This window comes from Cheilinus undulatus, linkage group 6 (genome assembly GCF_018320785.1).
Source record: "Cheilinus undulatus linkage group 6, ASM1832078v1, whole genome shotgun sequence".
Classification (NCBI taxonomy): Eukaryota; Metazoa; Chordata; class Actinopteri; order Labriformes; family Labridae; genus Cheilinus; species Cheilinus undulatus.
The window spans coordinates 36,847,828-36,898,977 of NC_054870.1; the positions used below are offsets into that span (position 1 = coordinate 36,847,828).

A 51,150-nucleotide genomic window follows, 5' to 3' on the forward strand; every position below is an offset into this window, starting at 1 on the left:
AAAGAAAATTAGAGACAATGTAAGTTAAGGGGTAAAATAAAACAAGCTAAACTACAGATCTACAAAAAAATAATATGTACCTGAGAGGTGTTTTATTTTACATGTATCCAAAAAGTAGTCCAGGCTATGGTCAGATACCAGAATCTGTTTTTTATAAAACAATTGCCATTCCAGTTTCATTGCCATGGCAGCAAAGATACCAGTCTTGGGCATCCAGTATTGGGTAATTTCTTGTTTTAATCATTAAAAAATGATTTAAAAAAATAAGAAATACAGTCAAACTCCTGCACACTGTCAAAACTGCAGCTATTTCTACAGACTGTGCTCCTTTGCATGTAGTAGCTTTGTGTCAAATATATGACAAAAGATCTTATTTTTTTTAAAGATTTACCACTTTTATTGACCATTAAAACATCAATGATTGTACCATTTAAAAACATGTATCAAAAAGTATCAAAAGACTAACATTTTGGAAGATTTTAATTTATGCTTACCATCTTAATGCAGGCTGACCAAGCATATTTGGATTTAATTCCAGGCCAAACCAGCAGGCTGACCCACAAATTAAACAGATGACATTGCAAAGCTTTCTTGATGTGCCTTGGCTCCAGAGGAATTGAACCTCTGTATCTTTAGTTTTATAACGCAGCAAAAAGGAAACTTATTATTGTCTCTTAAAGTCATTGTCTGCAGCAATAATTTCTTTGATTGTTTCTTTTTTCGTGTGGACACCAGGCTTCTTGAGAGTGACTTTCTATCTCAGGCTAACAATTGTTGAATCGTATCCCAAGTGGAGGCTCATTGCAAACAGTTATTTGTCTAAATAATCCATTGTGCAGATTTACTGTTCCAGATCAGGTCATAACCTCCCAGACCTTGAATTGTAAATATCAAACGTGTTGTGATGCTTTTGACAGAATACCCAAAACAACCAATGAGAGCAAGCAGACCAGATAGCATCACCAGCCAGAGCTTACCTATTTTCACTGCACACAAGCATAAACACAACTGTACCTTCATTCTAGCCAGGATTTCACCCTGATTCTTTCCCTTGTTTTTATATTTTTTACTGCAACTGTCACACATGCCAGGACAGCTTATTGTGAAGGGGAAAGCAGAGGACATCAATAGTCATCCATGTATTTTTTTCTTCTAAAGTCACATGATCCTGCAAGGTTGTTGGCAGGTACCCAAGTGTGTGGTCTGAGGGGTCTCAAAGTCTGGCTGAGTCAACTAGTGTATGCACTCAGATGGTTATAAGATGAAATAATGTTTGAATTTGTCCTTACATCTGTGGTCTCCCATGTTTTTTTTTTTTAATTGATTAAGATTTGATAATTGTCTAGTGTGTGGCTAGCCTCAGGATTCTTCTTTGTCTCGTCATTGCACAATATGATCTAACAGATTGCACCATAGTGGTGGGAATCAAAGGATAACTTGTGATGTGATGTGATGTGATGTGTCGGATGCGATACGATACAATATAATGTGATGTGTCAGATTTGATGCAATGCAGTGCAATACAATACAATATGCTACGTCCAGCCACGGCTGTCTTTAATAGCACGGTTAGTTAGATTTTAGTAACAGAAACTACTCTACAACAGCTACTGGAACTCTCAGGGAACATATTAGTGATGCACGATATTATCAATACGATATTGGTATCAGCAGATATTAGCCTAAAAAGTGGATCACTGGTATTGACAGATATCAACATTTCTGCTGATATTTACAGCCAGTATTTTGGTTTAAAGTCCACCCATACAGTGCCATGAAAAAGTATTTGCCCCCTTTCTGATTCCTGAGGGTTTTTTTACATATTTATCACACTTAAATGTTTTGGATCATCAAACCAATTTTTATATTTCACAAAGACAACCAAACTAAATAAAAAATGCAGTGTCTGAATGATTATTTAATTTTTTTTAAGGAGAAAAAAAATCCAAACATATCTGGCCCTGTGTGAAAAAGTAATAGCCCCCTAAACCTAATAACTGGTTGTGCCACCCCTGGCAGCAATAACTGAAATCAAGCATTTGTGACAACTGGTGATGAGTCTTTTACATCGTTGTGGAGGAATTTTGGCCAACTCTTCTTCGCAGAATTGTTTTAACTCAGCCATATTGGAGGGTTTTCCAGCATGAACTGCTCGTTTAAGGTCACACCACAGCATATCAATTGGATTTAAGTCTGGACCCTGAATGGGCCACTCCAAAACCTTAATTTTGTTTTTGTTTTTTTGAGCCTTTCAGAGGTGGACTCGCTGGTATGTTTCAGGTCGTTGTCCTGCTGCATAACCCAAGAGCGCTTGAGCTTGAGTGCACAAACTGATGGCCGGACATTCACCTTCAGGATTTTCTGGTAGACAGCAGAATTTATGGTTCCATCGATCACAGCAAGTGAAGTGATGAAGCAAGTGGCAAATGCAAGACGAGTCTTTGTGTTCTTTTATGTCAGCAGTGGTTTTGGCCTTGGAACTCTCCCATGGGTGCCATTTTTGCCCTGAGTCTTTCTTATGGTTGAGTCATGAACTCTGACCTTGACTGAGACCAGTGTGGCCTACAGGTCTTCGGATGTCATTCTAGGTTTTCCTGTGACCTCCTGGATGAGTCGTCTTTGCACTCTTGGAGTCATTCTGGTTGGCCAACCACTACTGGGAAGGTTCACCACTGGTTCCAGTTTTCTCCATTTGTGGATAATGGCTCTGACCGTAGTTCGCTGGAGTCCCAGATACTTAGAAATGGCTTTGTAACCTTTTCCAGACTCATAGATTTCAATCACTTTGTTTCTCATTTGTTCTTAAATTTCTTTGGATCATGACATGATGCGTTTCTTTTTGAGATCTTGTAGCCTACTTCACTTTGTCTGACAGCTTCTATTTAAGTGATTATTTGATTCGACAAATCTGGTGGTAATCAGGCCTGGGTGTGGCCAGTGAAATTGAACTCAGCTTTCCAAAAACTGTGGTTAATCAGAGTTAACTCATGATTTAACAAGGGGGGAATTTTCTATCATTTATTGCCACTCACTTGAATGCTTATGGCCATATTGTTTTCCCACAATGTTTTGTGAGACTCTCAACCAATGGTAGGCTGTTCAAACTGGGCATGCCAGATTATTATGGAGACAGTCTGAATAGAGCATAATGGAGAGAAAGAGAGACAGAGAGCCTGATGTGGTCCTCTGTGCCACTGTTATGTTAATATTTAGAAGTAAAATTCACTGTGATTACCAGGAGAAACAAATTAAAGTGTCACAGAGAGGCTGTACATTACCATTTTGTTTGTTGAGCCGTGTTCTAAGGCTACAATAGTGTGTCGGTTTTCCACAGCGCAGTCCATCCAGAAAGTTCAAAGAAAGATCTGGTATAGGATCACTACTCTGTATCAGCCGGTACCAAATGCTCTGGTATCAGAATCGGTACCGGGAAAAAAAATACTTGAAAATCTCTACCTAGAACATATGCCTCTAAAGAGACCTACGTATTAGCACCAGTTAGCACACACTGTTTGTGATGATACCAGATCAGAGAAGATTATCCTGCTAATAACAAATCTGGTTACTGGAGAGACGCTAAAATTAAGTTCTGTGGAAGAAGGAGGCTTCACCAAGCCAATAGTGTTTATTGAGCTGGAGTAAAAGCCAACATCATGGCTAACAGCAGCTCTGAGAGTGGAACAGATGTAAAAGGAAAGAGCAGCATGTCTCTGTGGAGTTACTGTTCACTATTTAGTCTTAGAGTAGAGGGTTTTGGTCCATGGAGGAGTTGACATCGACGGCTGTATAAAGTTTAGACTGTCTTGTTCATTCTATGGAGCTTCGAGTTGATTGTAGGGATATAAATCTTTAAAACATATCCATATACAAGGTTTGCATTGTTGTTGTAGCTGTGCATCACTGCTGTTTCTTTGGAGGCTTAAGACTCGCCTAAGCTTACTCTCTTCATCGGTTACTAAGATGACACAGTCATTTGAGACTGTGGTTTTCAATATGGTGGCTGCCTTGGATGGGCTTCAAAAGATGGCTTCAGTAATCGATGGGTGACGTCGCTAAGACTTTGTCCAGTACTGAACACATGATGATAGATGACAATGATCCATGATTATGGAGTTCACAGCCTCGTCTATTGATGACTTTAATCCAAATCAAAGGAAGCAGCAGCAGCAGGAGGCTGGAGTGATGAACATTTCCCTGAAATTTCCCTGTGGGCGTCCTAATGGTTCTGTTCTCAGCAGGAACAAAGAGGTCAGCATTTGCCACTGTGATTGAAGGCACGGGATTAGGAACTAAGAAGATGACTACAGATGAGCAGTGAGCTTTTAAATCCGTATGATGATGATTTTTTTACACTGATCATTGCAGACACACTTGCATGTGTGAGCTTGCCTATGGGTTTTTAGCAGAGAAACTTCTCACTGATGTACAAGTGTGAAAGTTTAAAATAAAAAAAGGCCATGCTTGGTGTGCCAGATACTGGCAAAACAGATTTGTGAACTATTATAATGTTGCACACTCTATGCAGCATGTGCTTGTGTCTATGACTGCAGCATAATGTGTGCTAATTGTGCTTTCCGTTCATGTCTGATGGAGGCCGTGTGACCACAGACAGGCTCTGTGCATTACAAGATGAGGAGAGATTAGAGCACAGTGGGTTAATCTTTAGGCCTGCCATCTGCCGGGACTATGAGAATTAAAGCTGAAGCCTCGGCCTTGACCACCAACATACATAAGTCACCTGACAGGTGATCTTTTTGAGTTACTATCATGTTTGAGGAAGTTATTTGTATTTATTTTCAGTGAGCATTACAGTCATGTCTGTAGCTTTGAAGTCCTAATGTTTAGACACAAGGTCTCTGGTATGGAAGGCCTCTCTAAGCATGATGGGAAATTTTCCACCATTAGAGGTCAATGATCTTAAATCATATATTGATGTTCCTTGAAATGAAAGATTTTTATTCTGTTTTTCTGAAAGCTCAGTTTATGCAGCCGGGCTCAGTAATGATATACAGTTGACTGTATGCTGTAGTTTATACTATACCACTCAGATTATAACGTAGATTTAATTTCTCTATGAGAATGTACTGTAAAAGGTTTATTCATGTGACTAAATCCTCTTGCATGCAACATACTTAATGCTGCATATAGGCACTATACAACTGTTTTGTTTGTGTTCTCAATGTAATAGTCTTTTCTATAGGAAGGGTAGGGTAGTACAATGCATTGATATCATAGTTACGTTATCTGAAACTATTTAAAACTGTTTTGTCACACAATATTAATGAAAGACTGTTTTGATTGGTCACAGATTTGATAAAATAACAAAATTCTATTCATAAGAAGTAACAAAAATCATCAAGGGACCAACTGTAAAAAATAGGCTTTTATACAGCTAAAATGGAGGAAATTAAGACTTTTAGAGAAGGCAAAGTGGAAAAAATCCGGGGTATGCAAGGCTTTATGCCGTACTGTGAGGACAAGAAGTGCATAAAGTCAGGGAAAAAAAGAGGAGAATGACATATGGGAAAGAAGCCACAGGACTGACTTGAACCTTGGGCTGCCCACTTGGAAGACTAGCTCCCAAACATGGGGCTAGACCTAACCACTAGGCCATCTGCACCCTAGAATATGCATATTTCCAAACACATATCATTGACAAACCATTTGTCATGCACAATCCACATCTTTGTGAAAGGATGCTCTGAAATTTGCATGAGTACCAGGTACCGGATATCTAACCTGACGCGCCACATAGACTGTTTAATATATCAATTGCATGGATTTACTTCACATTCATCTGGGAAACCTCCAATACAGAACTTTAGGGAAGGGCAAGACTTTAAAAAAGTTCTCCGAAGGTGATTGGACGAATGTTCTGTCTGTCACATTCATGACGGGCCAGTCAGAGCGACAAGAGAGTAGACCGCGCAGCTCCAGTACTAACCAGAGCTATACAGGCTAGAGCTACTGCAGATTAGGAAAAATGTGGTTTAAATTAATATCAAAAACCTACCAGTAGATGCAAAAACATCTTCTCTGCCAAGACAAGCTGTCAATGTGGCTCTTTGGTCTTGTTATAATAAAAAAATATGGTCAAGGTCTGATTAAACTGACACTTTTCTACAGCTACAACTGAGCTTACAGCTACAGCGGTGGCAGCCATTGTGTACACTAGCTTGTCATACAACTTGCAACTATGGCAAACTTGTACTGAAACTGGTCAAAACAAGAGCATCTTTTCATGAAACGCTTTGGCTCGTCTTTGCTTCTTTGAAATGGGTCTGATAAAACTGCCACTATGGCTCGACTGAGATAAGCACTACATCAGCAGTGATTGTATATACAGGTTCACTATACAGCATTTACAGTCATGGTGCTGAAAATTTAAGCTCTACAAAAATACATTTATAAAACCATAACAGACTGTAAATGAAAAAATATGCAGTTATATATCCATGAGTTGGTGTTCACATGATTATTTCCTTTGTTAGATTTTAGGGCACCTGGAAAGTATTGTATAACATTTGTTTATATGAGCACAACAAGATTATCAATAAGAGCTTCAAACAGGAGGATTAGCCTACTTTGGTACTCAAAATGTAGTTCAAAAGCTCCCAAAAATATTAGTATATATTAAGGGGGAGTTTAATCACAGAGACTAAACACAGAGAAATAAATAAAATAAAATAATCAGAAATAAATGTTATATTTGCATGTAAAATGTTTAAAGAATGTCTCAGCTTGTCAATAAGTATAACTAACTAACTAACTAACTATAACTATTTTTATTTTATGCCACAAGTCTACAAATCAGTGTCATGATTTTCTACCATAACATCCAAACAGGAATTATAATCCCATCAGATCATTCACTGCTGCCATCTACATCATCCTCTGTTTTATCCTTATTTATCCTATTAATTGAGTAAATAGTGGATATATATTTTTTCCCGTCTCCTTACTCAACAGATGGTTGTCGAGTGCATAGCAGATGGCACAGTAAAATATGACCAGTATATCAGCAGTGAGTTTCAGCATCATTTTAATCTCCACGTTGTCCACAGGCAGTCACAACACTCTTTGTTAAATTGTTAAAATTAAATGGCAGATCCCAGAGGTTACAGCTGTTACATAACTCTTGTGTAAACAGGAGTAAGGGCTGTGCCCAAAACGGCGTACTACATTTACTACTACTGCATACTCATACATATGAACTGCATTCTAAGGTTATGGGTAGTATTGACTGAAGAAAGTATTGAGCAAAGTCTGAGTGACATCAGACATTTGTTTACTGAAGACCAATACACAGAGGCTGGCATAGTGAAATGCAGTCTCAAAAAACGTTAGATCAACCTAATAATAGAAAAAGTGTGGAGCTGAGGTGGATCTGAAGCCTCCTGGCAAACAACTACACCATGCTGGCTTAAAGTCATATCACCAGTGCATGAAACATCACAAATCAATATCCTCATTTAAATATATCCTCAACAATTTACCAACAATAAAAACATGTTGATCACTAATACAGCCATGTAGTTATTCAAGTGTTACTTAACAATTTTTAAAACATGTTTCAGTTAGCTTGTTACTTCCATATAGTGAACTCTTCTCTTGGATAATCTGAGGGCTTTAAGGCATTGTGGGGTGATTAATTGAGGCCAGTGTGCTTCAATAAAAATCACAGACAATCAGGTGTATGTATATGCCTAGACATGCTACATAATACTGCATACAATTAATTCAGACAGGAATACTTACTCAACTTGACATCTGTGGTGGAAATTTCTAAAAGACAAGAAATTACAACACCGACCACAATCAGCGGTAGAAACATTCTGGGTTTTATTCACACCTGCAGGTGTAGCATGGGTGTAGCTGTATAGTGCTAGTATTACAGAAGTTTTATCAGAACCAGACCACACTTCTTTAAAGAAGGGCAAAGAATGGCACTGAAAGCTTTTCATAGCAGAAAGGACATCGCTTTTCTTCCAACCTGCTTCTGCATGAGTTTGCAATAGTTACAGGCAGAGTTCAGTTGTACAATTCAGTGCAGCGATTAGCTTTGATGTAGCAGTGGCAGCATTTTTATAAGATCTTCTTTTAGATAACCAGAGCAAAGAGCCACATTGAGTGAGTCTCCTGGCGGAGAGGATGTTTTTGCACTTCTCCCAACTGGCCTCTGCATGACTTATATCCACCAACAAGCAATAAGCTCCACTGTTCATAAAGCCTGTCTAGTTTGCATCACTATCAGAGCTGTGCATACTCCCTCAGTTTGTCTTGTCACTCTGATTGGCCTATAATGAATGTGACTGAGTAAACTTTTGTCAAATCACCTTCCAAGAAATCATAAAAAGTCTTGCCCATTCCAGACGTTTCATATGGGAGGTTTTCCAGATGTATAGGAAATATGCAATGGACATGTGAAACAGTCAATCTGGCGTGTCAGGTTAGTATTAGCCACAAATCAGTATAAATTCTGAGGCTGTAAATTAGGGCTGTCAAGTGAAAAAATGTTGTATCATATTGGAATACAAACCTGCTTTTATTTTGAAAGAAAATAAGGACCTTCAACTAGATTGAAGAATATGAGATGAACTTCTAGCCACTGCAAAAGGAACTTGTTATTGATTGAGCAGGAAATAAGGGAACAGTAAAAAGTTAAATGTTTGATATCACATAGAGGTGTACACAATGTTTGACTTGTCCACTGAGCTGTCTGTGAGATTTTTAAACTGAAATGAGACAATAAGGAGCAGTGATGGACTTTTTTTACACCACTGTCTCAGCAGGAAGTAGTAGCTTAACCAAAGTGTTGAAAGGGACAACATAGCATGCAGGTAAAAAAAAAAAAATCACTTATTATGGATTATTATAAATAATGATTGATATATTAATGCTGACAGCCTTGTAAAAACTATAACAAGCATGAGGTAGATGATGAAGTACGTGCCCTTTTGCCTGTAACATCCAAAGTGCCCCCTTTATATTCTGTTGTTTCCCCCCTAAATGTAAATTTAAGTTTATTTTGAAAGGGAAAGCACAAAGGCCTGTTTGTGCCCTAACAAGAAAAAAATTAAATATGCTATAGATATAATAGATATATATAGATATAATATGCTGGCCAGCTTCGACAAAAAGGAGGATGATGGATTTCTGTACATTAGTGGAGGTTTCTAATTTGACCAGTAAATATTTGCAGCACCATAAAAATAACTTTTATTTAATAATAATTAATATAACTATAACTCATTGTTGTAGTTCCATGTGGCCCTTTATAACTTTGAGTACCTGCCCCCTTAAAGGTCTCAGCACAGGCCTGAGGCCAAGCATTATTACACACAATAAGATTGAGACTAGGGTCATTCAAAACAGTCAACAAAGGTCGCATACTAATTGAAAGCTTTTCAATACCATTACAGTATTTTATGCAAAGACAGTTTTGTTCTTTAGATGTCAAGTTGTTGATAAAGAATAAATCTGACATTAAACCTCTTCCTGGGTTTTATGTGCAGTGATACGGTATATTCTTGTTCTTGGCTGTAGCAGTCCAGTTGGCCTGTGGAGGCCCACGAGTATCTCTTAAGATGTGTCATTGGATTAGCATGTGAGCATCTGCCTTTAGCCTCCTCCAGTCTCACACAAACACCTTGCCAGGGCATCTCATGTGCAGGTGTCTTGACGGAGCCGTCTTCATGGTGCGCTTTTATGACTTCATTCTTTAGGATGAAGAATGTAAAGATTTTACATCTGCCACTTCTGTTTGTGTTGGTGTTTGTGAATGCCTGCTTTGGTAAGTTTTACCTCTTCTTCCCTTCTTAAAGCTGATTATTTGTTGTGATCAGATTATGAATGTCGCATAGATATACAGTACATGACTTTGAGCTGGATGTTTGCTCTGTTTCTAAAGGCTCTTCTTGTTCTTAATTGGTAAAAGTCATATCTCTATCTCTTTGACCGCTCTAAGAGTGCCTATAAGCTTGTACTTTATGTGATTTAACACTAGCAGGTATGTCTGGTGAATGCATTCTGTTTTAAAGGTCATTTTTAAGTAATTTTGCCAAAATGAGAGTCTAGATCACTGTTACTTAAAGTTAAGAACAGTTTTATTCCTGCCTATGAAGATCTTAGGTCTATGTATAGAAAGGGTTTCTAAGAGGTTGACGTAACTCACTTGTAATCCTGGTAAGAGCTGAAGAGAAAGCAGGGGGCGTGAGCTCTGTATTGTCATCTTGATTGGTCTTGCTAAAATCTTAAAAGCTAGCCAGCTTGAAGGTCCCATACCAGTTAAAGAAACACTTAAGCTTTTTATCTGACTTTTTATTTCTAATTGTCACATAAACACCAGTGAATGGCAAAGAGGGATTTGTAGGTAACGTTAATGGAGAGTTGGTCATTTAAAGGCAAACATACAAGGATGTGATAATGACGTGAATAATGACTTTTCCTGCATTTAAGTGTTTATACTCGTTGATTGTTAATAAAACTTTACGGACTTTTAAAGTTTTTCCGAAGGTTGTGTGAGCTAGCTAGCATGGATGTTATTGTTTATGTGTTTGAAAGTTTTCACATCTAGCATTACTTGCCAATATAAATGCCAGTTAATATCTACAACAAATGCTTTCCTAGCTTCATTTTTTACAGGGAAAAAATGCAATTATGTAAATCAAAATATAGCTTTGTTAGCTGTTTAGTTGGATCTTTATAGTTTAAGAGCAATGACTAATATTGCCACCAATAATAATCACAAAAAAAATAATGCTGAAACTTTGTGTAGGGTGAACAAAAGGAAGAGTAATGAAAATCAAGATTCTGCCTAGAGTAGCAAATATTGGAAAACATTTGCTATCAGAAGCTACTGGGATGTACTCTCATTACACAACATGTATCACTGCACTGAATTTAAGATATGATTTATCACTGTTTTTATGATACCACTGAAAAATCATCACCTGCCCCTTTCAAGATCTTTATGCCTTTCCTCTTCAGCTGCTAATGTTGAACAAGAGAGGCCAAAAGCAGAAAATGCCCCCAGCTGTTTAAATAGTGTTGTAATCTGTATTTATTTTGTCTCATTTTTTACATGGTCCAGACTGGCTGCTGACCGTTGCTCTAAAATATCTGTCTCTGCAGACCACTGCAGTCAGACACCACCACTGATAGGACAGAAATCCCCCCAAAAAAACAGTATTTAACTTCCTGTTAGGGTTAGGGTAAAGGTCATAGTAAGGAAGTTAGAAATGGCCTGGTATGGTGTTATTGCACCAGCTGTGAGTAAATAAGTTCTTACTTATTACAGGTGTAAAGTCCTCCATAAAATATGGCTGTTATGGCGATAGTTCTGAAAGGTGGGATAAGTTGGAGGATGAAATTTGGTGTCAGCAGTGTGTTCTCCTTGATCCATAAAACCGCTGTTTTCATGAGTGGAGATCATTTCCACCAACCACTGTTAAATCATCTTGTGTTTCAGAGATTTCACCACTCATTGTCAGTGTTGTTATTTTACACTGGCTCTTGGTTTTTGCTGTTGGCTTTAGTTATCACTTAAAAGGAAACTTCAGTATTTTTGAAGTTGGGCCATATGAGTTACCTAGCACTAGTAGTGGCATTGGCATCCAATGACTTTAATGAGCAATGCTCCTTTAAGAAGGACTCGCAGGTTGTACCGGCCAGGAAGCTAGGCTATACAGCTAATAGATGGGCACAGTTTCTCCGTAGAATTTAGTGAGTTTTTGGTAAAAATGGCCTAACCCTAAACAATGTTGGCTCAAATGTACACACTATTAGAAACTTTTGAAGCATTTTATTTTTTACCCATAAAGCCTCTGTTGTTTTGTCACTATTTTGCAAAGCAGGCTCAGGCTACCCATTATGTATTTTTGGCTCTTGCACTGCAAAATAGTGACGAAAATACAGAAGCTTTCACTAACTTTTTTGTTAGTGTGTCCTTGAGCCAACATTGTTTTGTGGCCCTTTTTTTTTTTCTTTTTAGAGTTGCTCAATTCTACAGAGAACAGTACCAATCTGTTACGCTGTAAAGTGACCTTATAGAGTATATATAGAGTCCTTCTTAAAGGAGCAATGCTCACTTACATCACTAGAGGCAAATGCAACTACTACTGCCACAAACCTCAAAAGACTCAACTTCAAAAATACTGAAATATCCCTTTAAGAAAAATGCTTTGTCACATCCTTATTCACTTTTGGTGCTGTTTGAGTATTAATGAGAGTTACCATAAGTTATTGGGAGACATGAGAGGCAGCACTGGAACAAAACACTGGGTTAAAACTGCTTTTCATTGATTGGTTAAATTAAGTGAAATGGTCATATCAGCTACAAAATTTCAGTTAGTTTGGATGTAAAGCTCTACTAGTTAAGGTCAACCTTATGTCTCTGTGGTGCAACCAAACAATGACACTTAAATTACAAAATAACTAGTTTCAGCGTAGGGTTAAGATTGGACTTTACACCATAACTTAAGAGAGAACTAATGCATAGCTGGTAAGACAGGCTACTGAACAACAGAAAAAAACTTTTCATCACAAACCTTAAACCTTTAACACCAAAAGTAACACACCTGACCTGCAAAACCTAATTACAGAATGTTTAATATAGCCAACTAAAGAGTATGCCTACAGGCTTCTCCTTGAAAACACACTAACCCAGCCAACATAGCTGAAGCTAGACAACAATCACATAACTATTTCTAAGATGGCAAATACAATGTACCAGCAAATTATACCACTTCTGTCCTGACAGAGGTGGAGTCTCACAGTGGTGGTCTGCAGGATGGGTTGTCTAAGAGCAGCATACTGCAGCCAGACCCCTTTCTATATTTGTGTATAATTTTTTTTGTATTGCAAGCAGGGCTGTCAACATTAATATATAAACCATAATTAAAGTCCAAATTAGTACATGATTTTATTTTTATCACATCAATCACGTGCTTTGTTGTCCCTTTCAGCACAGATTGGTTAAGCCACTGTAGTGCCTCTCTACAGCCACAGTGATATCAAATGAGTCCAGCACTGCTCCTTACTGTCTTATTTCAGACTTATTTAAACTCACTGACAGCTCAGTGGACCATTCGGTCATCTGCATTTACTGTTTTATTGTTCTCTTATTTCCCTGCTTAACCCATTACAAGTTCCTCTTTCAGTGGATTAGTTCATGTCATCATCTTCGATCTACCCAAAATTCCTTATTTTCTTTCAAAATAAAAGTAGATCTTTGTCATAATAGGAAGTCAGTTAGCCTTAGTTCAACCCTTTAAAGCCAGTTGTACCATATTTGATTCATAATTTTGTGAGACCTACATACAATTAGATGAGCGATAAAAAAAATGCCCTCCAATTTTTCTGTTTTTCTATTTTGGTAAAAGTGTAAATAAACATCTCAGTTCCAAAAAATGAGAATTTTCTGGCATTTTTTTTAGGTTTCAGGATTCAAAGGGTTAAAAGTTTAAGAAAACTTTTGTAATTCACCATGCTTAACTAGAAATTCAGAGTTTAATGCCAGTTTTTTAAAATTAATTTCCCCACAGCCCTAATTACAAGGTATGGATTCATCCCTATTAGCTACCGTTAGCTTAGCAGATAAATTAGGGCATTTGGAGCAGAACAAATGAGCGTATAAATTTGATTAAGGATTTGTCGCGTAACTAATTAATTCAACTATCAGCAGCCAAGAGAAGGTTTATGTTATTTCTTTTTCCCAATCTATACAGTCTCCCCTTGAGCTGATTAACAGGAAACTTTCAAGCATTTAATTGTGGTTTTTATCTCTCTTTCCTCAGCACAAGCAGACTTTGCCCCCTACTTTTACGACAACGGTCCTTACAGCCAAAATGGAAACCTGGCACTGTTCAGCCTCTCTGAGGACACGCCCGTCGGTGAGCTGTTGTCTGAGATCAATCTGAACCGATAATAAATAGGCAGCTTGGAACAACCAATCAACAACATGCTTAGTTTTGGTTCCTAGAATGTGAGAGTCAAGGGTGAGAGATAGTCTTTGATAGAAGAACAGATGTTGAGTGGTGTTTACGTACTCACATGGACATGCTCATCTGCTGGAGCCACCTGTTGAATGTGAAGAGGGTTCTCTGGCTCTGAATGTGGTGCAGCTGGTCTCACGCCCTCAGTCAGTCTGGGAACTCTCTATACTGCTACCTAGTGTGTTAGCCTTGTTTTTGATATTAGTTTAAAGAATGGAGAGGTTTAATACCCTTCAGTGAAGCTCAGTGATAGTTAAACATGAAACCCATACACCAAGCTGTAATCAGCTGACCTCCAGCTGATGTAATTACTGCTTCCTACTACTCTCAACCAATCACAGCTTTCTCTCAACAAGGCAGAGCATTTAAATATGACTTCCTTCTTACTGATCCCTGCAACATCAGTATTGAAACCACACTGCTGCTGGCAAAGCTTCACCTACACGACCCCAGCCTTGTCCAGCAAATCAGGGGTGTCCAAACTATGGCCTGGGGACCGAATATGGCCCTAGGTACATCTTAGACTGGCCAGTAGTAAATTTTAAATTGAAAAATGAGATATGGCCCACATTAGAACATCAAACTTGTGCTTGATTGTATTGCACTTCAAAGTTTCACACAAGGTAGCACTATTATGCTAATCCTGTAAACAAACATTTTGACAAGAATAATTTATTCATATTTTTTCTTTTTTGTGATTAAATTGTGATAACACTGTAAATAGTTAGCATGCCAGCAACCAAAATAATAACAATATCTGCCCTGGTATCTTACAGCAGCAAATAGCAGTAAAATGGTTTTCCAGGGGCAGAGTCAACCAAGGCCCCTGAAATCTAATTGGCCTCCCCAAAATCCTTAAAATGATTAGCTATTTGCCTTGTCAGCCATTACTTAGCTATTTAAACACACCCAATCACTTAGACCATTGTAGCATACACCAGATTTCATATCCTCATAGTGAGGTATACTTATATTTTTCTGTATGTGGCCCTCGGTGTACAAAAAGTTTGGACGCCCCTGGGTTAAATCAGTGACACATAATACATCTTCATGTAAAATTCATTTCATAATTATTATCAAAGAAGGACCAAAGTTATATCATAATTGTTATATTTTATGTACATCTGAAAGAAATTGCTTATCATTTTAACCTCTCAGCAGCAAAGGTACTTTGATTTATCTAACACGTCTTTTTGGAGGTTTGTTTTGCCTGTTAAACGACTTATGGTTTGTTTCCTAAATGTAGATTTTAGAAAAGTAACATTGTTATTTATGCACAGGTTATGTTTTATGTGCATGGGTCAGTGAGATGAGGTGTATATTTTTGTGTCTGTATCTATTATTTCCTTTTGAAAAAAAAATTAATCTGCTCATGGCATAAATTAATGTTTCCAATGACTTTTTTTTCTAACAAGAATAAAAGTAGCAACAAAGTGTGTCAAATTGTGTCACAACTGCAAATGAATGAAGCCTTACATGTCGTTGACCCACGTACTCCAAGGTTTTCTGAAAGTGTCTGCCCAGGTCCCAGCTGTGACTTCATCTAATTATTGAATTATATATTAATTATATCATCTTGTTTCAGGCACACAGATCTACTCACTCAATGGCACAGATCCTGAAGGCCAAGAGGTGAGCTACGGCCTTTCCTTCGATCCAGGGTCCAAAGAGTACTTCAGAGTCGACCCCGTATCAGGAAACATCACACTGGTGGAACAGCTGGACAGAGAGGTACACTGAACATAGGCTTGGGAGAAATTAAGTTAAATTTACATATTGAAAACTAAGACTTTTCATGATGTACTTCATGATGAAATCTTGTTTCTCCATCTTTGCTTAGAAACAAGATTCCATTGATGTTCTTGTCAGCATCACAGATGGAAAAAGCAAGGTATGCAGTTTAATCTAATGGGGGTTTATACCTTTTAATCAACAGACAAAAACTAAATGTACCTAATCTTTTTGTGTTCCTTCTTCATTTTAGGTTGTTGAAAGAGTCACAATATTTGTCATGGATGCAAACGATGAAAAGCCTGAATTCCAGAACATGCCAGCTATTATCGATGTACTCGAAGTAAGTTATGCCAAAGGATATGACTTATGAACCATTTTGTAAAATATGAAAACACCATATATTTGTTTAAAAGTCTTTTTGAAGCCTGTTTATCATCATATAATTTCATGTTTGCTTTGTTTTCTTTAGACCATGGAACCTGGCAGCAGCATTTACAAAGTGGAGGCTGTGGACCGAGACACCGGCTCGGGTGGCTCAGTCACCTATTACCTCCAGGTATATTCCTTTAATAAATGAGTTCAGTATGCAATCAGATAAAACCTGTTAAAAATGCTGCTTATATGATATGATACCTTAAACTGGTAGGTTCTTCATGTCATGTCATGGATATAAGCTTTAGATTTACTAATTACTATTTTCCATGCTCACATGTGAATTTATGCATGTGCCTGGAAATGCTGGTGTATGCTGATGTAGTTACGTGAACTGGGATTAAATAACAATTACATTTGTGTCAGGCGACATCGGCGGCTTAGAGGGCTGCTTGGGCAGAGGCTGGCAGGGAATGTTAGTTTGCACTTTGGACTATTAGGACCAGAGAACAGCTGGCCTGGAGTGACAGTGACTGGTGATTTGCGCACATCTGGATGCTGCAGCTTTCACCTGCCTGCCCCGTCTTTCAGCATATGGGCCCTATACATCCAGATGGACCCTATTCAAGATGTGGCCTCACTATGTTTTAATGTAGCCATCTGACCACTTTTCATGAAATCTCACGTGAGACGTTGTAGATGGAGTTGAGTGGCAGGGACTCTGCTCGTGTGACCTCCTATGTGTCTCTTCTAAAACCCTGATTATGTGCTGCTCTGTTACAGAATCCTCAGTCCACTTTGTTTACCATCGACAGACATAGTGGAGTCCTGCGTCTGAGAGCGGGGGAGATGCTGGACTATGAAAAAACAAAGACACACTTTGTTAACATCATTGCAAAGGTATCCAAATTCAGTAAATACATGTTTTGTGCAAAAGTTTTTCATTTTCCTCTATTTTAGATGTCTTTAGATTGTTAGAAGCTCTAATACGTGTTTTAATGTACCAAGAGAAGGCATAAATGAGAGCATAGCTTTTTTAATTTAAGGTATACACAATTCAAGTCTCAAGAAAAAAGAGTCAGACAGTAAGTAAACAGTAATTAGCCTGTTTCTGAGCAAACGATAGACTGCTTTTTGTTTTGCTGTGCACCTGTTGTATCAATCAAACGCCCTTCTTGTAAAATGTAGTCAACTGCTTATGGAGTAGAACTGCCATGTTTCTTGTCATGCCCTTTAGCAGCAATGACATTCATTTATGAGCTGAAATTACTTTTATTTATTTATTAACAAAGTTCTAGAAACATCCCATGACATTATAAAATATATATATAGAGAAAACATCTCACAAAAATAAACTAACAATTTGATTTTTTTTTCTTTTTGTTTCATCTACAGGGGCATCTAAAAAAATACAATATCATGAGAAGGTTCATTTTTTCCCTGTGATTTAATTCAAGAAGTGAAACTTCTGTAAATTCTAGGTTAATCTCATACAAAGTGAAATATTTCAATATTTTTTTCTGTATTCATCTTGATGTTTATGGCTTGCAGTTCACAAATATAAAAATAAAATCCAAAATATTAGAATATCAAAATATCAGCTCAAAAAAGGATTTATAATATATCAATGTTGACCCTCTGGAAAATTATGCTCATTTATGCACTCAGTACTTGGTTGGAGCTCTTTTTGCACAAACTTATGCGACATGGCATTGAGTCAGTCAGCCTGTGGCACTGCTGGGGTGTTATGAAGCCCAGCTGCTCTGATAGCAGCCTTCATCTTGCCTATATTGTTGAGTCTGGTGTCTCTCATCTTCCTCTTGACGTTTCCCCAGAGATTCTCTGTGGGTTCAGGTCAGGACAGATGGCTGGCCAATCAATCACAGTAATACCATGGTCAGTAAACCAGTTTCTGGTAGTTTTGGCTTCACTGTGGGCAGGTTCCAAGTCCTGCTGGAAAAGGAAATCAGTACCTCCATAATGCTTGTTAGCAGATGAAGTATGAAGTGCTCTAAAATCCTTGTAGATGGCTGACAGCGTTGGCGCTGGACTTGATAAAGTACAGTAGACCCACAGGAGTAGATGACATAGCACCCCAATCATCACTGACTGTGGAAATTGAAAACACTGCACTTCAAGCACCTTGGATTCTGTCCCTCTCTGATCCTTCTCCAGTTCTTTTTCTCCTTAGCCCAAGTGAGAGGCTGATAACATTATCTGTGGTTCAGGATTGGCTTGACACTAAGAACATGGCACTTGTAGCCCTTTTCCTGGACCCATCTGTGTGTGGTGGCTCTTGATCCACTGACCTACAGCCTCAGTCCACTCCTTGTGAAACTCCCCTAAGTTCTTGAATCTGCTTTGTTTGACAATCCTCTGAAGGCTGAGCTCATTACTGTTGCTTGGTGCTTTTCCTATATCACACTTTTCCCCTCAAGTCAAGTTTCCATGAATATGCTTTGATTCAGTCTCTGAGAACAGCCTGCCCTTTCAGCAGTGACCTTCTGTGGCTTACCCTCCTTGTAAAGGGTGTCAATAATTGTCTTCTGGATAAGAGTCAAGTCAGCAGTCTTCCCCATGATTGCACTTGAGTGTACTGAACCAGAGTGGGAGAATGAAGGCCAAATTAGACTTTTCCACAAAATTCTAATATTTTGAGATAGATTGTGAGATTTTTTTATATTTTCGTGAGCTGTAAGCTGCAATCATCAGCATTAAATCAGACAAAAGTCTTGAAAGCTTTCCCTTTTTATGAGATGAATCTAGAATATATGGAAATTTAACTCTCTGAAGTAAAGCACAGGGGAAAAATGAAACTTTTCATGATATTCTAATTTTCTGAGATATACCTGTAAGCTGTGCACTGAAATAGTCTGTTTCTTTTGCCCCAGGATGGTGGTGGTAATTTTAATGGCAGGGAGCAGTTTCTGTCATCTTCTGCCACCCTCACGGTCAATGTGATTGACGTTCAGGACACGCCACCAGTTTTTATTGGGATACCATACTTTGGCTACGTCTATGAAGTCTCAGTGCCAGTGAGTATGAGAGCATCCTTGAGTAATATTCCAATTTCACAGGACCTTTTTACTAAAACAGATGCTAGTTTATCAAAATATTGATAGCACAGTGTCTTAAATGTTTTGTGGAGTTCATGATTCATCTCACATATTTGCATTGTACAACAATAGAGTCAAATGTCATCTAAAATGGGTATATGTTAAATTATCACACCATATAGCAGAGTGTATTGGAATTTATTTGAATAACAGAATGAAGAAGAGACATCAAATGAGCCCACAATCAAAGGCAGCCTTATCTCTTAGCACTCAGCTTTAATTGCTGACATTAGACTGACTTTAACATTGGTTTCTAACAGCAGATCAATGTCAAATTTTCCCTGCAGTCACAAATGTCACAGCAGTAGCACATCATTACAAAGCAAAAGCACTGACTTTCATCCAAAAGGAAATAAATTACATTTCCTGTATCTTTGTACTCCTTTGAAGACTTCGATGTTATTAATTTTTTTTTTAGATTTTTCCTGGCCAAAAGTCACCCCAGTTAAATTCTTGAGTATTTTTTTTAGCTATTTCTAAGGTATTAATGTGTTTTAAGGAGTTGCCTGTATGATGAAGTTTCAGTCACTTGATAAATAGATTTCACCATGTATTACATATAAAAGTGGGTGAGCTGTTTGGGATAATTCCTATGTTTGACTTATTAGCTTAGCTTGATATCTTTCTTTTTCTGCTCTTTCATCCAGGGTTCTGCAATATTCATCGTAGAAGCCAAAGATGGCGATGTTGGAAACCCAAACCCGATCCGTTATTCCTTTGAGGAAGGTGGGAGTTTCAGTCTGAAGGAAACAGGAACACTGTGAGAGAAATGAAAAGTACTCACAGATGTGTCTGCATTTCCTCACCAGGTGATGATGGCGTTTTCAGCATCAATAAAACCAGTGGAGTGATCACCCTGCTGTCTCACCCCATGTTTCTGAAGAGAGAGATCTTCAACATTAAAGTCAGGGTGAGTTGTTGCTCTGTCTGTAAATAAAGTCACATTGAATAACATCCTCAAAGCTTAATGTGACATCATTACTTAAAAAACTATATCAGCCAACTTTGGAAGAACAGAAAAGCCTCCAAGTTTTAGCACTTATGTGTTGTTAATTCTTTAGCACAACAGAAATCACTGTACACTGAGATATTTAAGTATCCTTACTAGCTAGAAGATTCTATCTAAACAAAACAATTAAATAAATAAATAAATATTACAAAACCCTAGCCTCTTTCAGCCAAGTACTGAATAAACCAAAAGTAAAGTTGTACAGAGGAATAGAAAAACATATCTGATGTGTAATGCAAGGCATGTCCACTTTATTTATACAGTACGTTTTAGCAACAAGGCCATTCAGTGTTCTCTACATAAGACATAAAAAGCATCAAGTCAAAAGGGAAAAGGGATTAAGTTTAAAGAAGACATTTAAAAAACAATGAAATAAACTATTTAAGAATCAAAGCGAAAATCAAATTAAAGGGTATAAAAAAATGCTGCGATTGTTATAATGAAAACAAACAAGTAACTGTGCAAAGTTATTAAAGTTATTATATACTCTGACTACTTCATTAAGTTCATCTGTTCAACTGCTAATTTACGTAAATACTTATAAGGCAATCACATGGTGGCAACCATTGCATTTAGGCATGTAGACGTGGTCAAGACAATCTGGTGGAGTTCGAACTCAGCATCAATGAGGGGAAGAAAGGTGATTTAAGTGACTTTAAACATACCATAGTTGGGGCCAGACAGGCTGATCTGAGTATTTCACAAACTGCTGATCTACTGGGATTTTTACGTACAGTTATCTCTGGGGTTCACAGAGAGTGATCTGAAAAAGAGAAAATTAAAGGTAAGTATTATTACTGTATTTACAGTATTTTTTTTTATTCTGAATATTAAAATGCAGAAGGCACAGGAGAAAGACCAGACTGATTTGGATTGATAGAAGGGCAACAATACCTGAGAAACCATCCATAAAAACTGAGATACAAAGAAGAGCATGGAAGAACAGGAAACCAGTCACTTTTCGCACAGCCTCACTGATATTGGACTGTAGAGGAATGAAAAACATATCCGAGTCTTGATTTTCGCTGCAACATTCAAATGGTAGGGTCAGGATTTAATGTGAACGTCATAAAAGCTTGTCAGACCACCAACAACTATTCTGATGCTCAATTTCAACTTCAGTTTCTTGTCTTTACCATGTCTACATGCCATGTGATTGGCTGATTAGATATTTGCGTAAATGAGAAGTTGAACAGGTGTGCCCAAAGAAGTGTTTGAAAAGTGGATAATGCCAATAGATATTCGGATAGTATGTATAAACTGTTTAAAAAAGGCAACTGTAACAAAATAATTTGAACTTGAAGAACTCAGAGTTTCAGCAAACCTGCAGTTTTCTGGAAGTTCTCATATTTAAGCTTCAAAATTGAATGCAGCTTAAATTTAATGTTATTCCATTTGACACGTTTATTTATTCTCAAAAGGACAATGACGGTTCCCTCATTTCCAATGCATAAAGATTACAAGCACATTAAAACCACAAATCTATTAAACAAAGTACAATGAAGAACAACAATCATAAAGAACAACAAACATATAGTCACAAAGAAAGATGAACGGAAATCAGATGAAACAGTTGCAATGTAAAACACAATGCCTACAAATCAAAGTCCTAAATAAATAAAGACCCATCCAATAACATGCAACTGTTGAAAAAAGAAATAGCAGACTCTGATTAGTTAGGATTCTTACAGTATTTGTGTAAGTGATCCTGCAAATACTTTTGCTGTTGATGCACTACATTTATAAAAGGATGAACAATGAATTTGCCTGGTATAGAAGCGACTTTTACTAAACTACTAGAACGTACAAACAAGCTGAGGTAAAACTGTTAGTTAGAATTTATAAAATGCTCACCTGACATCTGTATTGAGTTTAACCTGTGTAACCTCTCCCCTCTGTGTTCAGGCATCAGAGGTGAGTCCTGAAGGCAGACCCCTGGACTATGAGGTGACCACTGTGGTGATCCGTGTGGTGGACCTGAACAACAATCCACCCACGTTCTATGGGGAAAAAGGGCCACAGAACATTTTTGAGCTCACCATGTATGAACATCCACCAGAGGGAGAGATACTGCGGGGGCTGAGAATCACCGTCAACGACTCCGATCAGGTCAGGGGGAAGTTACTATCTCTCTTTCCTTTACTTATACTGAAAACACTTTAACAGAATTGTGAGTTTTAGTCATGTTTGAAATCATTTCCCAGCATACGTACAGGTTGTTTCCTTTCAGATGCTCTGCTGTGACCCAGAGTAGAGACTGATTATGTAATACCACTTATTATCTACCCAAATTACATTGTTATCTAAGAAGAAACTGATCCAATTAGCATTCATTTTTCCAGCATTTTAGTAGCTGGCTGTCTGCCTTTCTGTCTTTAAGCCGTCCATTATTACAGACAATCCCTTCAAAATTGCAAAAGCCATCACAAATTAAAAGGTTTCCTGTAACTATGACATTTGTCAGCTTATGCAAGTCTCTCTCTTCAGCTCCTTGTTTTAGCCTCATCCAAATGGCTGCTGTTTACCAAATGTGTGGTCTGATAATACTGTTACAACATCAGAGCATGGTATTATGTGTTACTAAGAATATCACTGCTGCTACTGATATTCTATTGATATTTCATACATTTCTGTAATAATGAACATGTACAAAGCTTTTACATTGATTGAATGGACTATAATGTGCATGGATTACTGTGCGCACCTGTGTTTGCAATATCTCTATGACAAATCCACATGACCTTAAATAAAGAAATGCATGTATAACATAACCATACAGCATTTTCACTAATGAGAAACTGAACCATGTGATGGTTTATGTTTGCTCTCACAGGGTGCTAATGCGAAGTTCAATCTAAGGCTTATCGGCCCAGGAAGGATGCTGCGAGTCGTCCCTCAGACGGTGCTCAATGAGGCCCAAGTCACAATCTTAGTAGAAGATTCAGCTGCCATGGACTATGAGAAACATCATTTCCTCACATACAAGGTTAACCCAATACACTAAGTCTGCATTATAGTACTTTGAAATGGTATTAAATTATAATGGTACACAAAGTTTCCATCAAAGTATATGCAGATCTGTTATTTATTACATTTTAATCAATAATCTTACCATATTTCTCCTTTTTAGCTTCTTGCAGTTGAAATAGATACACCTGAGAGATTCAGTGCCACAGCCGATATTGTCATTCATCTCCTGGACACCAACGACAACGCTCCCAAATTCTCCTCTGATTACTACATTGCCAGAATTCCAGAAAACTCACCCGGTGGTTCCAATGTGGTGTCAGTCACGGTGAGCTAGCCTTCATCCCATCTAAAAATACACGCCATCGTCGGCGTACGTTGTTAGGGCCATTAATTCCCAAATGTAGTCTTTTTAAGTAGTGGGGGGGCTGGGATAATATGGTACAAGATGTAGATAAAAAGTAGGCGAGGTAAGCTGCCAGATGGCTATCACTTTCATTTTGTTGTGTAACACAAAATTCCCAGATTTTTTTTTTCCTCCTAATGCTTTGTAGCACATGCAGCTGCAGGATAGAAATATGTGCAGAATAAAATGAGCACAGAGATAGATGGATGAATGGGTGGCAAGATGGATTTATGGATAAATAGAGGCAAGAAATGGATAAATAGAAGGATGCATATGTTAACAGACTGATAGATAGATGTATTCACAGGTTGTTGGAAAGATGCTTAGATGCACTGATGGATTAATGCATAGATACATGCCAAGTTTGATTGGAATATACATTGATAGATGTGTGCTTAGACTGATGCATAGATGGGAGGATAAATGCATAGATAGATGCATTAATGGATAGGTGCAAAAAGGGGCATGCTTTGGGCATGCTATGTTTATAGATTCTCAGATTAATGGGTAGATGGATATATTGGAGGATAGATAAATAGGTGCATAGATCAATAGATTCATAGATTAATGGAAAATGCATGTGCAGATGTATAGGTTGATTAGTAGATTAGACTGAAGGATAGATGCAGAAATTGATGGAAAGGTGCGTGGACAGTTGCATAGGTTGATGCATACTTTGGTGGATAGATGCATAGATACACGTAGATTAAGAGAAGATGCATTTCAAGATGAATACATAGTTGATAAGGTGCATAAACATATGCATGCATTGAGAGGACGGTGCTTAAAGTGATGCGTAGATGCATATGTTAAAAAAAAGATGCAAAGATCGATAATAGATGGATATAGAGGTACTGACTGATAGATAGAGATATAGATACATGCATAGATCTGTGGATAAAAGCATAGATGCATGGACTGATTGATAGATACATAGACAGAAACATGGATCAATGAATAGAAGCACAAATAGATGCAAAGATTAATGGATAGAGGCATAGATGCATGGATTGATTGATAGATACATGGATAGATGCATGGACAAATACAAAAATTGATGAAAGGATGCACAGATGGGGAAAACTGAATGATGGATGGCTCCTTTGTCATCATTTTCTGTCTGTATCAGCTCTGCAGGGGCTCAAAGCAACAGGGATGCTCACTAATAAATCCTGCACTTGCGTGAACACCATAGAGGCTCATTTCCTTGATCCCAGGCAATTTCAATCAGATAAAAGAACAGCCCACAAGTGACCTTGGACACACGTAGACAGCAAACAGGCATCCCAGCAGCAGGGGCAGACAGACAGATTAGCTGATGCCTGTGATGATGTTGCTGTGACATCAAAAATCAGTCTTTTTATAGCTGACCTCAGTAACACCACGGTCCAACATGGCACAGATTCAGTTTGTTTACTTCTGAGTTCATGCAGGCAGATAGTTGTCTTATGTGTCTGTTCTAGGTGGTAAAAATACAAACAGCGTCAATATTTTGAAGGTTGCAGCGGTAAGAGCGGGAAAAGGAGGCACACACATTTTACAGTGTTGTTCACACACCAGTAAGAAAGGGCACATTGTGCACCAAAAGTCAAAAACAAGATTTGCAGAATGTCCCTGATATATGTGAACAATTGCTATGTCTTCTTATTTACAGGCATCAGACCCAGACTCGGGACCTTGGGGTGATGTGCAGTACTCTATCTATGGATCAGGGGCTGACTTGTGAGTATAAAAATTTAACTGACTCTGCAAGGCCTACAAGGAAGATGCTCTTCTAAGCAGTGTTGTTATGATACCACAATTTTCTATACAATACGAGCAAAAATCAAGCTACATCAAAACTGTATAACACCACAGCAACAAAAAATGAAGTCACCCAATACTGGAAATTTGTTATTTTCAGTTACCAAATACACTTGCACACTCTAAACTTGATAAATACTTTGGTAAAGTTTCTGTATTTGAATTTTGCCAAAGTATCTGTGCCATTTGGACAGCATGCAGGACTTAGCCTGGGTGGATTCATTCCTTTCCTGAGCACCTTTCTGATTAAATAGATGTTAGACCTATCCACACAGAGTGCTGTGATTGCAGCCAAAGGTGCTTCTGCTAAATACTGACTTAAAGGGAGTGAGTATTTATTGAGCATTTAGTTATGCTGTGACTTATTTTACATCACATATTTTAACTGAAATTACTTTGAGAGTTTTTAGTAATTTGTTTCTGTCAAAAAGGGTCACATTATATTGACCATGGTTGATTTATAAAAACCAGTTAAAGGGTAAAATATCCAAAAGGGTGAATATTTTAAACACCACAAGTAGAAAGGGGAATATTTATCTTGTCAGAAACTGTATCAAAACCTAAATTTGGTGCTCTGATTGCACCACTGTGCATAAAAACCAGATGAGCACATCTGCCTGAAAGCTGCACAGAAATACAACAGCAGACTTGTTTTTCATATTTGAGCTTGGTTCTGTTTATTGCACCTAAGCCTGTAGTCCCTCAGAGGATTTGCTGGTATTTTCTCTCAACTCGATTTTTATTACATTTCCAGCAGAAGTCTAACCTCTGAGAGCGAGGCTCAGTAGTCACTGTTCTCCCTAAGCAATAAAAAACACACAGTGCACCCATGGCTTTCTCTCACATCAGTGCATAGAGAGTCCTAAACAAACAAAGCCTGAGAGGTCTTATATATGATTATCACTGCTCTGAATGGTTGGATTTTTGTATCAAATTTCTGTCTGCATGTCTCTCAGGACCAAAAACTTGGATTAAGAAAAATTTAAAAGAGTAAAGGAAAGGAAACATGAACTGAAGCGATGGAGTCTTAATGTAAACAGACAGGCGTATGTTAGCATAGTTGTTTTATCACTGTTATCAATAAACCTCTTGCTCTGGTTAGAAATATTTTTGGAGCTCTCAGTGCAGATTTTGAGCTCTGTGGTGATGAATTAGAGGAGATATGTGTTGTCACGTGGTGTGCAGGGGGAAGGATTTCCAAAATAAGCAGAGAAGGGAGATTTGGAGGGCACACTTGTTTGGTTAAAACCATTTGGAAACAGTTTCACCACAGATTACTCCAAAAGGCCTCTATGAACTCAGAAAGGGTTCTGAATCAATACTTTTCTTGGTTCTGCTTCTGGAAACATTCAGATTTTTAAACATCTGATGCTAAACTTTAAAAAATAACCTTTAAGAGTTGTGGAGAGGAGCTTGGCATCCTGATCTTTGCCCACTCGCCCTCTTTCTTCCTCTAATCCTTTAATGGGATTGGAGGAGAAAATAGACTGCACTTTGCTTCGACTACCTTACACTCTGAAAAGTCGGTGCAGAGAAACAGCACAACTCAGTGAACTTATATAAGGCCCTTCTACTCTCTTATCTTCTGTGGCTAATATTCATTGCAAATGCACAGGAGATACTGAAAAGATGTAGTCACGCATTTACTAATGCACACATTTGTTCTCTTTTTGAGCACTAGATGAGATGATCGACCCACTTGTGTTTGTGAACAAGACGCTGATTAGCCTAGCTTGGCATAAAGAGAGGAAAACAGCCTGAAATTCAAAAGGATGGTCTACCAGCAGTTCTGATTATTAACTTGCTGTGTTTTTATAGTTCACATTGATATAAAAACAGTAGTGTAACCATGTGGCTGAACAGCTACTATCAGTGCAGCACATGGTTATAACATGTCTGTCAGAACCCCAACCTGCATCAGCTGCTGCTTGCCAACACTGAACTTTCTGTGATGAACAGTTACTGTTTTCTTAATATAACATGCCAGTATGTTCAAGTTATGCTGGATATTTTTACTTTTATGACATCAGGTTGATTCTTTCTGCCTTTAGTCTTTGTGCTAAGCTAAGATAAACTAATGTACTACTAGCTAAATTATTTTGTAGCGCAGTTGGCCACATGGCATCTTTTTCTGGGTATTCCCTTTGATGCCGATTGAACCTATACTTTTCTCCAGTATCATCCCTCTAACAGAATTAAATTTTAATGACTAATGTAGCTAAAGCAGCTTTGTCTGCTAAAGCTTTAGCTACATTAGTCATGCTACCAAAGTTACCAGTTACCAAAGTAGCTTATGTACCAAAGTAGCTTATGTAGCCAAAGCAGCTTTGTTAGCTTTAGATTTAGCTACATGGCTATGTTATCTATGTAGCTAACATGCTCCTTTAGCTTTACCATTAGCTATGTTATTTAGCTATGTAGTTTATGTAGCCAATGTAGCATCATTAGCTTTAGATCTGACTATGTAGCACATAATGTAGAACATTATCTACATAGCTTATGCATCTTCGCTAACTTAAGCCTTGGCTACATTAGCTGCATTAGATTGTTTTCATGATTTTTGCCTGTAAGCAGACATTTTAATCTGCTTGTTGAACGTTTAGTAATCAGGTTTTGCAGGTCCGTTTTTTTTTACTTTTTGCTTTAGGTAACCCTAACTGGAAGTTAAATCTGGTTTTATTTAATAGTTTTACTATGCATTTCCATTCTGGCAGGGGTGGCAAAATGGTCTGCAATTGTCACAGTGATGGTCTGCAAGAGTGGATATCTGAGAGCTCCAGTCTGCAGCCAGACTGTCCTGCACATATTTGATAGGGCTTTGAAAGTTTCAGTGTCTTTAAAGGTGGTATAAACTATGTTTGTCACAGTAATAGAGTTTAAACTTGAATTTTATTCCAGTAAAAATCAGACGATTTTGATACTTGTTTCAATACATTGGCAGCAAAATAGGAGTCATTGGAAACATTATTGGATACTTTCTTGTGTTTAATTATCAGTTTGAAAACATTGCCAATGTTTTGTGCAATGTAGACAGTGTGCAGGGGTTAGCTTGCAGTTGTGATGGACTAATTCCTCTCCTATTCACCTGTCCCATGAAAAAGATGGTTTTTTAACATTGAACAGAGCAGAAAGTCAGGAAGAAAGAGAAGGGAAGAACATTCAGAGAAGGAGCCACATATCAGACTCACACAAGGGCCTCCCACCTTTGGCCTCAGTGTATGGGATGCAACCCAACCACTAGGCCATTGGCCCCCCAAAAAGATGTTGTTGTTGTTTTTTTTTTTTTTGTTTTTTCCATCTTTGGTACTATTGCTACTATTGCTCATTAAACTAATGGAGACTGTATCATTTCAAAACACTCAGTATCAAGAAGCATCCAGGTGTCAAACATTTTGACAGCTTGAATTTAAGTGTAAACACTCACTGAAAAAAAATGAGAGTTCAGTTTCAGTTTGTCTACAGTAAATAGCGCTTTTCCAAATCGTCATCATAATCAAAATCAAAATAAATCAATTAAAATGATGCTATATATTGTATGGATAAGGTGTATATGACAAAATTTACATAACCATGTCCTTTTTCAGGTTCCTGATACAGCCGACTACCGGGATCATCTATACACAGCCGTGGGCGAGCCTGGACGCAGAGGTGAGGTCCAAGTACAACTTTTATGTGAAGGCAGAAGATGCAGAAGGGAAATACAGCCTGGCTGAGGTATTTGTGACTGTGCTGGACCTGAATGACCACTCACCCGCTTTCAATGACAACTTCCTGGAGACTACAATGGTGATTGGAGCGCCAGTGAAAATAGAGGTATGATCCTCCACTTTGAGCTATTGTTGTCTTCAAACAGACTCTTAAAGCTGTAAAGTTGTGTAGTGAAGTTGTGAACAGGGAAGGCATGGTGTTTAAGTGTTACATGTATGAGAATACCACTGATAATTAACAGCAGCATGCATGCCAAAAGATTAATCATGCTCTATCTGGTTTTCTATATGGAAATTCAAACTTTAGATTATTTTTTTGTGTTGAAATGCCCACAGAGGAAAAAGACTACAAAGGTCTAATTTTATACTTTGCCATAACTCCTTTTGTTCTGTGAATGGATAAAAACTCCAAACACGATAAACCTGACCCCAATTCAAGGCATGACCATGAGTCAGACTGCAGTGCAATGTTGAAGTTTCTGATCAAATGTGTCTCTATCTACAGGCTATAGATGATGATGCAGAGGTCCCCAATAACGTTATCGAGTACGCCATCATGAAAGCTGAGCCAGACAACAACATCTTTGACATTAACGCTGACACGGGGGAAATCATGCTGAAGTCTTACATCAAGTCCATGGCCATCATCCAGAACATCACCAAGCAGAGTGACTGCACCTGGTCTCTGGTGGTGCAAGCCCGGGACCGAGGCCAACCGTCCTTCAGCACCACTGCTGTCATCAAGATCGACATCACTGAAGCTGTGAGTTTGGTTAAACTGTTGATAATATTTATATAACTGTCCACAACCATCAATATTTTGAGCAGATGAAAATAGAGCTTGAGCTGTTACCATCAGTTAATCAGGGATGACTTGTGTTTGTGTTAAAATATGTCATAATCATTCATGCTGCTACAGTAGGTATATCTTCTAATATCAATCCATCAATTTACACTTCATATTAAGTCTGCTAATGCTCAGTATTACTGAGAACAGCCTGACATTAATCCGACAGGAGCAAGCCCTTATTTTAGAGATTAAAAATGTTCGTGGCTTGATTCTGCAGTATCACTAGAAAAATGATTTTCTTTCTAAAAAGCTGCAATCTGCGCTCACTCTCCACTTCATTAGGTACATCTGTTCAACTGCTCATTCGTGCAAATATCTGATCAGTCAATCTCATGGCAGCAGCCAATGCATTTAGGCATGATGACATGGTCAAGAGAATAATCTGAAGTTAAAACTGAGCACCAGAATGAGAAAGAAAAGGGGATTTAAGTGACTTTGAATGTGTCATGGCTGATGGCTGTCTGGAAGGCCTCCATGTTGCTGACACCAAATTCAGAACCTACCATTTGAATGTAGTAGCAGAAATCAAGACTAATCAGATGAGGTGATGAGTTTTCAATATTCTTTTACCCAATAACCTTGCAAAGCCACTGGGTCAGCCAGATTCCATGTCTATCACCAGGTAAATCCATATTGCAAAGCTCCAATCTGAAACATTTATGCTAGGTCTAAGAATGTACGGACCAGTCAGTGTCATTTAAGGAGAATGAGACGGTAGCTACAGATAGGGTTTAGTTGTGCTGTGAGCCAGTAAACTAAGAAGAGCAAAGAACTGGTCTAAAAAGTTTTCTTGGTGGAAAATAGGATTTTCCTCTTCTCCTAACTAACCTCGGTGTGAGTTTATGGTAGCTATTAGAAATGTAATGGTATATGTATTTGTACTTTATAGTCTCGGTTCCGGGGTCACTGTTCAGTGCATGCAGTCCCACAATAATTATTTTTGAATTCTTTCTACAGTCTATAGACTGAATAGGGAAAACAGCTATTACCTGCCTGTCTAGGTGGTGGTGATGCTTGTAACTGTTTCCTAACCGCTTTTAACCAACCAACAAAGAAGAAGGAGAAACAGACACAACAAAACATGAAGAAGAAGTAATCTATGGGTACATTAGTAAAGATGCCACAAGACCTGCTGGCTTCCTCCTCTTGCCAACTTCTCTGTGCTGTTTATAAAAATCCTCTGGATGTAAAAGCAGATGAAGCGAATTCTTGAACCATGACCCCAAAACTGAGGTATGAACTGAACCATGACCTCTATGAACTGTTACACCCCTAGAAGCTAGTAGTACTTAGTCTACAACAAGCCAGTAAACAATGGCTGCTGGTGAGGCAATAACCTTGTGGCTATAGCAACAGTTTTATCAGAAGAAGAGCAAAGAATTGCATTGAAAGCTTTTCTCTGCTCTTCTTCTGGCCTGCTAAGGCATGAGTTTGATCTACAACTGGCACCACTGATAAATAGCAATGATAGCAGAGGCCTGTGGGGGTCTTGTTACATAGATAACTACCAAGACCTGCTCATGCATGTACGTTATATCTCCTCTTGCTCTGTTTGGCCGGTAATGAATGGTTGAATGAATGGTTTGATGTGCTCTGCATTCAGAAATGCTCTTTTAGCTTGTTTTACAGAGTAGTTACTAAAAGTATTTTTGCTGTTCATCAGCTCGAATGATTTCTGTCATTCTCCTCTGGCCAAGAGAACTGGCCTGCTCACCTTATACTAATTTTTCCAGACCATTCTCTGTAAATCCTAGAGATGGTTGCATGTGAAAAATCTCAGTATCAGCAGTTTGTGAAACACTCAGACCAGCCAGTCTGGCACCAGCAACTATGGCATGTTCAGAGTCTCTTAAATCACCTTCTTTCTCCTCACGGATGCTCAGGTTGAACTTCTGTCTTGACCATGTCTACATTGCTAAATGCACTGGTCTGCTGCCATTTGATTGGTTGATCAGATATTTGCAGGAATGTACAGTTGAACGGGTGTACCTAATAAAGTGGTCTGCATATATGTTCTCTTTTTACTTTAGGAATTAAACTGTTAGCAAATACATCTTTATGCATATAAAAATGTCTTGTGAATAGTCGAAATAGTTAACGTCATTAATAATTTTTCATGACATCTAAATTTGATTGGGAGTCCAGATGCACTTTGGGGTTTTAATTTATAATTATCAAATAAGCTCTTATCCATTCAATATTTCTCTTTGAGTTTACATCTCAAACAACTGCTGAAATTCTAGATAAACTTCTTGAGCTAGTTTTGTACAGTTTAGTAAATTTTATTTTATTTTTGGGTAGCATCACTAGAAGTCTTAGAAATCTGAATCTCACACAGAGTCCATTGTCATGTTTTCAGATCAAATCCAGATTTGTCTCGTACTTCTTGGACCTCAGGAAACATCCGAAGTCCGTGTTTTGGATTTGTTTGACTGTTGTCACCCTGACCATTTCACTCACTGTCATCATTTCCACTCTTATGTACTGGTCCTCAGTGAAAAGGTCCCGCGTCCAGTCTCAGGGCAAGATCAGAAAGATAATCAGGAGGCCTGTGCCATAAGGGAAGATTTTGTGTAAGAACAAGGCCGTGTCTGTAAAAGAGTACAGGAGCACATTTATTAACTGTTTACTTAACATTTTTCCACAATTTTCCCCAAACATTTTGGATGGAGTGCTCAAAATATGAGACCACAAGAAAAAGGAAGACAAAAAAATCATAAACTGAAACATTAATCTTCAGAAGCTGGATGATCTTAGCCAGGGTTTTCCAAACAAAGCTCTCTGATCTTGTCCTGACAAAATATTAAACTATAAAGCAATGAGTTCTAAAGCTTTTGTATTTTTTGACCTGCCAACCATCATCTGGGAGATTTTACACTTTTGGTTTTCTTAAAATCACTATGATTGCAATGCATGTTCAGTGTTTTTCCTGAATTATGCATTATTGTATGCACCTGACATGATATTTCTGGCTAAATTATGAGTATATGTATCAGACTTTGACTTCAGTCCCATGAATTTAAATTCTCCCTGTGCTCTTTTACAGACCCAACTCAGTGGGGGGCCTTTGGGAACATTTTTGATGCAGAGTAGAAACAAGCCCTTGCATGTCGTAGCCTTGCTCGCTGGTGTCATTAGTGTCATGGTCATAGTCACAGTCATCATCTCCACTGCAACTTTCATGCGCAACAAAAAGTCCAACCGCATCCTCCCTAACCGCCGCGTGAGGAGAAGGCAGCGGAACCAGTCCACCTGGAACTTCAAAAACCCCTTCAGGAAACCGGAAAACCCGGGACAGAGATTCAGGGTGCAGGAGGAGATGGAGCGCGAGCCAGAGGTCATCGTGGAGAACGCCAACTACAACAACAACGTCAGCAACGTTGTCAGACAATGGCCCCCGCCTCCGCCGCCCTGTGCCCCATCCCTGCCGCCACCTCCACCGCCCAGCTTCTCAGGCGAGAGGCACTGGGCGGTACCCACCGTCTCAGCAGTAGTGGCAGCAAAACCTAAAAGGAGGCCGGTGACGCCCCGGCGGGACACTGTGAACACCGCGCTGGTGTCAGAGCTCAAGATGAGACTGGAACAGAAGAGGATGCAGAACCATCAGTAACAATCGGCAAAAACAAGCTCAACTCAAGGTTTATTTAGAAGTATGGAGCTTTCTTTATCAATCTGGTCCAATTAGCAAGCTAGAAATGTCCAATTTCAAATACTCACTGGGCCCTATCATATGCCTGGTGCAAAGCATTTTGTGTGCTGACACAGATGTCATATTTACACTGTGTTCACATTGTTAAAAGAGCAAATTACCTTGAACTCTTGTCTGTGCTCATGGGTGTTTTTGTCTTAAAACGAGGAGTGGTCGGGGCAAATCTGGCAGATGCTTATCCTGAGAAGTTCAGTCGAGCAAAGGTTAAAAATCAAAGAAATCTGCCATTTAGATACCAAAGCATCACAACCAACACAACTCAGATCTTATCCTTGGGTTTGTTTGATTCATGTCACTCCCAAAACACACCCATGTATAATCCAACTTCTCTGCGCTCTGTGCCTGGATTCTTGGCAGGATTATACATCATCAAGATAGCAAAATGCAGATAAACACAACCCCAAATTGCTTTGCACCATGCGCTTTGGACACACTTTCTAAATTAGGCCAATTTGGTCTTTAAAAATCAACTTTTTAACCATGTTGCTTTAGTGGAAATTTTAAACTGGACTTCTGGCATTGACACTCAAACAGGACAGTCATGTCATTTAAAGCTCAACAACAGCTGCTAAAAAGATCTTGTGGTGCGTTTGTTTTGTTGACTGATGTTTCTAAGGTTGTGTATGAATGCTTTGGGTGTTTGTGTGTTCATGTGTGAAAGACTAAATACTCTGAAAAAACTTCTTTTTGTGTGCATCATTATTCAGATTGTGTTTTTCATTCTGTCTATTCTTTTTTTTGTTTCTGAATCAAGTCTTTGAATTTTTGTTCATTTTCTAACAGGTTAATCCCACCTTTTGAACGATTTGTTGACACACTAGTGGCTTAAATTTCCTCACCCAGGATTCCTTGCCAGGATTGAAGTCATTCTGATACTGACAAGTACGACTGTTTCTTTTGGGACCCAACCAAGCTCCTTACAAGAGATTTCATGACACTTGAACTGACTAAAGAGATCAGTCCGAGAGAAGGCAACCAAAGTGATCACGTTAGGAAAACCTTTTAATCCCTCTGCGCAGGTGTACAGCACTGGGCCCTGCTGACATGATACGTTTGTTTTCTGACTGAAAGGACTATGTTTGTTTACGAATGTAAATGTGCAGGTTTATGTGGTTCAACTGGTGTCTTTTTGTGTAAGCAAAGTGTTGCTGTCTGGATATGACTGCTAATAAAATAACTTTATTTCTACAGTGGTGGAGGATTACTCAAATTAAAAGAAGCAGTGCTGTCTTATGAAGACACAAATTTAAAACTCAGCTGAAACACTGTGTTGCCTTCTATTTGATAAGTACAACAAGCAAAAATGGAAGCAATCAACAAATTAGCAACATTAAGCAGCAGGGCATGTGTACACTGTGGTCAATTGATCCTTCGTCCCTGTGTTAGTATCAGCCATGATGCTCTAATTAACATGGCCCAGATATTCAGAGCAGTATGGTGAAGCAAAAAAAAAAGCCTTTACAAAATCAAACATGTTTTGGGATGGCAAATATTATGTGTACTTGAAACTCAAGGTCACAACCACTGACAGTTTTAGTGAACAGTTGTGAGCGTAAATAAGAAGGTAGTTTATGTTGAACGGCCTGATAAAGAAGGATGTAATGTTCTATCCTGTAGTGTAAGGCAGGAAAACCAGCTACCTCAAACAAGACACAATAGTGCAAGCTGAAAGCTAAACCACAGACAACTTTAGAGAGGCAGCACAGTAAACTGGGTTGAATATTTTCAGTAATAACAAGGTAGCACAGACATTAAAAACTAACATTCAGTCACTGATAAAAATGTTGCAGGAATACGTTTCTTCCTTGCAAGAAAAGAAAGGAAGTCAAACAAACAACTGTATTATCTGGAGAAAATTTAATCCCCGCCTTATCTATCCATCCATTATCCCGCCCCGTTTGAGGTTTGATGGGAGTGGAGCCTATCACAGCTGTAACTGGGCCAGAAGTGGGATACACCCTAGACCAGTCAATAACTTGGCTAACAGACAAACATTCTCTCACGTTTACATCTATGGGCTGTTCAGAATCAATTTAACATCACCAGTTAACCCCAGCTGGCATGGCTTTAGACCGTAGGAGGAAGCCATAGTACCCAGAGAAATACCATACCAACATACCAACTCCACACAGAAAGGCCCTGGTCCAAACCCAAGCTCTTGAAGACTGAGCTACTGCTACCCTTCAAGAAAAACTACAAACCTCTGTCAACACTTCATTAACTTCCTGAGACCTGAGCTCTTGTCTGGAAGTTATTTTAGTTACTCCCATTTATTTGGGATAAGTGTGGCCTACTAGGTAGGTCCTACGAGGTCCTTTACACATTGGAAGTATTTTTCTTTTCTGATGAAGGACTACAAGAACTCAATAAGGCCAAATATGAACTAAATCTCTACTATGTTCAGGTCTTTGAAAATTTCCTTTAAACTTATTAGAACCCCATCTCCCAATGAAGGATCACAATAACTTGATAAGGCCAAATATAGGCTAAATTAAATTTCAAATTTCCTTACAAATAATAAGACACCCTTGCAAGAAAAAACCTAAACAAACAAAGCCCCTAAAATTTCCCAGACATAATCAAATAGCTGTAAATATTGTTAAACTATTTTTAAAAAATCTCTGTACAAAAGAACATCCTCAATTATTCCCCCATCACTGATTTTCTGAAAAATCATTAAAAGTTTGAATAAAATTCTCACAAAAAAAAAAATCCATGATATTTTTCAAGCAAATTCCTCCCAAAAAATCAAATCAAATTTACAAAATAAATAAATAAATAAATGTCCTTTAATTTCCACGGCAAATTATGGAAAATTTCCAAATGAATTTATCAAAACATTCAAACAATTTCCCTTAAAATCTGTGAAAATTCTGAATAATTGTGTAATTCTGTAGAAAAGTCAGAATGTAACAATGTCCTCATATGTACATACAAGGTCCCAGGAGGTTAATTCTTAGATTTATAAAGACCTATTATTGACTAAAGTTATTTTTTTTAAAATTAATTCTTGTCCAAAGTGCAGTTAAAACTTTGGGTGTAGTGGAAAGCAGCAAATCAGAAAATTGTTACAAGAAAAGCTTAATAGAAAAGGTTAAAGGGGGCAGTTTTCCAGTAAAACTTTGTGGAGTTATAATTGAAGGAAATTGTTTTTTAAGGGTGTAAAAAAAACTAAATTACTGTCAGGTGGTTGAATGCCACTGCAATTGCCAGTCAGTGAAAATACAGTAGTGGGTCAAGAGGACGGTCTGTGGTAGGGCTGGTGTGATTCAAAGAAATCTTTTGTACAGGGGATGAACATGAGGCTGTACTGGTCTAGACCTTTGACCTCTAAAATGTAGTCATTTCATCTTAGTGTCATTGTGGACATTTGTGCAAAGTTTGAAGAAAATGCTTTACAGCAGTCCTGAGATATATTGTTCATAAGTACAGCTGGGACAGATGAATGGACAGCCCAACATAAAGCCTCTGACCCCGGTTTCTGCCAGCATGGAAGCATAAAAACTGTGTATAATTTTATATTTGTCTAATACATAACAAAGGATAGTTCAACAACTACTACATCACTCTGATTTAGATTCAGACAACTTGATTAATTCCAAGTTCATTTCATTTTCAGCTCACCATCTCCAAAAGAGTCAGCATTCCATTAAAACATGACAACACTGACAAATCAACAATCAGAGGTCAGGGAAGGACCACAAGGTACAAGATAGTCACATAAGAATAAGCATAAATATCAGATTCAATAAATAGACAGATACAATTCCCATACAACACCTTCTTTGGGATTTATCTGGCTCAGTTCGTCCTGCAGATATTGAGGCTGCCAGAGGGACACTCTGGCTCATCTGGTCACAACCAGCTACAGCTGTCCAGATTAGACTGCAGCCTTGAAGGCTCCATGAAACTCACAAAGCCACAGCTTTGTTTCCACTGGCTTAAGACCAACACCTCCTTAATGAGCCTGCAAACATAATCTACTGCCCCCTCCTGGCTGCAGAGGAGACATCGCTTCACCCAGGCCCTGTGGTGAAGAGCAAAAAGGGTATAAGGATTTAAGGTCAGTGTTTCTAAATCCTCAAACCAAATGATAATAACTCAAACTGAAGCTTTTATGGCCTTAAGGGAGATTTGGTTGAATCATATTGTTTCTAAAGCTTCTGTTTGCTGCATGATGTGTTAAGCTATTGTAAAAAATAGAGCTTGAGCAAAACAAGAGCATGCATACAATCAGAGTTTAAATGTTTTATATGGAGACAGCTATGCTGAAAAATATTGCATTTGCTGGTATTTTTGGTGGCAGCAGATGTGCAAATATATCATCCTGATCTAAGCCCTTTTTGCTTTCCTCAGCCCTGAGTTTAATGTGAGCGCTCCCAATTATGAAGTTACACTGAACCACTCACTGGGTATTTATGTAGACATCAGCAGCAAACATGCACACCATTCCAAAGTTACATAAAACATGAAATTTGCAGATTACACTCGCTCTAATCCAAGGACCAACTTGTTCATCTTTGTACAATATTGCATCCTTGGCTAAAAACCAAAAGTCCATCTGTCCTGATCTAGTTTGGACTGATAAGATGTGTGTGACTGGCATCAAACTTTCTGCAGCCTCAGCTGGCACATTTTACAAGGTTATGCTGATGACGCACGGCGGACTACGAGGGATTATTTTTCTGCATTTGACAAAGTAAAAAACTGCCTCCAGATTATACATATACGTGACATTTCAGGCCAGTGTGAGTCCCAGGGATTCTTCAGGAACCAAACATGAAATTTAGGTCAAAAATCACCTCAAAACAAAAAAAGTTTTCTGTGCTGCAAGCTGTTAATGCTCTGAAATGAAATGAAGAGATATGAGGAGAAGCCCAAATGATCATGCATTATGCCATGTAAGAGGCAGCCAGGATTACTGGGCTATTTGATAGAGGATTACAGAGTTAAAAGTTGCAAAGAGCAATGATGCTTTAGAATGAAAGAAAGCTATGCACAAGCTTTAAAACCAGTGTTTGAAGGAGCAGACCCTCTAAACAGTTAAGGAAAATAAATCAGGGAAAGAAATCATTATATGTGTGGGGTTTTTTTGTCTTAGAAATTTGCAGCATATGGGAGCAGCAGCTGTTGCACATCATTGTCTTTAAATAATACTCTATGTAAGTGTGAAAAATGAGATAAACCCAAATAAAGATGTTATTCAGGGCTGTTTTTTGTCTGATATTGAGCTCATACATTCCCATGTCTGGTGAAAAACACAGAGATGAGACAGCGTCAATCCCCAGCTCACAAATCATACAAACACATCTGAACAAGCGAGGAAGCAGATGTGTCTGCGCCACAGAAAATGAGAGCTGCCAATCTCAGGCAGCCGTTTAAAACCCTGATCTCAGGTCAACAGAAGAGGGGCCCTGCAGCAGAGATGAACTGATCTTCTTGCATCACAGTGGATGGATGGATGAATGGTGGATGGATGATGGATGGATGGAGGAGGGGGCTCGTGTGATCTGATCATAAAGTGACGGCAGGAGGGGAAACTGAAGAGGATGCCAGTGTTTGGGTATTATGTCAAATGAACAATACCATTGGCTGAAGGATATCCGTTGTGCCATCTGTCTGGGCCGCTCGGCTCAGATCATATGTGACGCAGGGCTGCTTCGTGTAGTGTTCACAGAAAGGGTAAACAGGGAGCTGTGACGTGCACGAACAGTGACGCAGAGAGGATTAAAGAAATGTACACGAAACTTTACAGTTCACTTAAAACGATAGCACTTCATCAAAACACTTTGATCACTTTCAATCTGATCGCTTTTCCAGGAAAGCGAGGCTCATCTTCATTACCCGTGTAATCCTCTCAGTTTTCTTGAGTGTAGCATGAACTGTGACTTTACTATGATGAAGTCAGTTGATGAAGCAGAGAGAGTAAAGAATAAAAGGGTTAATTCTGGTTTTTCAAGTTTGTCTTGAATCAGTAGTGAGGTTCCTGTTTGTTGTGATCATACTTCCAATTCATATTGGCCATTAAAGGAACAATAAGTGAAATTTTTACACTAAACTAAAATAACCTTGACGACTGAAAAAGACGACTCCTATGTTGAGTGTATTTTATAAAAATACTTCCAATGGTTTTCATCGCAAGGAAAATCCTCAGTTTTTATAATTGTAATGGTCTTTGTGTTGTTATATTGCCACAATTAATTAATTGACAAAATTGATCAATTTTTGATTAAATTGCAAAATGTTCACTGCAATTTTCAATTAACAGAAGGTGCAATATTTCTTTAACATGTAATATTTTTAAAATCCAAGTTTAATACATTTTAATGCAGAGATGTTTTGCTCTACACCAGTGGTTCAACCACTTAAATGTATTTAATGAAAAATGTTTGGACCATAAATGAAACGTAAGTGGTGGAACAAAATAAATATGTTTTAAAAACACATCACTACAGAAAGACAAGTATGCAAATGTTTTCTATTACTTCATTTTTTTTTTTTTCCAAGACAGTATAAAAATTTGGGAAAAACAGTTTTGTTATCCAGGAAAAGGAGATTGATATCTTGAGGAACAGACCGAAATTTACCTGCCATCACAAGAAAACCTGAAAAAAAGTATAGATTTTCTGTTTGTCCACTTTTGGCCTTAATACTTTTTGCTGCATAATGTTTTCCTGGTACTGATTCGTGACCCACTGGAAAAAGCTTTGCAACCCACTATTGAGTCCCGATCCACCAGTTGAGAATGTGGGGATGTTTGTTTGACTTCTGTTTTCTCTGCAGCCAGGCTCAAGTGGACAGCTGAGGTACTGCAATTTTAATGCACTTCTGCACTGACTTCAGTATTTAAAGGTCACATATTTTACCCTTTTAAGACAAGTTTATATTGGTCTCAGGGGTCCCCTTATCAGGACCATTAAGTCTGTTTCTGAAAAAAAAACACTCTAGTATCGGATTTTTGCATGTCTAAAAATCCTGTTTCAGCCCTGCTCGAGCTGTTTCTGTGTCTGTGGCTTAAAATGTTACTGAGCTGTCTGACTTCGCCTCTGACTCCGCCCCTCTCAGGAAATGGTTGTGGTTCTCCTGATCAAGAGAGGAGGGCAGAACTTTCTTCCAAGCAGGTAGGGCCAACTGAACCTGTGGGCGGGGCTAACTCCCCACATGACATCATGAGGGGAAAAATCTGAGAACGGCTTGTTTCAACACACATTTTCTGAATGGTGGTGGTGGTGGTGGGGGTGGGGGGTGGGGGGGTGGGGGGGGGGGTGGGGGGGGGTACTGGTTCTTGGGGGGACTGTGGACAGGCCAGGGGCACATATTTTTGTGAGGAGTCTGCAAAAGTGTATTTTGCATAATATGTGACCTTTAACACCAAAGGTTTCTACTTGGTTTCTATGACACATCTTTAGTTCATGTTTTGACTTGAGCCCCTGGCAACACCATTTACTTACGCTCCCCTCCCAAAGTATTGGAACAGTGAGGCCAAATTTTTTGTATTTTTGCTGCAGAATGAAAACATTTTGGTTTGTCAAGACAAGAGATCAACATTTCAGCTTTTATTTCCAGGTGTTTATATCTGGATTGGATTCACAACTTAGAAGATAGCATTATTTGCATTTACCCCTCGAAACAGAGTGATAAGAGGTAGGGGTGAAAACCTTTCCTTATGAAACGAGACACCACTTTGCTCTTTGCTGTTCATCATCACACATGGTTGATAAACAGTGCACCACTGGAGGTGACAATAAAGCTTGGACCATTTTGGTCATACTGTGGATCTCCGTGTTCATCTTCTCCATATATTTAACCGCCCTGACTAACACATGTACATACCAAAATCACAATAAACTCCCATCACCAGTAGCTAAATATTGAATATATGAGAAAACACAAATGTTGTATTTTCTGTAATCAATGCTGAAAATATTTACATTCATGCGCCTCCTTCATTGTTCATTATGCCATTTCGCAATTGAACGCAGTGCATGGTGGGAAATTCATCATACCCCTTGGTCCCCCTTGCTCGTTCTTCACCCATAGACAGATCTCTGGTTTATATGTTGTTTACCCCTGTAACTATAAATGAAGTCTGCACAGGCAAAACCCAAATCTGAATCTGAGTTTAGACATTCAGCGTTATTTACTTTTGGGTTCAAACTAAAGGTGCTATCTTCTAAGTTGTGCATCAGATCCAGATGTAAATTCCTGGAAATAAAAGCTGAAATGTTGATCTCTTGTCTCATATTCATCTTTTGGTGTCAAACCCAAATGTTTTCAGTCTGCAGCAAAAATAAAGGAATTAGCCTCACTGTCCCAATACCTTTGGCGGGGCGTGTATACAGTATGTCTGTTACTTTTTTTTAATATCATGTTAAGCGACTGTAAAGAAATCCTACTATGAATTTTTTAACTTGCAAATGACCCACTTCCTTTTAGCCTAATGAGGGCTTTGAAATAAATTTGAAATACATTTTAGCAGGAAACAATGACTTTGTTTTTGCCTTCTTTACTTGGAAAAGCATGACAGAGAAACTTTTTAGTGGTTAGATCAAATAAGAGGAATGATTGCAACAAGGCCAGGTTGTCTCAGTGTTGATGTGGAAACCTGATAGTTCATTTTAGACCAAAAACTACAAACCTGCCCAAACCTTACCAACACAAAGAAACATGAGAAAACACCCAACTTATCATTAAATAAAGGCTGACATTTTGTCACCTTATTCTGCTGCTTAAAAAAGAACACACATGCACTGATTCATTTGAATTTAAAGGCTGTATTTGAAAAAATCAGTGTGCCATTAAAACACAAACCCACAGATACATGATACATCTTGCACTTTTAAAGAGCAATACACTCCAACAATATAATCTTAACAGCATGTATCATACACTTTACTTTGCTTTTAAAGAGTCTCTTTTCATACAGAACAGTTATTCTTACATTTATAATTACAACATGTCAGCTTTACTGAAAAAGTTTAGCCACAAAGCTACACCACAATATACATTTTCTGGTAAATAAATAATATAAATATATAAAACAATATTAAAGTGCTAACACAGAGTGACATACACATACAGCATGAGATACACTATGGATTTATGACTTAAATATTTTTTCAATTGTTTTTAGAAGCAATTGAGAGAATTCCTTCATTTCAATCAGTTAAATATCTCTATATCCAGTTGCAGTTTGTATCTGAAGCCTGTCTTGTTATCACACATCATGATAAGAAGACAAATGTCATACTTGATAAAGAAAGTGACTGCAGCACATTCAGTACAGTGGTGCAAATCGTTGAATTACACTCTCGACATAACGGTCATCATTCACATCTTTGCAACAAACTCCTGGGCCTAGAACAGAGGAAGAGATAAAATTAAAACCAAGGCAGGAAATGTGGTCATATATCTGAATATTTAAGGTATAAATATTAAAGTAATTCTTCTATTGTGATTTCCAAAGAGTTACAGAGTGAGGCATTGCTTCATTACATGATTTCCTTTGTTGATTTAAGAAATGTTTAATAGAGTTCAGCTGTTATTCTGCTGTGATCATTCTTGCCCTTATGCAGTCTGTCATCTGATCTCCTTCTCACCTTCCTGTCTTCAGAGGAATCTTTATTGACCAGGCCCTCGTCACTGGCTGCCTGCAGGCTGTCGAAGGTGCCCTGTCTTTCCCGCTCCAGCACTGACGGGCCACTTTCTCTCCGCCGGTTCTTCCACGTCTGCATGATGACCTCCAGGCAGGCGAACTTAGTGTCAGTGGTGCAGGCGTACATGCCTATGGGAACAGCCAGAACCATGGCTAAAACTATCACCACAATGTGAATCAGCTTCTCTCTCTGCTCCATCTCTGTGATATCACTTCCTGTCACAAACACGATGCATTGGCCGGGTCGTGGTGCCTGGTTTTTGAGGGTGACGCAGATTTCATACTTGGTTGCAGGCATCAGATCAGAGACGGAGTAAGAGTGGATCCCAGGGCCAATGTAGATCATTTCTTTCTTGTCGTCATCCGCACGGCCGAAGTGGATGGTGAACCAGGTCTCGGCTGGGCGGTCTAAGGCGGCGAACCACTCAATGGAGATGCCACGCACCGTCTGTTTGGCGATGCGGATGTCAATGTAGACATTTTCATCTCTAGCAGCAGGCGGAGCAGGGACGCCAGGGAGGTTGGAAGTCTGGGAGCCATCAGGAGAGAGAACTTCCAGCTGGATACTGATGGAGGAGTTTCCAATGAAGTTGACAGCAGTGCAGGTGTAAGTGCCACGGTCTGCTGCATGCAGGGAGGGGATCACCAGGAAGGATCTGATGGTGTCCTCATCTACTCTCTCCTGAGATTCTGGAGGAAAAACACAGAGAAACAATGTTATCAGAAAAATACTGCAGAAACATGTTTTCCTCCGGATCTACTACTTATATGTTTTAATTTAAATCAAGTTAAAAGTTTTGTCTCTTGCAATGAACATTTTTACCATTTTCCAAAGAAAATAATTTTCATTTGGGAATTTTATTAGCAGAAAACAACTAAATTAAAAACTTTTCAGATTGAGAAAAATGCAACAAATGATTAAAGTAGTTATCAGAATATTTAAATTAGATTTTCTTTTCAAGGCGGGAGAAATTTTGCATCTAAAATGGTTTTATATTTTGCAGGGCTGTTTAATAAGATAAAACTTAAACCAAAATTACTAATAAAACACAGATGTCTGAGTAAAAAATACCTCATGAGTTCATCAAAAGGAAAAACAAAGATGTTTGTTGCTCTTCTCCCAGTGTGTTTTGGCCTGAATTTGCGATAGTAATAGGCAGGCTTTAGTCGCATTGCAAGCCTGTAGCAATGACGGCCGATGCGATTAGTTTGGATGTAGCTTTAGTGGAAGTACTTTCACAGATGTGGACAGCATGCCTTTACTGAAAGAGGAACAAGGAAGCAGACTGAAAGTCTTTCTTGGTGGAGAAGATGTTTTGCGCTCCTCCTAACAGGCCCCAGCATGAGTTTGATCCACCTACAAACTCTTGCATTACTTACTGGTATGCTAACACACTTTGTCATGTCAGTCTGATTGGTCTGTAATTAATGTGAGAGACAGAACGGGCATCCAATCACCTTACTAGAATTTTTGGAAAAGTCCTGCCCTTACCAAACACTTGTATGGGAGATTCCCCAGGTAGATGTGTAATATATCCTATATCCCATGCAATGGACATATGAAGCAGTCTGCATTGTTTCCCATGGGATTTTAGAAGACTATGGTGAGAGGACTCTGAACTGTCTAGGGGGGTCCGGGGACATGCTCCCCCAAGTTACATGCCTCCATCTTGTGCACTTTAAGAACAAAATTATGGGGAATTATCTTGGAAAATGATCTCTTTTAACAATCTTGTGCTCTTGTAGTAATTAAATCAAAGACGTACGGATTATGATATGATTGGCCTATGCCAATATCCATTTTTTTCCTGCTACTAACCTCCTGATAAAGATTTTGGATGGTACAGATGTTCTTTCCTTAAAAAAAAATCTCTTCAACATTTTTTTCACAGATTTTTTTTTCACATAGTTTTAAATGGGTTTTATTTTTAAGTTCATAATAAAACATCAACTGTCTATCAACAAAAAAATCACATTACATTACATAACCATCTCTGGTTCAAACTTAAACTAATCTACCAGAAAATTGTTTGTCACTGCCCTTTACTTCCTCTATATTGTTAACTTTAGACAATTTAATTTTGTTTTTAAGTTTACATTCTAGAGAGATAATAAGTGGTCACTGGCGTTTAATGTAATAAAAATGAATCAACGTTAAAATTTACAGACAACACACTATTTCTTACATGATAGTTGCTCACTCAGTTATTTGTCAATTTGTAAGTCCAGGAATATTTTATCCAAAGAAACTAGGGATTCTCAATTCAGGCAAAAACTATAGTTACAATTAATTGAATTGAATTATTTATGTATCATTTTGATTGAAAATGAGATTGAGATTAAACACTGTTACTATTTTACATCATCAGCATCACATGCATTTATCAAACTTGCCAGAAGTGGCCTTATTCATCCTAGAAATCTGATTGGCCACTCCAAAATTCTTAAGTATGATTTGCCTTGAGCTTTTCAGAGGAAACTTAAATTTTCATCAGACTTTCAGGCTGTGTCTAACTCTCTGTTTTGCACATTTGCTTTGATTGTACTTGAAATTGTGAATTTCAACATCTTCTTTATAGTCATGCTATTGGATAATGGCTGCTATCCTGCCATCTACAAAGCACATTTTTGCACCTCTCTGCACTTTTATCTTACTTTTATACTACATTGATATATTTTCATATTATTGTATTGATTGTCCTGTGTCTTTGTTTTTATGGTCTTATGTTTGAATGAAATGCACCACTGGAGCATCACTGTTAATTTTATTGCATTTTAATGAAATGAAAAATAAAGGCTTCTGATTCAGAGTATTGGGTTAGGTGTTTTAGTTCACTGCATTTTAAACAGCATCTGTTACTGAGTAAAAGAAATAAAAACTAAAAAGCAAAAAACACGATGCTCAAAGCCAGGGAATCATTCCACTTTACATCCATAATTTACCTTAGCATTGCAATTAAAGTAACTGCACTTTTACTTCGGTACTATATTCTTACACTCTTTTCAGCCCTGTTCATAGTTTATGTTGTTACTTTTTCAAGTTAAAACTATTTACATATGAACAGTGATAAAACATCAGCAGGATATTTAGTGGGTCAACTGAGACAAAAATTTCTGGCTACACCCCTGTGTAACATTCTGAAGACTTGAAAAACAAGTAATGAATAAAAATAAAACAGTTTAGTAAAAAAAAAAAAAAAAAAAAGGCTCCCCAAATGAATAAAATGTTTTAATCAAAATTGATCTCAGAATTTCTGTCATTGACTGGAAATGTTTGTCTGATGAAGGGCTTAGGCCCGAAACGTCACATGTGGTGATAATCTTGATTAAATAGCCCTTGGAGCAGCTTCTGGTGTGCGGACTCATTTACCTGTTTTACTGGAAATGTATCCCCCATTTTTAAAATTCCACCATTTAAAACTGACTTTGCTTCATTTTTGATGTTCTTCTTCAGGTAGATCAAAGATTATAACATGAACTGAACCATGGAGGAAACAGAAAGCTCCGGCAACACTTGTTGTTTAGGAACAACTCTAATTGAGTGACGCGTTTCGACATGTGGCCTCCCGATGCGTTCTGGCTTGTGGCCTTCCTCAGGTAGGCCACGAGCCAAAATGTGTCAGTCTCTTAAAGTTGCTCAGACAACAAGTGCTGCTGGAGTTTTCTGTTTCCTTCAGGACTTTTTTTCATCCTCCATGCACCTGAGAAGTTGGTGAAGTTTTGCCAGGTTGTGCCAGAAATACCGGCTCTTAATTACAAGTTGGGCTTTGGCATCTTGACATTTTCAGCTCTTAATGTACTGTTAATTATTCCTTTTTAACTGTTTTTATTGCCTTCTTTAACGTTTTAAATGTGCCATATAAGTGAATTTTGACTTGATTTCTTCAGCTCTACAATGAACCATGGAAAAAAGAACTTGTTATGAACTGAAAAGGAAATTAAGGAACAGTTAAAAAAAAAAAAAAAAAAAAAAAGCCATAAAGTTTAATAACACAAGGTGACGATGACTTTTGACTGTCCACTTTTACATCATTGAGGCTGCAGGGAGACACAACTTAACGAAACTGTAATGAAAAGGCCGATAAAGCATGCAAGTATTCATGATTTTCAAAAATAAATGCATTAAATGTGGACTTTAATTACAATGCTGCTGGCAGAATTATGAGAATAATAAGACATAACAGCAAAATTAATGTTAATATGCATAGTTATGGGGTAGAGGTACATATTCTTTTGGCCAAAGCAACCAAACAAACACTTTGAAACATTAATCACACATGACAAACCCCATGGAAGAAAGAAGCACACCACAGCATGAGGCACAGTAATCGTTAAATCTCATTTATCTTGTTTAAATGATCATGGGAGGCCAAATTATTAAGTCAAACTGACACTGATTCATTGCCCAGGTCTACTTTATATTGCAGAGTTGACGACCTTTCTTCTTTTTTTATGTTCTTGCATTGTTCTTATGTATTTGTAAATCTCAGTTTTTAAAAGTGCTACAAGAATAAAGTCAAGAATATTATTAGTTTTTCTCAAGAAAGAACTAGCTCTCATGCTTATAGCATTTGATGGACTTAAGTATCCAGTGGCTGACTCAGGGCGTGAGGGGCAGGGGCAAAAATGCTAAAATAAAAGGGCACCTGCTGTGTGCAGTGGGGAACCATCATTCAAACATTTATAGTATAATAGAAATCCTGGTTAAAATTAAACACATTTTTAAATTATGATTTTATCTACTGTACCTAATCATGAACTATTTAACCACTGATTTAACAACGATACCCCTGGGAGGATGTCAACAAAAGGAGCTTTTCATTGCATTTTCTCCACTGTGGTTTTGTCGACTGAGAGGACACCGTGCCCACTTGAAGACGACCACGGAGGGAACTTTATCACTCACTGCCCACTGGAAAGGCAGCATGAAGGGCAAGTTATTATGTATTATGCATAGATCATAGAGACACTTTGTCACGTATTCAATAAACTAAATTTGGGCCCCTTAGAAGACACTTCAGAGGGTAATTTGTATCATTTTATCTATTTGGAGGGCACCAACAAGAGCTCTTTATCAAATTTTGTCCACTTAGAGGGCAATAAGCCAAATTTTGTCAACTTGGGGGGTATTTTGTCATCTTTTTTTGGCTATATAGAGGACATTTAGGTGGGTAATTTCTCAGTTTTGTCCACTTAGAGGGCACTTGGTCAATTTTTTTGTACACTTACAAAGAACTTGATCACATTTTTGTACACTGACAGAGCAATATGTTTAATTTTGTCCACTTACAGGGCACTTAAGGGGGCAGTTTGTATCATTTCGACTATTTAGAGGACACCAACAAGAGCTCTTTAACAAATTTTGTCCATTTAGAGTCCATTGTGGTGAATTTGTCCACTTGGAGGGCACTTAAGAGGGCAAATTGCCAAATTCTGTCCATTTAGAGGGCAAAAAGCCTTTTTTTTTCACTTGGGGGGCACTTAAGACAGCACTTGGTCAAACCTTTGTCCACTCAGGGGGGCATTTAAAAGGGCCGTTTGTCTATTTTTGTCCACTTAGAGGGCAATGTGGCATATTTTTGTCTACTTATAGAGCACTTTGTCATATTTTGTCACCTCAAAATGACACTTTGTCAAGTATTTTCTACTTAGTGGGCACCAAAGAGGGCATAATCAAATTCTGTCAGCTTACAGGGACCTTAAGATTCAATTCTTCGAATTTTTCCATTTGAAGGGCACTTACAAGGGCAATTTGGCTAATATCTGTCCACTAAGAGGGCACTTCATCCAATTTTGTCCACCAAGTGAGCAATTTGTCAAATTTTATCCACTTAAAGTGCACTTAAGAGGGCACTTGACCTCATTTTTGTCCACTTAGAGGGCTATTAAGTGGCAATTTGACAAATATTGTCTGCTTAGAGCCCACCAGTATTAGTATCAGAGGCAGTGTTGTGGTTGTGGCCAGTTTACATGGCTTATGATCCACAGTAAACACTCCACTGGCCTTAAGGTTAAGTTTAATGACGCAGACGTTTACTACTTCTCACCAGGGCTGATATGAGGCTCCAGTTAATCTCCAGCACTCTTAATCAACAGTGATGCTGTTGTGGGCCAATATGCAGATTGACCCTCATCTTAAAGAGGGGCTACAGATTAAAATGTGAGTTTAAGTATCTAATTTAGCTCAAGATATCAGTCGATATGACATGCTGTGTGCATCACTCTCTCACCATGAAATCCTCTGATTATCTTCAGACCATATGTCCACCACACCGACGGGTCCGGCCGGGCCTTGGCGAGGCAGCGCAGGGTGACGTTAGCGCCCAGGGGCAGGCTGATGTTCACGGACGGCGTGGACACGACCGGTTTGACGCACGCCTGCAGCTCGACCTCGTGGAAGAACTTTCCCTCTCTAAAGTCCGGCCCTGAGCAGGTCAAGTAGGAGTTCATCAGTATAATCGGGGGCCTTAGAGACCTGATGAACTCCACGAAGCCCTTCAGCCGGCAGTCGCAGAGCCACGCGTTGTCGTGGAGCGCCAGGACGACGTTCGGCCCTGACACGCTCGCCTCCCGCTCCTCCATGCTCTGCAGTTTTTGGTACAGAGGCCAGTTTTGGAAGACTTCCTTCGATATGACCGTGAGTCGATTGAAGGACAAGTCTAAATAAGTCAGACCCGGCAGATATTTTAACGCATGCTCCGGAAGGACGTCCAGCTGGTTGTGCTTCAGGTCCAGGATCTTTAGGCCCGGCGTGTCCTCGAACGCTGTCCATGGTACTGAGCGCAGCTTGTTCCCCTGCAGACGCAGCTCCGTTAAGTTCGCCAAACCTTCCAGGCCCTTTGAGTTGATCACTGTGATATCATTGAAGTTCAACCACAAGTTCTCCAAGGCCGGGGTTTTGGAGAAAGCACCTCTGGGTATTTCAGTGAAGTGTGATTTCTCTATTCGGATTTTGGTCATATCATCTGGGAGGTTCTCTGGTATGGCTCCAAAGGCGCTCTCCTCCATACAGACAAGCGACCTGTGATCAAAGCCAACACTTTAGACGAACATTTGGTCACCAGATGCTTCATAAACTCTTAAATCAAGGCGTCAATCTAGCTCCTTAACCTTCTCTTTTATTTACTTAGATGGCACACACATTTGTTTAAGGCCTCGCCATATGCCTCTAATTCTCCTCCCAGCATCCACTGACACACTTACACAGGTTAAAAATACCTCTGAGTGTCAACATGAAGCAGCTCTTACCTTCCATGGCGGTCCTCTACACAGCTACAGCCACGTAAACATTGAGAGAAAGTTTCACACGTCTTCACGGTAAACACGACTATAACCAGCAGGTAACAAAGTATGTCCATAGTCCGTGAAAAACACTAAAGTGAAGGACTACATTCGTACCTAAGACATACCGAGCGCGACAGACGAAGAGAGGCTTATTAAGCTTAATCCCTGACGTCGCTGCTGCTGAAGCACGTATCGAACAAGTGGCGTCTGATTATTGGGAGGGACACGCGCGATTAACCTCGACATCCACTGTGTCACTAGGTCTGACCCACTGGAGCTAAACTGGACACATCTTTCTGACTGACTGACCACTGAGTGGCTGTACCTGATGTCAGCTATACAGTGTAGCTACTGCTAACGATTTATCCACCATAAGCCACAGAGATTGTATGTTGGGGTTGTAGATCACTCTTACACGTGTTCCCTCCTTTCCTTTAGTTAAATGAAGTCAAACCCTCCTCAGTGGTGTTTTCCTCTCTCGTGAAATGCATCTATTTGGTGAAAATGAATTCAGAAATTTTTATGAAATGGAGTGAGGTCAGAA

At 38.6% G+C, this 51,150-nt stretch overlaps 2 protein-coding genes across 2 annotated transcripts; one reads left to right on the top strand and one right to left on the bottom strand.

Annotated features, from left to right (window-relative positions):
- Nucleotides 1–4,101: 4,101 nt before the first annotated feature.
- Nucleotides 4,102–33,568, top strand: cdhr1a (cadherin-related family member 1a). Its single transcript, XM_041788993.1, has 17 exons — nucleotides 4,102–4,248; nucleotides 13,751–13,892; nucleotides 15,580–15,725; nucleotides 15,835–15,885; nucleotides 15,979–16,068; nucleotides 16,198–16,284; nucleotides 16,884–17,000; nucleotides 18,992–19,135; nucleotides 19,864–19,942; nucleotides 20,026–20,126; nucleotides 22,131–22,334; nucleotides 23,059–23,211; nucleotides 23,356–23,520; nucleotides 25,253–25,320; nucleotides 28,986–29,214; nucleotides 29,614–29,871; nucleotides 33,005–33,568. The coding sequence occupies exons 1-17, from the start codon at nucleotides 4,102–4,104 to the stop codon at nucleotides 33,566–33,568; spliced, it is 2,745 nt and encodes a 914-aa protein (XP_041644927.1).
- A 9,623-nt stretch (nucleotides 33,569–43,191) lies between these two features.
- Nucleotides 43,192–50,632, bottom strand: lrit2 (leucine-rich repeat, immunoglobulin-like and transmembrane domains 2). Its single transcript, XM_041790281.1, has 3 exons — nucleotides 50,571–50,632; nucleotides 49,553–50,343; nucleotides 43,192–44,012 (listed from the first exon to the last, which is right to left on the bottom strand). The coding sequence occupies exons 2-3, from the start codon at nucleotides 50,328–50,330 to the stop codon at nucleotides 43,192–43,194; spliced, it is 1,599 nt and encodes a 532-aa protein (XP_041646215.1). The 5' UTR covers nucleotides 50,331–50,343; nucleotides 50,571–50,632.
- Between the last annotated feature and the right edge of the window lie 518 nt (nucleotides 50,633–51,150).

Bases quoted from the DNA above. Each gene is read 5' to 3' on its own strand.
- cdhr1a (XM_041788993.1), top strand. From the start codon at position 4,102: ATGATTATGGAGTTCACAGCCTCGTCTATTGATGACTTTAATCCAAAT. The intron at 15,726-15,834 runs GTACACTGAACA...ATCTTTGCTTAG, and splicing joins TGGAACAGCTGGACAGAGAG to AAACAAGATTCCATTGATGT. The intron at 20,127-22,130 runs GTGAGTTGTTGC...CTCTGTGTTCAG, and splicing joins TCTTCAACATTAAAGTCAGG to GCATCAGAGGTGAGTCCTGA.
- lrit2 (XM_041790281.1), bottom strand. From the start codon at position 50,330: ATGGAGGAGAGCGCCTTTGGAGCCATACCAGAGAACCTCCCAGATGAT. The intron at 44,013-49,552 runs GTGAGAGAGTGA...TTTTTCCTCCAG, and splicing joins GATAATCAGAGGATTTCATG to AATCTCAGGAGAGAGTAGAT.